Here is a 71,211-nt window from a genome sequence, read left to right as displayed (position 1 = left end):
CCGCACCTGGCACACCGGCCCCGGCCCTGCTGACCCCTGCTGGAAGTGTCTGAGGTCTTAGGCTTTTTATCCTGACCCACCACTGCATGTGCCTGCTCCGGCTTCCGCTTAGTGCGGAAGTCCAACTCCAACTCCATCTCCCTCTCACGCGCCTTCTCTACCATCTCATTCAGGGTTTTGCACCCTGTAAAGCTCACAAACTCCTGGATATCATCCCTCAGCATGGAATGATATCTCATCCTCCGCATGTCCTCATTGGTAGCATACTGTGGGATCAACAATGCTCGCTCCCGAAACTTGGTGGTGATCTCTGCCACAGTCTCGGTGGTCTGCTGGAGCTCCTGGAACTCCCTCACCATCCGTTGCACCTCAATAGCTGGTGCAAACTCCAAGTCAAATCGTCGAACAAACTCGGCCCATGTCATCTCAGCCACACCGGCTGCTCCCACCTGACTAGTCACCTCGCCCCACCAGTCTCGGGCTCTGTCTCTCAGCATACAAGAAGCAAATCCCACCTTTTCCGCGTCCGGGCAAGAACTCGTGCGCTGGGCATTCTCGATCTCCGCCACCCAGCGTCAGCTAACAATGGGGTTCCTGACCCCGAAAAACTCTGGCGCTCCACACGCCTTGAACTCCCTAAACGAGGGAGTTCGGGCCTCGATCTGGCCCGCAGCAATCTCAGCTCTGAATGAGCTGAGCTTCTCCTCCATGATCTTCATCATCCCCTCCTTGACCGTCCCAAAGATCACTGGGGCCGCGTCAAGGATGCCCTTCGTAACCTCGGTTGCAATGATCTCGCACAGCCTCTCATCGATGGGCTCTACACGACTGCCCGATCCGCATCCAGATCGTGATCCCCCTATCCCAAATCGTCTCACCACCATGCTGAACTGAAATTTCATAACCCATAATAATCAGGACATATATACAGGGGATCTTCCCACACCGGTCCTCCTCAGAGCTGTCAAATCCAACATTGGTTCGGGTACAGGTCCTATGCTTTCAGTAGTACGGGCCCAATACTACCTTCCACACCTACCTGTACCTTTCCCCAAGGCTCTACCTGATAACTCCAATTCGTCCCAAAATAAACCATATCCTACAGACTACCGCATATCTCAAATCCTAGGATGTCCTAAGATTTGCTCTACTCACATCAATCAGACCAATCATAACAGGTTTCCTTTATGCATGCAAATTATACACAGAAGAGGATCAAACAGACTTTCGACTAAAAGATTCTACCGTAGGACCACAACCAGAAAAGGAACAAGAAATAAGGCTAAATCAATCATTCTTAGGCTATAAGCTCCTAACCGTATATAATTTAGAAAGCATACACATAGCAAAATCTATACGATTATCCAAGCTCAAATATCAGTATAACATGGCTAACATATTGGGGAAACTACTTACTTGGTTCGGCTGATCACGTGCGTTGCACTCTCATCTTTTCCATTCCTTAAAAGTTTTTAGCTTTCATTTTGAAAATAAATTTACCATTTCCTTAGTTGGAGTCCTGACACACTCGAGAGTGTGCCCGAATCCCTCAAACCAAGGCTCTGATACCAACTTGTAACGACCCAATTTTCAAAGTTTTTTTTTATTTTTAAGTAATCAAAACACATTCCCATAAACCGTGAAATCCAGATACAATTGTTTTCAAAACTCTTATCATTTACAATTTTATTTCAAAACATCAGAAGGTCCCATAAAAGTGTCTGAGAGAGTGCACGTCGCGCCATCACGCCTTGCCCTTGCCCTTGGGCTCAGATGTACCTGAAACAAATCCACAAACTGTAAGCTAATGCTTAGTGAGTCCCCCAGAGCATACCCCACACACAATCCACATAACACATGTCATATTATCTATAAAAGCTATCTCTACCACATAAGCCATGCATACAACATATAAGGATGTCGTGGGATCCCCCCAGGGTCTTATACCATCGTGCCATGGGCTCCGCCATGGTCTTTACCTAGGAATTCCATGGGCTCCCCCACATGGTCTTATATCCAACTGCCACGGGATCCCCCCGGGGTCTTCCATGCAAATCACACATATAATCAACTAGCATATCATATATCACAGAGGTATCTATCATACTACCTAACACATACACAAACATATAAGGTTGATGTGGGCTCCTCCCAGGTTCTTATACCATCATGCCATGGGCTCCCCCACATGGTCTTCACCTAGGAATGTCACGGGCTCCCCCACATGGTCTTGTATCCAACTTCCACAGGCTCCTCTCGGGGTCTTCCATGCAATAACATACATAATCACTAGCATACCACTTAGAATAAAGCTAAATATCATACCACATATCTCTACTACAGCTAGAGTACCACATATCGTAAAATGGGCCGGCCTTGGTGTCGTAGACCCATTGGTATGGTGAGAAGACTCACCTCTCGGATGCTGAACTGACAAGCTAGAATCAGATATGTCCCACGTGCTGCTCCCACTCAGCTGCCTATAATCATTATGTGATTAACTTGTCATAATCCCATAATTGCCCTTAAAGTCAACCCTGGTCAAAGTCAATGTCACCGGTCAAGGTCAACAGTCCATGTTGACCTCAACTCGTCGAGTGCATCCAGCAACTCGTCGAATTTATGAGAAATTCACCCACTCGCCGAGTTACCTGTGTAACTCGCCGAGTCCCTCCGAAAACCCATGATACCGAAAACTCAATGTCAACCAAAAACTCGTGACAACCGAAAACTCATGAACTGAAAACTCATGGGACTGAATCCCTCGGGATACCCAAAAACGTGTAAACCCTACTTGACTCGTCGAGTCAGCTAAGGGACTCAACGAGTTCCTTCAGTCTTCATCAAGTTTAGCCCTTTTCAGTGGGATCTAAGGTCCCAAACTCCAGATCCAAGCTCTCCTAGTGCAGATACCACGTAAAGTTGCAAACTTTACGTGCATGCAAGGTCCTTCAAAGTTATAACTTCAAAACTAGGCTTCTTACAAGGTTTTTGTGCATGGGAAGTGACTAAATTGCATAAAGGAAGCAACTTTATGGCATTTGAGACCTAAAGAGGTCCAGATCTAGAACCCTATCCTTGTGATAAGTCCAGATCTAAGTTTGACTCCATTTTGCACTAAGAATGGCCATTTACTTCCAAGAAAGGATATCTAAGTAACTATAGATCAAGATCAAGACTTTATACCTTAGGATGCTGGCAAAAATGATGTGGATCTGGATCTACTGTTCCTCTCCTATCTCCTTCTTCTTCAAGCTCTAAAGTTCTTCACAATTACCCCAAGGTTGCTCACAGTTGCTCTTTCTTTCACTCAAGAGGGTGCAAGGTCGATCTAGGGTTTTTCTCTGGCTGATAGGGTGCTAAGGGAGGCCACAAGAGGCAGGATATGCTCTTTAAATAAGGTGCAAACCCTAAAAATTAGGGTTTCTCTTTACAGCTCCTAGTCACCGAGTCGGCCTTTCGACTCGTCGAGTAGGTCTCGATCCCGCGTCAACCCATAATGCTCCTACTCGACTAGTTGAACTCCCAACTCTCCGAGTCCATGCACAAAACCTTAAACTTAAATAAATAATTTAAGTAATTCTTGGAACAGGTGTTACAAAATGCAATCAACTAAAGCATTCAAACGGATACAATATTCTTTTTTTGTAAAGTAGTTTGTTTCTCAAAAACATACATGATCGACTGTGCTTGGTTCATCAATTTTTAACATATTTGCACAACAATATTGTATGGATTTTCAACTTTGTGAAGATTTAGTCTTGATTTCCACGCTTTGAATCCAGATTTCACCAAATAATCCAATCCACATTGGTTTGATATATTGGATTTGAATAGATAACATCATAAGCAGCATGTGGCATTTTATTTTATACTATATTCTAACCAATATTATCATCAAACCAAGATAGATTAAATCTTCGAGTTTTACCTCCAAAATCACGTTGTGGAAAATCATGATTTTGAGGTTGACAAGATCCTTTTTGCAAGTATGCTCTTCTAATCTCATCCCTTTGATTCACATGATAATATTCCATACTTGGTCGTTCTATAAGATCAACATGTATTGGATTTAAATCAAATTTCATGTACTTATGTCAAAAATATAAAACTATCAACTTCACATTAAAAAACAAGTCTACTTACAAGATAAACCTCACTACACAGATCCTACACTACACTTTCCCCTCAATATTGTTCTATTCTTATATCCTAACAAAGATCAAGAACACAAAACCCTAACTAAGAGATAAAAAGCAAGAGAGCATCATATAGATAATCTGGAAAGTATATTATGAGGTCAAAATGAAAACCTAACTCTTTCCATCTATATATAGCGTAGATGAATACATTACGCCTCACTATACATATGATTACAATTGTATCATTTAAGAGGGATTAGAGATGTCAAAAAATCTCATGGGACCCCGAACCCGTGGGACCCCAACAGTGGCGGAGCTACATGGGGTATTGGGGGTACTACAACATCTCCAAAAAAAATGTTTTATATATATATAATAAATTATTTGTAAACATGATCTAATTTATTGTACCCCCAACTAAAATGATTGTATCATGTTTTGAATATTGACAGTGTTTTCTCCCCCGTATCAAAAATTTTGGCTCCGCCACTGGACCTGTATGGAGGATATTTGTTTAAAAAACCAGGGACGGGGGCGAGGGCGGGGACAAGGTTAACCCATGTTTTATATTCGGGGGCGGGGGCAGGGTGGGCAGTCCCCTCCCAAACCCCCAATGGGGTCCCCATTAATATTTTATTTATATTAATATATATTAATTATATAAATATAATAAATAATGACAATGATTTTGAGCTTCCAAAATTAAACAAAATACCATGTTTTTAAGTTGTTAGTATAATGTTTGTGAGGTGTTATAATATTTTTGTTTTTAACATGAAAAATTATGGTATATATAACTATTTTTTTACCAAAAAATAGTTTATTTTAATCCAAAAAACAGTTTCTTTATCCCAAAAAAGACAGCCCAAACGGGGGCGGGGGAACGGAGGAATTTCAGGGGTAGGAGCGGGGGATGCAACCCCCGCTCCGTTTGCCCCCGTTGACATCCCTAGTTGGTGGCAGCATGTGTGCAATGTCAAAGTTGGAACAGCCGAAGGTAAGTCAGAGTTTCAATTGGCGTTCCAATAGATTATAAAATACTGGCATCTAATAACGACATAAAAACACAAAAGATGTATAAGAAACATTAAAAATATATTTTTTGTTTACCTAAAAACATTGGTGTCCGAAAAAGTTTAGGATAATCATTTTGTAACACAAAAAAATCAATGTGGTGTCTGTTTGCCATCTCACTCGTTGTACGACGATAATTAAATTTATTCTATATTTTCTTCAAAAGTTAATCTTATATCCCTAAAAATCAACTTAACCGGTGAAACTTATTAAACCCAATCATAAGGATATAAATAGAACAAAAAAAGTTTGTTCCTTACATTAATAATGTTTATTTTTTTTTTTTTTTGAAAGGGACGAATATATAAAAATACAAAACCCCATGACTACTAGCTAGGAGTTGGATCGGGATGAAAAAACAAGGATTAGAGCATTGGATGTGGGCAACAAGATGCAACACCAAATTGTGCCACCTCACATGCGACATAAGCAAATGGTGTTATAACACCAAGTGGGGAAATGGTTTGCTTGTTATAACACCAACTTTTTGAAAATAAATATGTTTTATTTTTGATTTTTTTTTCCTTTCGTTTTTTTTTATCTTTTTTCGTTTTCTTTTCCTTTTTACGTTTTTTTAATCACTAAAATGAATATATTTTTATAAAACATAAAATTTTAAAAACCAAAAAAAAAAGACATAATATTTGAAATCTAAAATTACGATTACAATTAAAAAAACATAATTTTAAACCTAAAATCATAACTAAAATACCATTCAAATTACTCCTAAAACCACACAACAATACTGCTAATTCAACAATACTCCTAAAATACCAATCAAATTACTCTTAAAATCCTAATTAACCCAAATATTTCTTACTAATTTGTTCCTTCATCGTTTGTAGCACCGCTAGATCATCAGACGTCAAACCCTCCTTGCTCGTCCGAAGAATTGACAACTAATGTGTCATTAGTTCCCTCTATTTTTGCTCATGCTTCTCCCGTGCCTGCCTTTCTAGGAACTCCAAATGACGACGTTTCAAGTCATTTTTTTCTTTTATTAATAAAGTGTGCTCATCGATTTTCGCTCTCATTTCCGCCGCGTCTTTTGCTTTCGCTTCAACCTCCTCCGCATGCCTTGCAGCGCGCCTCGATTTGTCGCGTCCGGGCGGTCGTCTTAATGGGGATATCTCCTTGATATCATCCGGGATCTCATCGGTGTCGGCGTTTAGGTCGATGTGAGTCTGTGCGTCCGACACGTCGACCGGGCTCGAATTGCGAGACCTTTTGGATTAAACATCCGACGATGTAGGCGTTTTATTCAACTTTGGATCTGCCCTCAACAACTCCCATGATTTCTCAAACTCGAAAACATGTCCCATTTCGACCCGATATTGTTCTTTTGCAGATTTGAACAAATCGAAGTTGTTGGTTCCGCTTTGCTGTTGCGCCTCAAGCCGATTGTAAATATCGCTGAATTTGCTGCACTGCTTAGTTATTTGACTCCATTTGTTGCTCAACATGCCATTGTTGCGATACAGATTTTTCTTCAAAATAGCGTGAAACTTGTCGCGCACCGCCCCACAATAAGCTCCTTTCTTCATTCCATTTCCGCGGAGTTCGTCTTTTGAAGTAGTACACCAAGCCGCCGTCAAAGCATATTCCTCCTCCGGTGTCCACCATTGTGGAACGTCGTCATTTTCTGTTTCAACCGCTATCGATTTCCTTTTCGTTTTTTCTTTCCCTTTCCCTCTCCTACTACCTCCCGCTTCCACTTCAACCGATGGTTGTGTTGTAGGTGGTGGTTGGTTGGTTGTTTGTTGCATCGAAGCAAAAGTAAGGAAAAAATTTGTTGTAAATTTGGGTTTTGACCAAATAGATTTTGTTGAAGGTAAGGTGACTTGGGAAATTGCAGTGGTGGTGAAGTGGGATTGAAAGCGGCGCCTTGGTATGAGATTTGTGGTGACCATTGAGACAATAAAAGGTTGAAATAATTTTCATAACCCGAAAATCCGAGAGGCGGGGTTGTGTTTGGTTGTGTGTTTGGGTTTGATGGTGGAGGGGGGTGTTTGGGTTTTGCTCCATTTTTTTAAAATTTGAAGAAAGTATGTGTATAAGATAGAGAAAGGTTTAAAAAAATGGGTTAAAATTAGTATTTATATAGATAAAAAACTAAAAGTTTTTTTTTTTTTTTTGTAATTTACGTTTTGACCGTTTGCAACTGTCCAATACACCCCAACATTCAAATTCATCGCGTTTCAATCGATCGTAACGACCACGAGTTCCGCCATAATGAGAAGCAACGAGAAGGGGGGCAGTGTTCCCCCGTTACCACGCCAGTATGGCGTGTCGACGTCACCCGTAAAGAGAAAAATTAGACCCATACCGTCTCGTCTTACAGATACAGATTACCAGATTTTGCAAATCCGACGTGAATGATTAGGCACCCACCCATATACAAAAAGTCAACAATTAGACGTGACCTCCCGTTAATGGTATTGGAATTTATCTATAGTTCCCATTTGATCACATTTGTTTCTGAAATCAATAAATAAATTAAAAAACACTTATTTTTGTTTGGTGGAACTTATTATTATTTGTTAATACTGACAAAACAGCATATGCATCACGAGGCAATTATTTATCTTCATTCACCTTGATTTTGGGGTCCAAAAACAATAAGAAAAGTCTAAAAAAGATTCTCTCACATTCACAATCACATGTGCTTACTAAGATAAGATATAGACCCCCATTCACTTCTGGATCTCAAAAACCCAACACTTTCGTTGAATACAATCAACCGATGAAGACACTCATTGTAGTCTTTCTTCTCCCATGCATTTTGCTTATCCTAGGTTACTATGTGTGTTTTTTTATGTGTTTTTGTAGGTGTATTTGCTCATTTTATCGATCTATCTTTAAAATATCTTTATTTTTAAAAAAAAAAAATTATGCAGTTCGTGCCCAAGTCAATGATGATAGCTTTGACCCATATGCAACGTTATTCAGTCCGTATACTAAACAAGAATGGCGATCTTACCAAGAAAAGAAGATCAATGAGGTAAATTAATCGTTCTAAATAATCTTAGAGGTTGTTACAAAATAGGGAATCAGAATCACACTATGTATTATTTGGATAGATTCTAGGATCGTGTTTTAAAAAACTTTCTGAAATCTGTAATTCATCCCTATTGTATGGGATACACGAATTCAGAAGTGGGATAATCCAATAACAAAATCAATCTAAATTGCAGGCCTAATTCAATTTGTGAAACACATTATACTTTTGCTTGATGTGTTGTTGTGAGAGACAAAGATTGAATGATCTATTTTCGTATGCGTATGTTCCAACCGAATTTTGGAACTTCAGTTAACCTTATATAGATGATAGAAATATCGGTTGACAGTTGGTTTATGGGGATTACATCCATTTTGGCGCCAAAAAGATGGTTGAAATATGGTTATTTAGACATAACCGAATCTGACATCATCATGATGTCCCAACCTATTTTTGGCGGGAATTTGCATGGATGGACTCTTTCCTGATATAGAAATCTGTTTAAGTTTCGGGGCTGCCCCTTGACCCACCGCCAGGGGCTCTGCCCTTTGGACCCCGCAAGGACACTGCCCCCGGACCCTTGTATTCCTGAGTTCACATTTGACATTCCGAGTGTGCACCCCGCACCTCCAATCTCAAATAGCAAACAGAACTCAACAACTTGTCTCAATAGCAATTCTAACTACACTAAAATATATTAATAACACTAAAATCACCAACAATTGTTTATTTGTGTATTGTAGCATCTTACTTTCATTTTCTTTTCGTTTATTTGTGTATTGTATTTTTTTTTTCTTATCAAGATGTTATGCATTGAAAAATCTAGCAAATTATAGCACTATAGTTTTTTTTTTTATTCAGACATTGTACTTTGAAAACTCTACCAAACTATAGCAGTGAAAATTGTTTTGTATTTAAATGATATTGCTATAATTTGACAGAATTTTCATAGCACAATGTTGTAATAGGAAGAAATTAAAGTATGATGTTATAATAAACAAACCAATAGAGTGTATATTAAGGCATTGTACTTTTAATATTTTTCTTATTAGAACATTATACTTTAAAAATTCCAAATTTCACCCATATATTTGAACGACATTCCTATAATTTGGAAGATTTTTCAAAATAACAATGTACATTGCAATTCTTGCTTCTAACCTGTTATAAATCTACGGATTCCTGTTATTAGGGACGAAAAACAGAGTTAACTTTCAAGGTAACTTATGCAAATGGAACAAAAGTCAAAGGGGCAAAACTGTACATAAAGCAACTCACCTCCGATTTCCACTGGGGTTGTGGAATGACTCATAGAATACTCAACAACACTGCTTACAAAAAATGGTTTGCTTCAAGATTCACAGCTGCAGATTTCCATAATGAGCTCAAATGGTATTGGACTGAAGCAACTCAGGGACAAGAAAACTACGCAGATCCAGACGCCATGATGAAATTTGCAGATGAACACGGGATAATCGTGAGAGGGCATACGATCTTATGGGACGATGTGAAATACAACCAAAAATGGGTGAAGAAATTATCACCTGAACAATTGTTAGAAGCAGCAAACAGAAGAGTTGATTCGGTGGTGAATCGATATAAAGGAAGGTTGATTGGTTGGGATGTGATGAACGAGAATCTGCATCATAACTTCTTCGAGAAGAGACTCGGGAAGAACGCGTCGTCGATGTTTTTCAATCGAGTTCATAAAATTGATCCGAATGCGGTTTTGTTCATGAATGAATTTAACACCACTGAACATGTGAACGATGAATACGCTCCTCCTGGGAAATACTTGAGAAGGATGAAGAAGATTCAGTCGTTTCCAGGGAATAGCGAGATCAAAATGGGGATAGGGTTGGAATCGCATTATGGGGCTGAGCCGATTGATTTTCATTTTGTGAGAAGTTCGCTTGACTCGTTGAGTCAAACGGATTTACCGATATGGTTGACTGAATTGGATGTTAAAATGGATCCAAACCTTAAAAATTCGAGTGGATTACAGGTGATTTATCTGGAGGAGATACTTCGGGAGTCGTTTTCACATGAAGCTGTGAAGGCGATGATTATATGGACAGGTGCGTCGATTGATGGATGTGATGTGATGTGTATGGCTGATGAGAATTTGGTGAATACGCCAATTGGGGATTTGATTGATGGGTTAATGGAAGAATGGAGAACTGGGGAGATTGAAGCTATGGCGGATTTTAATGGAAGTTGTCAAGTTTCGGTGTTTAATGGTGGGTATGAAGTAAAGGTGGTGGATCCTGTGAGTAATGCTTCTAGTTGTGTGAGTTTGAAGGTGGATAGCATTCCGGATAAAATGGTTCATGTTCAAATTATGGGCTAATTGAGACTAGATTTAATAATGATATTTAATTTGTTGCTTTGGTTTTCAATTTTGGAGCATTTTTTGTGACAAGAATGTGTCAAAACTTGTATAAGATTATCTTGATTTGAATGAGATGGATGAATTTCACACATTAGGTATTATTTGATAGCATAATTACATTTAACAAAACTCAAATTATATATTTTTACATATTTTATCATTCCCTAGTATTTCTATATGTAATTTCTTATTAAACAACAAGATAAAATTTAGAACTAAAACACATATAATCCTAACAATCAAACAAAAGTAATTTCAAACTTTACCATCTTCATTTTGAAGATCAACAAAAAATAGAGAAAACAAAACAAGATGAAAAAGGCATAAAGCATGATATTCTTAATGGTGATGGAATAATAATACATGACAAAATTTATATACTTATACATGTCTATACTAACCAACAACCGAATTGAACTAACTACAAAACCAACACTTGACACGTGGCAGTTTATGTAGTTAAAGATGAAGATCTTCAATGTCGGTTAATGTAGGAGATTTCTTGTTGGGCAAATTAATGACAAGCTGTCCACATGCACCACTTATATCTTGTCCCATTTGCTTTCTAACAGTAGTTCGTATATTATAACTACTCCTTAAAATTGTTTGAAACTTTGTCACTTTTTCATCTCCACTAGTCCCAAATTTACTAAGTGTCCCAATTGGATTAAAAGGTATCAAATTTATCACCTACAAATTACAAAACAATAAGTTCAAACTTGAAGTTGTCAAAGAGTAATAACATATAGAGTATATTACATTTATGGTCCCTGAATATAGCTGAGTTTTCAATTTTGGTCCTTACTTTTTTTTTTAACCTTTTTGGTCCAAGACTATATTTTTGGGACCAAAATTAGTCATTTTACTCAAAACTGTAAACCCAAAACGTTACAAGAAACCTCAAATAAGGACAGAGATAGCAAGAGAAACTTTTTGAGACCAAAATTACATTTTTGTCCCCTAAGTATATCTGATTTTTGCAATTTTGGTCCCAAAAAGTTGTGTTGCACTTTTCACCCTTATTTGATGTTCTTGTAACATTTTAGTACATTTTTCTAGTAAAATGACTATTTTTGGGCCTTGAGTACATCTGATTTTCACAATTTTGGTTCCGAAAATATAGTTATTTTGCCTGAAACAGGGACCATAATGTTCAGTAAGAACCAAAATTGCAAGAGAAAACGTTTTTGGGACCAAAATTGTAATTTACTCAAAAAACAAATTTGAATCTCACCACTTCAAATGTGTCAAGCAATCTACCAAGCTGGTGGGCATGCTGCTCCTCATCATTCACACCATCCAGCATTATGTATTCAATGAAAATCTTTTGCTGACTATAAAGTATATACCAGAAGGGTATTTTAGTAATTTTACACTATGAGGAAATTAAAAAAAGAAGCAAAAAAAAGAGATACCTTTTCTTTTGATATTCTGCTAGAGAATTCATTAGTTTCTCTAAAGGAAAAGCCCGAGCTGCAGGCATTATCTGACACCTAATATCTTGAACTGGTGCATGAAGAGACACTGCTAGGTTTATATTTTGTAAGTCACCATGAAGCTTGTTTATTGCATGAATTATTCCAACCTACAAGAAATTATGAGAATCATAGATATGAATCAAGAAATGTTCTTAAAAAGATTATATTGAGGATGTAAAATGGAGCAAACAAAACAAACCGTTGAGACAGTAATTTTCTTGGGTGAGAGCTGAAAAGGGAATGCTGTCATTACTCGAATAGCTTCAACCAAAGCATTGTAGTTGTTTAATGGCTCTCCCATTCCCTGAATGGTGATAATATCAGTTGTAGTGACATAAATTTCAAGGAAAACAAGTTTTTTTTGAGGTATTTACTATTTACCATGAAAACAACATTGCGAATGGGTGATAATCGAGAAGCATGTACTAATTGTTCTACAATCTCTCCTGTTGAGAGGTTGCTCTTGAATCCCATACTTCCAGTTGCACAGAATGTGCAGCCCATTTTGCATCCAACCTGTTGAAGAGAATGATTTGTGTTGAAGAATCAAGAAATTAAATTTATTACAGATAAATATACAGCAAAATGTCGCTTGAATCTATCAAATGAAGAACTCAAATCAGGAAAGAATTTCAGTTTGGAAGGAATGGATGGGGTAATGGTTTACCTGTGAGGATATGCATAAGGTAGATCTCGGACCACCGGGACGAGGCTTGCCTCCATATTTCCCTAAACGAGTATCGTATCTCATAATCACAGCTTCTACCGATGCTCCATTCTAGAAAGAACAAAAATGGGAAAGAAAATGGTGTGAAACCAATGAAACGAGATTATTTATCGCATATTTACACGGTTTAAGATGTACAAACGCGGAATGAGGGAACGCACCTGCAACTTAATGAGGAGCTTGGTGGTGACTTGATCAATGGAGTCGAGAACGGAGTCGACGACAGAAGTGCAGGGTTTGAACTTGGAAGAAAGTAACGAGTAAGCTGCGGAAGGCAATGAAGGAATCTCTCGCCATTCACAATTAGGATTCTGTACGACATATCTACAGACGTAATTAATTAACCTAACCAATATATTAACCAAAAAAGATGAACAAAATCCAGATTTCGTAGGGAAGATGAGAATTTACTTCCAAATTGAAGGGATGAACTGAGTATTGATTCCAGCTTGATCGAATTCAGTTCTAATGAAGGCAGCATCGAACACAGATCGAAACGTCATAGCGAACCTCTTTCTGATTAGAATCAATTCAAGTTTGTTTACAATTTAGGGTTCATGACGGACGTATCAGGACCAGGAAAACTGCCCCTTTAACTTTGCTATTAAACACTAAACTTTTATGTTTTCATATAAGACCACCACTCTTTGATTTTATTCCAATTCGACCTCTATAGTTACATCTTGTTGCATTCAGAAAAATGAGAAGGAAAATTTGAGTTTTTATGTTTTGTTAGAAAGAAGATGTAACTATACAAGAAGTTGTAAGTACAATTCGATTTCTTTAACTCTATGTGCCACGTAACATTCTTATGCCAAAATTAAGCTTTGATAATATAATTTATTTTAGAGAAATTAGACACTTTTTGATCAAATATTTCTTATTTAAATGTAAGAAACCCGATATTGTTAAGAGCATGATGTCATGCTCTGTTGAAGTCATTGAAAGCCATAAGTAGCTCAATAACGTGGTAAGGCATAGTTGGAACAAATATTTTAAAAACACTTGACCACTTAGAGCATCTCCAACCCACTTCCATTCTCCATTTTTTCTCTTATTTCTTCCCTCAATCTTATCCAACCGTCCCCATTTATTCCCCCATTTTGGGGGATGTGAATAGTATTACACCAAATATGGTGTTATACTATTCATTTCTCCCAAAATTGTGATGAACTTTGCGTTGTCGGTTTTAGTCCCTCTGTTTATATATTTATACATTTCTAGTTCATTTCTACCTACTAATTATAATTTAAATATAATATTTAATACTTATAATATTTTGTTACATATTAAATTATAGACTAAACTGCACAAATGGTCCCTGTGGTTTGTTCAAAATTGCCACTTTGGTCAAAAAAGTTTAGACTAGCATCACAGGTCCAAAGTTTTCATTTTGTTGCGAGTTCGGTCCAAAGCACTTTAAAAATTCTTCAAATGACGGATTTGCCCCTTTCTATTTGTTTTTTCCTTTTCTTTTTTCCTTTATTATTATTTTATTATTTAATTACAAAGGGTCCCTCTCTCTCTCTCTCTCTCTCTCTCTCTCTCTCTCTCCTTGATCGTGTTCTTCCTCAAAAACATATATAGAATCTGATGAATGATTATTTTGCTCCTAAGAGAGAACATACATACACAATCAAGAACGTATATGTATACACACATTAACACATATAATTGAGAACATACAATCCCTTCCCCTTGTTCTTCCTCCTTGCAACCCAAACCCACCAACAACGATTTCATTACCGTTCTCCTTCTTTTTTCTGAATCCATGGAAGAATAGAGATATGGAAAAAGATGAAGCTAGTGAGGAACAAGGTCTGAGAATACCTGATTGAGGCAAGTACTGTTCATCGTCTTCTACAATAAACCCCCTTGTAGAAACCCTTTGATTTTTCATCCAATTTAGCACTTTGTTGGTTGAATCGACTTGATTCACGTCAGCAATGGGGTACCTCTGTTCGTTGGCGGCTAGTGGGTTTGAGGAATCCACTCTGAAATCTGCAAAGAAACGACAGATCCTTCCGATTGTAAAATCGGTTCTCAATCGAACTACCATTTCCACTTCTCTCCCAGTTCTATCTATAAGAAAATGTAGATAGAATGGTGCACCGATTCAATTTTCTTAATTTCCTAAAATTGAGAGAGAAAGGGGGTAGGGGGAGATTGAGATCAAGATCAAAGTTCTAAGTTCTGGTAAGCTTGATAATCATAATCTTTGCCTGATTGTCTTCACATCAAACTCACTCACACACACATACTTGAGTCGCAGGTTTTGGGTGTACCCTATGAGTTTGAGAAAATTGGTTTTAATTTTTGATGCAGAATCGATTTGTCTTGTGGGTTCAACCCAATGACATGATATTGAAGTGTGTGAGTTAATCTATGTTGTATGAATCGAGTGTTTGACAAACACAATTATTATCTTCTTTCTCATGTGAAGATCGTTCTTGCTGCATTTTCTTATACAAAGTATGGTTGATGCCCACCAAATGTTTGATCTTTTGTCTGAATGATCTTTCCATGCTGCAACTTGTAGTTCTTAGTTATATTCATTAATTTTCAGTAATTTGGCTTCACAAATTTCTGTTTAAGCTATCATTTGGCATTTAAAATTCTTGAAGCAAGTCGTTAAAGTCCCTAAATAAAAAACGGGTGGTGGTGCCGTGAGAATGGATTCTATAGAGAGAGAGAGAGAAGGTGGGACCCTTTGTAATTAAATAATAAAATAATAATAAAGGAAAAAAAAGGAAAAAACAAATAGAAAGGGGCAAATCCGTCATTTGAAGAATTTTTAAAGTGCTTTGGACCGAACTCGCAACAAAATGAAAACTTTGGACCTGTGGTGCTAGTCCAAACTTTTTTGGACCAAAGTGACAATTTTGAGCAAACAACAGGGCCCATTTGTGCAGTTTAGTCTAAATTATATTAATTAATTATAAATATAAACTTTGTTTTTTGTTCGTCAAATTGAAATTTTAAAAAACGATAAAGAAGCACACTTCAGTCTACGAGATGCGTTAGTTGATCATTTGTGGGAAATTTATTCCAACGCATAAATATGTTATCTATGCATGTATAATATTTATTTAAAAGTGTGTATGTGTAATATTTTTATAAATGCATTTATAATATTTATTTATAAGTGTATTATAAATATAATCTTGTTTACTTCATATTAATGTAATGAAAAAAATATAGATTATATATTTGTTAAAACTAAATTAGTAGAGGAGTGTGTTTGACAATCTATGTAAGTTGGAATAATGGAATATACTAGGAACATACTTTTTGGGGTAAAAAATGGGGCAAAAATGGAGTAGAGTTGGAGATGAAACACTATTTATCCCATCTTTTACTCCATATTTGGGGGAAAAATGGAAGTGGGTTGGAGATGGTCTTAGGGACATATGTCGGCAAATCGAAACCTAAGTAAGGAAATAGATAAATTTTGACTTAAAGGTTGAAAGGACCCGGTAAGGCTTCTTACATGTTTTAAACTTTGTTGTAATATGATGAGACTGTATGTTTTAAAATAATCGATATCATTGTTAGAGTAATTTGTTAAAAGTTCAAAAAAAGGGGCAAATGGGTAAAAGTGTCCAAGAGGGTTAATAAACTCTAATGATGTACTTAATATGAACCATTAGAATGGATTGCAATTATGAAAAAATGACCATGGTGATATGGTCATCAAAGAAATTGAAGAGCAATGGGATGAAATCCTAATGATATGGCACACGATATAATTCCGATGACGGAATTCTTTTAAGGAGTAGATAACTGTAACATCCTAAAATTTAAGACTAGGTTCTTAAATTAATTAAGTAATTAAATAAATGATTATTTACATAATTAAACCATTTAAATGATAATCATATCATTAGTCGATATGAAGCTTGGAAAGTTAAAGGTTAAAATGTTAACATTTCAAAGTTAAGGGACCAAAAGTGTCAATTTAATGCATTAAGTTGTTGGGACATCGGCAACCACGGCGTGGTCCTAGGTAACCACGACGTGGTGGTTGGGATTTTCCCACCTGTTGGGACGCATGTGGACCACGACGTGGCCAAGAAAGACCACGTCGTGGCGATCGATTGAAGTCAACATTGACTGTTGACTTTGACCGTTGACCTTGAGGGTTGACTTTGGGCTTGTGGTTTTTGATATCTTAGTAGATAGATTAAGGTCTTGTCTTGTGTGATTATCTAGGTGACATCTAGCATCTGTTGTGGGATTTTAAGAGCATGTTGACTTTTGAGCTGCTTTACGAGGTGAGTTTCCTTCACTATACTCGTGGGTCGAAGACACCAATGTCGGCCCACTAGATTATGTTGGTAGGATAATAATTGTCTTCGTGACAATTTCCTGTATTGCTTGCATGTGTTTGTTGTCTCTTTGACTCTTACTGATATGATTATAAGCTAGCTATAGGGGTGAAATAGACCCGATACCGGTTGAAAGAGACCGAAGGGGTTGAAATACACCTAGTATCGGTTGAAAGAAGCCGATGGGGGTGAAATAGACCCAGTACCAGTTGAAATAGACAGAAGGGGTTGAAATATACCCAATACCAGTTGAAAGAGATGGAAGGGGGTGAAATAGACTCGGTTATGTTTTGACTGTTATGTATGTATGGTATGGGGTATTTTGGGGGAGCTCACTAAGCTTTGTGCTTACAGTTTTCAGTTTATGTTTCAGGTACTTCCAACTCGAAAGGGAAGGGCCCGACTTGATCGCACCGCATCCGCCCATATTTTCAGCATTATGTGATTTTGTGATTTGTACTCTAATATTATTTCACTATGATACACTTTGGTTGTTTTGACATGATTACTGGATGTTTTGAATTGAATTAAAAATGAAATTTTAGTCTGAAAATTTTAGGATGTTACATTTTTTCTATGCGTTCGGACGCCTGACGTCCACATACAAATGTCTGGCGTTTGTATGGGAACCTGCATCCAACACATCAAACGCCAACGCCTGGCGTTCGTATCCTTACGCCCGACGTTTGGGACCAAATTTGCAAACATATAAATGATCAAATGCCAAAGACAAAATACCTGGAAACTGGCGTTAAATTTCTGGATAAAGAATTCCCCACAATATGAAACTTGGTAGCATATAATGTTATGTTCAATTGCATCCCCTTTATTTTGTTTATATATTATGGTTTTTTTTCTTCTTTCTGTTTATATTATGGGTAAGGTTATGTGGTTGTAACTTCATTTGGATGAATCTGGCAGCATGGTGCAGATATGAATGCAGTGGATCTTAGTGGTCAAACAACATTACATTGGAGTGTTGTTACGGGAGCCATTAAGGTTGCAGATCTTTTGCTTGAAGAATGTGCTTGCATTAATGCAACTTATGTATATGGATATCAAGTTGGTATTTGATTTGCACATACTTTTATCTAATTTTACTAAAGAGTCAACAATTGGCATACGAATTCATTTCAGTTTCTGTGACATCCCCAAATTTACAGTCATTTTGAAACTTTTTATTTATGCTTATTTAAATCAGAGTTCGTTTATAAATGCAGAATTAGCCCCATAAAAGTATTTCCGAATAAATGTTTTTCATTGATTATAAAATTCTTGGGATGTCATAACTAATACAAAACATAAGCATAAACGGCCTTACATCAATATTCTAGCAGCCTACGAATTCTTTTAATCTCACGACAGATAATTGTATTATCTATCAATATCTTCGTATCGCTACTTGTGATACAAGAAACTGAGTGGTTTAGGTTGGGAAACCTGGTGAGTACATAGGGTTTTCAACCTACAATATTATAATCTTTAATTATCGTTCAAATAACCCCATTTACCCTACTCCTGTTATTTTCACTCACTAATCCTAATATGATGATCTCGAGGGACCTTTCTTAACAGACCTTTGTCAACAAACATCTATAATTCCTAGGTGATTAGGCACGACAGTATACTAATACTTTGGGTAAACATGACAGTACACTGGTACTTGGGATAGACACATCAGTACAAAAGTACTAGGGATAGGCACATCAATACAAAAGTATTTGAGATAGGCACAACAATACAACTTAGTTAAGATTATTCACCCTAAATAATCTCCTATTTAAAAGCTATTATTATGGCGTATAATAACTTATTTGCCTTGCCCGAGTTTGCAGGTGTTACATTTTCATGGATTCAATTTTGGGCATTGTTAACAAAGATTCCATTCATTATCTATTTTGATTTTATTGTAGACCACTCATGTTGTTACACAATATGGTCAAGTGGTTTATCTGTATCACATTGTCACAAAATGGAAAACAGATCCACATATTCATGATAATGATCCACATATTCATGATAATGAAGGAAGAAGCCCTTTACATTGGTACTTGAATCTATTTATTATTCTATGATCTCCAATTGCCATAGAAATAGCTATAAGGCTAAGGGGAGTGGCCTCGCTAAAACAACTCGTCATCCTCGCTGCAAGCTGATGAACACCACCCCTAGCTCTCGCTAGGGGGATTGTTACGGAAAAGTCATTGTCATTGTAGCGAGGGGACAGAGAGTCCAAAGGCATGTTGTGATTGGTGGAAAACACATTTGGTGGATTGCATTGACTGAATTCAAAGTTTTTTGGAAGACGTCAATTCCAACTACTTTATTTAATATATTTTCCATATATTTGCCAACTACTTTCTCATTTATTTTCAACAACTTAATTTATTTCATATATTTTTATAAAGAGTTCAAGCTTTCTCATTTAACTTTCAACTACTCCCTAATTTATATACATTTTAATTTAAAAAAATATATATATTATTATAAAAATTCCAAATTTTCAATTACAATTTCACTACTATAATTGTGTGTGGTTTAAAAAATAAAATTTGTTTAATATTTGTGCATAAAAATGTTTTTGTATTAAAAATAAAGTAATTTAATTAAACTAAAGAAAAAAATAGAGTGCTAGGAGTGTTACCACTCCCTACCAAATGCTAAAATTAGATGTTAAATGGAGAAAAATGAGGTGGCAATAGCAAAGTGATAAGAGTATTATCACTCCCCTTAGACGACTCGGTGTGGGCAACGCCCCACTCGCGTTTTTGTGACCTGGCGTCGGAAAACGCCGTTATCACGGCCCAAACACCACCTCAGCCTCCCGTTTTTTTGTGTTACGTGGCTTGGCGTTGTGATCATAACGAAGGGCAACAAGAGTTTCTTCTCCACTTCCTTTGTTTTTCTTCTTTAAAATTTGCCTCACAACGACGTTGTGAGTTTGGGACATCATCCCTGAAAAAACGTGGTGGAGGGTCTTTGCCTATGTGGCATTTCAACGACGTTTTTTATGGTTGCCCATACCGGGCAGCCTTAGCCTAAGTATTTAAATGCCAAAATAGGCATTAGAAATATCTATAACTAGGGGTGTACGCGGTGCGGTTTAGAGCCAAAACCGCAAACCGCACCACACATGCGGTTTGAGTTATTTAGAAACCGCACCGCGAACGTTAAAAACCGCATTATGCAGTGCGGTTTGGTGCGGGCGGTTTATGCGGTTTACATGCGGTTTGAGTAATTATTTACTTTAAATTTAATGACAATACTATCATTGTCGTCACTAACGGCTCACTAAGTGGTCATTAAGAAATTTGGTGGTCATAGAATTGTGGTCATTAACTACTTATGAATATACATAAGTTAAGAAAACATAGTGACCATAAAATAATGGTCACTGAATGTTAGTTGAAAATGAATTTGAGACAAAAAAATATGGTCACTCCGTTAAATTTTGCATTAAATTTTGGATTAACTAATATTACATTTCAAAAACTTAAGATAATGTCACTAATTTAGGACCTCTCAAATTATTTTCGAATATATATATATATATATATATATATATATATATATATATATATATATATATATATAGGGAAATGATTAAATGGGAACACCTAAAAGGTTGAGAACGCGAGAACAATTCTAAACCAATCATTATATAAGGGCATAAAAGGAATTTTACAATATAATTAATTATGGATAATTTATGGGTAATTAATGAATTCCTAAAATCATGGGATTTAATATGATTAATAGATTTTTACCTAAATATTAGGAATTTATATAATCTATTTTAATTAACAAAATTAATAAATTGATTTTAAAAAACGTTTTTACCATAACTAATTTTTTTTTTGTTTTAAGTTTATTTTTACCAACCACATCAAAAATATTGACGAATTAATCATTTTATCCGAATATTTGTAATGATATATGAATAAAACATATTTGTAATCATATATGAATCCGATAATAATCTTGAATGAATAGATGAATTAAGTTATATTCATATATGAAGAAAACACAAATGAATGAACATGTCTACTATGGATTGCTTCTGAATAGAAAACATTGCATACACTTATGAATACACATTTAATCAACAATGAATACACTTCAATCAGTAATGAATATACATCTAATCTTATGAAAACATTTGAATACACATTAAGTCATGAATGAAAACATCTAAATAGGAATTGCTTATGTAATCACAAATGAATACAATACATAATATAAATAACTATTCTATATATGTAATCATAAATGAATAACTCAAAACATAAAAGAAATTACAATGTGATAATTACTTATTCGTCTATGAAAATTCGTCTATGAGAATACAAGAATACAAAATTGAAACATCAAGCTCCCGTTTTTTCAAAATTTGTCTGTTGGTGAAATTGGTGCTTTTCTCTTCTGAAGAGCATCCAAAACCTACAACAAATGTTATAATCATTAATGAAATGTTATAATTATTAATGATTGAAACTTAAAGCTTACCACTTGATCTCTTTATCTAAAAAAATAGTTCTAATCATGAACAATTAATATACCAATGCTTTTATCTTTTGTATTTATTTTACTTCAGATTGAACAAAAAACTAAAAAGCATCGAAGGAAATTAAAGATGGTCAAAAGAAAAGAACTTGGTCGAATCTTTTGGGTGTATGTGTGTTTGCTCCTTGTGCAATCTGTAGTACACAAGCCAAAAGGGAGAAGAAAAAGACATGTATTTCCCTTCCTTCTTTCCTGCATTCATGCGTGTGTATACTATGCCAAAACCAAAAATCAAAATTGAAGACAAAAAATACCTTTCTTTATCTGATGATAGCGTGAGTTTTATGAAGGAAATGATTATGGCCGTGATGGGAAGATGAATTCGAGATAGATGATTATATGGACGCCAATTATTGGATCTGTAACAAGAAGGAGGGTTTTTAGAAGGAGGCGCCTCTTTTGCTCAACCATCAACAGCGCCGATCGGCCAATCTGTTGGTCCGAACAGTAGCCATGTCTGCTTCCTCTCTGTTTCGAATCCATTTCATACTCAAACCCTTTTCTGTTTTCACGATAGGAGAGATGAAGAACAGGGGATTGCAAGGGTAGACGGTGGTTGGAAGAGGTTAAAGGAGGGTCCTGGTGAACCAATGGTGGTCTGACGGTCTTGTATGGTGATCGTTTCGGTGTTTGTGTGATTTTATGGTGGTGATTTGGCCGGAACTGATGAAATGAAGATGGTGGTGACGGGACAATGAAGAAGACGGCAAGCAGAGACATAGTGATAGGGTTTCTGATAACCTAGTTTGGCTGATTTCATTTTAATAAGGTTGACTGAGTGTAATTTCCATATAATAATTGCTAATTTTGTGGAAAGAATCAAAAAGAAAATTACCGTCATACCCTTTTCCTATTTTTTGAAATTTAAAAAATATTTAAATTAGTTGGAAATTAAATAAATGTCAAATTAATTTCAGCTTCAGATTTTGAAATTTGAATGGTCCAGATCTGTTCTCGCGTTCTCAACCTTTTTGGTGTTCTCAATTGATCCTACTCCTATATATATATATATATATATATATATATATATATATATATATATATATATATATATATATATATATATATATATATATATATATATATATATATATATCAATGCTGTGCGGTTTAAACCGCAATTTTGTAATCGTAAACCGCAAACCGCACCGCATAATGCGGTTTAACAAAAATACAAACCGCACCGCGAGTGTTTTAAACCGCGTTATGCGGTGCGGTGCGGGCGGTTTATGCGGTTTGTGCGGTTTATTGCACACCCCTACCTATAACTATTTACATGCCAAAAATGCGTGACACTAGATTAGTGGGTTAGGTTTATCGGTCTATATTTCTTTGCTTATAATTATAAATTTTGTAAATAGTTAATATGTATAACATTATTAGTTTATCACTGAAACAATATTTAATTTTATTATCAAAAAAATTTAAAAGGGCTGTAAGTTTTGAATAAACTGTAAACAACTTTCACCCAAGTTCATTCTATAACTTCTTACATTTGTTGTGATATTTACCCAAACAGCCATGTCAACAATAATTCTATACGAAAATTATCCCTCTAACTCCCAAAATGGTTCCTAATTTTATACAAAATCACGGAAATGGTAAATTTACATCGACAAGATTGATGTAACAACCACCAACAGGTCAAACAACTTATCTGTATCACATTGTCACAAAGATGAAAGATGACTAAACTAACCTTGATGCAATTCTTCATTTAGGGAATGTGGTGTTTAAACCAGGAAAAGAACATGATTCATCAGATGTGAAGGATGAAAAATCGAATTTTCATTGACAGACACCTGCCATGTTTTTCAAATGTGATTTGAAAATTTTACTGAAAACTTTGTGCACGCGTTCTATTTAGATTCGTGAAGGGATTATAGTAAGTCAAGGCTGTTGATTGTGATGTTGTAAGCTTGTAAATTGTAATTGCGAGCCGTGATACTTTAGCAAAGACATTTATGCTGGGCTTTTTGATTGGTTTGTTACAAGCTTCAATCTTTTTACTTTCTTTATTGATTTTCCTAAATTTTGATGACATTATGTGGTTTCTCTTTTTCATTTAACAAAGTATCTTCCCTATATTGTTTTTATTGAAAAAATGTAATTTGTTTTAATAATATTTTTTTGGAATCATATTTAATTTATCAAATGGAATAGTAAAGCGTGTAAATGCATTTTTTTTAAGATGACATACCTTAAAAAACAACTAAAAAAAACGTCCTAAGCGCGGGCATATCTCCTAGTTTTTGATTAAAAATGGCCATTTAAAGCCACAACCTTGGTAAAAAATATACAAAAACTTTTTGAAATACTAATGATGCGTTTAGTTGTTGAAAAATGGGCCGTTTTCCGGAAAAAAATTTCAAGAATAATGAGAATTTTGAAAACGCGTTTAGTTCGTCTATTTTTCTAAATTTTTCACGAAAAATGAAAATTTTTCGTTTTCTAAAATTGCAAAGAAGTTGGAAAATTTTGAAAAACCGATAATCATTGTTTTCCACATTTTTCTAATTTCAAAATTTTTCTAAAATATAAACACCCTCTCCCACCCCCATCCACCTCTACCTACCCTCACCTTAACACCCCCAACCACCATACTCCTACTTACCTACACTCACTCCCAAGCCCACCCCCATAAACACACACACACACTCCAACCCCACCCACAAACACACACACACACACACCAACCCCCACAAACACACACACACACCCCCACCCACCACCCCACAAACACACACACCCACCAACCCCCACAAACACACACACACAAACCCACACCCATACCCACCCCCACAAACAAACAAACACACACACACACCCACCCACTCACCCCCCCCCACACACACACACACCCACCCCCACAAACACACACCCACTGATGCGACCTGGCTCCGAACCACCTGCTCTAAGTATATGCTTCTACGCCGGAGACGGATCTGCGAGGTCACAACAGACAAGATCGTTAGAGCCGCCCCAGGGACTGTGCCCCGGGAGCGGACTCCGACGGTCAAGTTAGATCATCTGATAGATCTGAGATGGTTCTCTTTAGCTAGAGAGAACCATCTTGGTGTTGGTGGTGTATGGTGGTTGACGGCGGAGGGTGGCGGCTGAGCCACCCGGCCGGAGTCTAGGGTGGCGGCTGAGCCAAAGGGAAGGATCCCCCTCCATGGAGGAGGTACTGTTCATTATATAGGGGACAATTAGGTCAAGGGGAATTAGGTCAGGCCTTGGGCCAGCCCAATTCAGGCCCAGCTAGCAAGGAGTTGGGCGAGGCCGCCCGGAGGCGCCGGGCGGGGCTGGCGAGCGCGCACCAGGCAAGGCTGGCGGGCGCGCACCAGGAAAGGCTGGTAAGGGAGCGCCAGGCCGGGCCGGCAGGAGAGTCCCCAGCGAGGCTGGCAAGGGAGTCCCCAGCAAGGCTGGCAAGGGAGAGTCAGGCCAGGGGGCGCCAGGCCGGGCCGGCGGGGGGAGTCTCCAACAAGGCTGGCACGGGAGCGCACCAGGCAGGGCTGGCACGCTAGAGTGGTCTAGGTCATGCTAATAAACCATACATCATCAAGTCCCCCCCCCCCCAGTCTGATGTTATTGGTACGCGGCCAATGACATGGGACTGGACTAAGTCATATAAACCAGCAGGAGAGTCCTCAGCGATGCTGGCAAGGGAGTCCCCAGCAAGGCTGGCAAAGGAGCGTCGGGCGAGGCTGGCGTGCCAGAGCTGTCTAGGTCATGCTAATGGACCATACATCATCAAGTCCCCCCAGTCCGGTGTTATTGGTATGCGGCCACTGATATCGGACTGGACTTAGTCAAATAAACTGTGTGTCGTCAAGTCCCCCTAGTCTGATGTAATTGGGTTGCTGCCAATCGGGTCAGACTAGATAAAGCACCAATATAATAAATAATAAAGAGAAATGACCGAACCTCGCCCACGAGAGTCGTGGGGTTGTGCGAAGAGCCAAGCATTACTTATACAACTTGAACTGACTTGATACTCCTTTTTTGATAGGAGTGCGAGCTGATCGACGCGATGCAACGTAACTGTTGATGTGATCATGCGGACCGAGGCTGCTAAAGAGTGTTACGTGGCATTGATGTCGATAAAGTGTCGGGCCGGGGTAACTAAGGAGCATAAGCTCGCCATTCAGTCTCTGAGACTGTTATTCGACACGATTGTTGTGGTAGTCATGCGTATATGGAATGTCACCGATATCCATCTACATTGTCTGCATTAATAACCGTCTTGAAGGTATTTCTTGCTTGGGCTACACGTAGCTGGATTCCCCCCAGTCTGATGTGGGTAGCATATGTAGCCGCATCAGACTATGTCGTCAAACCAATAAACCGTAAGGTTGTCGACCATAATATAAGTGGCAGAGATTCCGAGAGCTCTGCGATTAGGTTGCTACCGAGGGTCACGCAGTGAGACTATTGCCGATAACCAGACAATAGAATTGTTGAGGGTAGGCAGTGAGGCTATTGGTAGGAAATATGCAGCGAGACTGTTACCGAGGGCCAGGTAGTGAAGATGTTGAGGGATACGCGGCGAGGCTAAAGGTAAGGGTTGCGCAGCGAGGCCGTTGCCGAGATCCAGGCAACGAAGGTGCTGAGGGATACGCGACGAGGCTAAGGTAAGGGTTGCGCAGCGAGGCCGTTACCGAGGGCCAGGCAACAGAGATGCTGAGAGGTTGTAGGTTGCGGGGATGCTATCTTGATAACCTTCTTGTTGGAGAATAACCTCGCTATAGGAGGATGTAGTGTGGAAAACGCTTCATCAATCGACAGAGCACAAGAGAACCATGATGATTATGAGAGAGGGAGCACCGAGAGCGCGGTGTTAGGCGTGGAATAGGCTTCTAATGCGCGACTTATGGTGCGCGACGATGCACGACTTATGTTACGCAGCTTAGAAGAATAGCTTGGGCTTAGCAGCCAACGATCATGGAGATGTTACGCGGGTGAGCATCGCACGGAATGGATCGGGCTTGGCTGCCAGCGATCATAAGTACATCACGCGGGAAAGCATAGCGTGGATTCATATAGGCAGGTTGCGAGCCTTTGAGCCTCGTTGGCGGAGCATGCCGCTATAGTGGAGCTGAGTTGAGAAGTCAGGCGACTCAAGGCAAGGGTGTTGAACCTCGCATGCAGAGCGTACCTCTATAATGGAGTCGGGCTGAGAAGCCAGGCGACTCGAGGCGAGGGTACTGAACCTCGTATGCGGAGCGTGCCGCTATAATAGAGTCGGGCTGAGAAGCCAGGCGACTCGAGGCGAGGGTACTGAACCTCGCATGCGGAACGTGTCGCTACGATGGAGTCAGGATGAGAAGCCAGGCGACTTAAGGCAAGGGTACTGGACCTCGCATGCGGAGCTTTCCGCTGTAATGAAGTCAAGATGAGAAGCCAAACGACTCAAGGCGAGGGTGCTGAACCTCGCATGCGGAGCTTGCCGCTACAATGGAGTCGGGCTGAGAAGCCAGACGACTCAAGGCGAGGGTGTTGAACCTCGCATGCGGAGCTTGGCGCCCTAAAATTTATGTGTCTAGCTCGTGTGATAAGTCTGGGTCAAATCGGAATGGTACCTGATGCTTTGCTGCATCGCTAGTCGTACTAATAATTGATGCCTCAGTGTCTTGGCTGTTTACGGAGAGTTATGTGGCGGTGCTACTTAGAGCTTGATAGTGCAGCTTCTGTTAGGAGGTGCGCTACGAAACTGCTGTCAGGAACTAGTCAGCACGGCCGTTGAGGCCCGGTCAGCGGGCTGCTAGCGATAGGTGGGTAACACGACTATTGAGAGTTGGGCAACAAGACTACTGAGAGTTGGACCCCGAGGCTACTCTTTCAATCCGGAATACCAATGTCAGCTCGGGGATGAACCATCATGCATAGTGTCAGTTTTATGTACTTTAACTATGCCCTTTCGGAATAAAGATCACTTCTGCATAGTGTTATGCCACCCCCCCCCCCTTTTTTTTTCTTAGAGGAGGCGAAGAAAGGAAAGATGGATGTATAGCCGCTGAAAGCTGAGATACATAGCTGATGGAAAGAGCTAGGCGACCCAAGTACTAACAAAGACTGGGTAGCTCGGCTGGCGAGAGCTGAGCAGCATGACTGCTGGGAGTCAGACAACGTAACTGTTGATGATTGGGCTGTGCGGCTGCTAAGCTGGGTCGCGTGGCTGCTGAGGGCTGGGTTGCGCGACTGCTGGGAGGCAGACAGCGCGGATGCTTCGAACTGAGCAGCGAGACCAGCGGGGGTCGGTCGACATGAATGGTGAGAATTAAGTAGCGAGACTTCCTGGAGCTGGTCAAGACGACTGCTGATAGCCAGGCAACGCAGTTGCTGAAGGTTATTCCGAAATGCTTCACGAGTAGTAGTAGCGTACTACTCTTCTCCCTCTTTTTTTTTTTCCGAGTGCTCTTGAATGCAACTCGTCTTCTGAAGTCGGGTTTTGTTTAACGAAGTTGCAACATAGGGGCGTTGAACGACTGACTCTTGACTTTGGAGATTAGCCCATATAAATTGCTGAGGTGACCCAATAAAATAACCGAGTTTGTGAGGAACCCAAAATGAAATTGCTTAGCCCACTGGAGGAGTCCAAATATGCCAACAACCCGTTTAGATTATCAGCCCAACTCTTCATTTTTTTTAAAGTTATGCTTGTAGTGCGCGAGTGTTAAACGACTTGCTGGCTAATTTGCAATGGCTATCTTATTGCTTAACTAGCCCAATAAAATGTGATTTGGTAGGAGCCTAAGGGAGAATTATTAGATGAAAGCCCAATAACTTTGTAGGAGCCCATTGAAGAATAGTAGAATAGTTGTTAGCCCAATTCCCTTTTTCTTTTGAATGTGCATGTGAGTGAGGCTGTAAGTTGTATTAGGTTGTAGGGAGGTATACATGTGCGCCGCCCCTTTTTGCTATCAGTTTTTGAGTCCTTCACTTGTTTTAATCGGAGATGACAGAGAAGCATAATCGACTGGAGACTCTGAATCCGATGGTGGCGATTGACGGTACTGAGAGAGACTAGCGCTGGAGCTACTATTGCTGGATGGTCATAAATCGCCAATTGTGCTCCTTATCTGCAGAAATGGATCGAGGTGGCGATCTAGCTGTGACATCCCCTAATTTCTCGGCCAGAAAAGACCGATTTAATTTATGCTTTTTAAATTAAAATCAGAGAAATCTTTTCAAAAGATGTTGCGGAATAGGTCCCCAAAATAAAACATGATAAAAGTTTATCAAAACCCTTCTTTAAGAAGGTATATATTTTCCATATATATATCAAAACCTCGGGATGTCATGTTCCGATACAGATCAAAAGCATAAACAAGACATTATAAGCCTTACTACGGTTATTTACAACTACTGGCCTATAATCAAAAATCTCTCATCGTCCTCCGACTATGCTCGGGGTCCACTACCTATAATCATAAAAAGCTGAGTGGGTCAGACTTGGGAGCCTGGTGAGTATATAGGGTTTTCAACCCACAATAATAATAACATATTAAGTTCACCAATCAACAATAACCCTGATTACCCATTCCCGTTGTCCTCACTTTACGTCCCTAAACACCTAACACAAGGGACTTAACCTAAGGAATATCATCGGGTTGGACACTACTGCTAAGGGGACTCCTCAACCATACATGTCCTAAAGGCAACCATGAGGGGGATTGGAGTACACCAATGAACATTTAGTTCATCAACACCTACAAGTTGCGAACTTGCTAGTGTACCATTGGACTGTCTAGAAAGGTCCGTCATCTATACTCCGCTAGACGACTACAACAACACCAACAACAACACCGACAGCGACACCGACACCGACACCGACACCGACACCGAGGCCTCTCATCATTTTAACACCCACCGACTATTTTGTCTACCCATGTTCTACCCAACATATTTGTAGATAAAATACATATACAGTTTAAAACTTGTATAAAACATCAATTCAACAGTCACCTCAAATAAACAATTAACATATTTACACATAACATGTATTTTAAGGTAAATACTTCATATCTATGTGTAAATTGAAACTAACTACACACTCACATGTTTTGATGAAAATCGGGCAGCAATTCGTTTCCTAAAACGACCGTTTCTAATAAAACCGGGAGTTTTATTGAGAAACCGGGCTCTGCAAAAGCCGGGCTTCGAAACCGAAAAGATAAATTTTCCGGGCTTCACGGGCACTTCGTGGCGTATTCCGGGGCTTATAATCGATACCGGGGCTTCGGGGAATGTTAAGATGAAGAAAATATGAAGAAAGGGGTGAAAAATGGTGAAATCCCAAAAGTACCCGGGAAGGCTTGTAGGACCCTTCTATTTATAGGGGTCCGAAGTCGGTTATGGTGGTGGGGTTCGCAGGCGAGGGTGCGCAGGTGGCTGCACGTGCGAAGGCCTCGTTGTCCTCTCCTGATTGGACCGAGGTCTAGTCCGAAGTAGGGGGGATCCGTGGCATTCTTGCGAGGTTTCGGACACGAGGGAAGAGAGTACGTGTCGCACCGCTATTGGACCACTTCGGATCAGGCCAGGTGCTCGGATGACTCAGCAGTTCGGACATGTGGCTCGCCTGACTCACCAATTTCGGACACGTGGCACTTTCTAAGCGAGGGTGACGTGGCAAATCGTGACTATGCGAATTTTCTCGGTTTTTGTGCAAAAACTTCTAAAATCCATAACTTTCGCATACGAGCTCTGTTTTTGACGTTCTTTATATGCACGCGTAGGTAAAATTACGCTCTACAACTTCCGTTTAGACTTCGTCGGCTAATTTTGAATTTAATTTTTATATTATTATTTTTAACAGACCGGGACAGGAAATCTGTTAAAAATTCATAACTTCTTCATACGACGTCCGTTTTAGTCAGACTTTTTACCGTTGTGCTACTAATGACGAGACCTTCGATTCTCGTTTAGGTTGTGTCGGCTAAAAATCACTCGATCTAAAATTCGAGTTTTTAGCTGTCTACTGCTAAGCTGAAACTTCGAAAAATCATAACTTCCTCATACGAAGTCAGATTTGGGCGTTCTTTTTATACCTACTCTCGGTTTAACGAACACTACAAGTTTCGTTTAGATCACTAAGGCTAAAAAGTAGTTTATCGAAAACTCACTTTTTACGACATTAAGCACCGAGCCGGTTTTGTCGTGAAACTTCGACAGGTCATAACTTCTTCGTTATAACTCGGATTTCGGGATTCTTTATATATCCGTAATCCTTTGTCACGACCACTACAACTTTCTTAATAGATATCGGCTTTATCTAAAATTTAATTTTGACGCTCATTTTTATTCTTAATTAATTAACTCCTAGTAATTAAGCATAAAACACATAAAACACATAGAATTCACATAATTCCTTTTTCATTTCTTCAAAATGAGTTACAAAGGTTAACCTAGACTATCACCTTAATATTAATGCCTAGGCTAGAAACACGAGTGTTACACCAGCCGTCGGCGCTAATCAGTTGAGTCGCTGATTGGAGGTGGTTTGGCTGCAGGCGGCGATGATGGTAGAGCATTTTTAGCGGCTGGCAATCGGAGGCGCTGGATTTGCTGGTTCTTCGTCGGAGTCTATCAACTGTGGCAGGGATCAAAGCCACGGGATCCTCCGACGACGATAGTTCATTGAATCGTTTCTTGAAGGTGGTCGCGACGGGTGATGGTACAACTGTGATGTTGTGGCTTTGGTTGGTGACGACGAGTGATGATCTGGGTGTTATCGTCGGTAGTTAGCGACTTGCGATCGATCGTTCACAGCAGCCGGATTGCACCCGTCGGAGAAAATGGTTGACCTACAACAGGTTAGCTCCAGTTGTTGTTGGCAAAAGGAGGTGTTTCTTCGGAGTTTACTGCGGTGGGTGGCCAACAATTTGGAGGTGCTTCCCAGTGATGATTATAGGAGAAGGTTGTTGTTGCGAGACGATGGTTGTGGTCAGAGCTGTTGGAGATGATAGTGTTCAGCGGAGCTGCTGCCGGCTGGGCGAGAGACGCCGAGGATGGCGATTGTGATCCGCGACTCTGGAGCTTGGAGTTTCCCGTCGGCTGTAGGTGATCCGACGAGGTGGGGCCTGCCGAATTGGACTGGGTGGGTCCACCTGACTTTGTTTTGTAGCTTTTGTCTTTTTTTTTATATTAATGGGTCCCTTTTTGTCTTTTCCCAGCTTTGGAAAGGTATATGCGTACCATGTACTGTACCGTGCACCTTTTTGGTCGGCCAAAAGAGCCATACAGCTGTTGTATTTGATTTTTTCTTTATTGATGTGAAAAGGAGTCACCAACTTTGTATACGTATCTTTTTCCTCTTTTTATTTTTTTGCTGGTTACTTTCTGTTCATCCTTACACCCTTTCTTTTTCTTTTATATTTTGACTAACCACGAAACTGTAAGTTATGGTAACCTTTTTTTTTTCTTTCTTTAGGAAACACTAACTAAAAATGGTAAACTATTGGGTAAAGATAACTTTCATATGTTTTTTTTTCGAACCCCAAAGCATAAACAAGACATATCTGAGAGAGTCTTATAGCTTAAAGTATACACTGAATACTTCCATCTCCCCTCATCTTTTTTTTTGAAGGTTTTATAAAATGTACAAGCTACATAGCTGTATGCACAAACAATTGCTGCAGAGATGGGATTGCATTCAAAAAATCATAGCTAAAAACGAATTTTTGGTAATATATAAACTGAGATAAAACTCTTAAAAACTTCTTTTCTTCCCACTTGCTGAACAAATCTTCAGAATATAAAAAAGAAACAGATCTGAGAAGAGTTTTGTTCTTGGTAAATTATGAACTAAAAGATTTTCTTGCTAATCATGAACTGAAAATAGAATAAAAAACTTATAGAGGCTTATTTTACCCTCATCTTGCTCAAATAAACCATCAAGATAAGCTGGAATAAAGTAAAACTATTAAAAACTTCTGTTCTTCTTCCAAACTTCTACCCAATAAACAACAAATTTTTTTTTCTTTTTCAGACTTGCTGAAAAAACACCAAAACATAAACAAAAACGAATCTGAAAAGGTTTTTTTTCTCATAAACTTTCTATTCTTCTTCAGCTTGCTCAACAAGCTATCAAGATGTGAGCAAGAGCAGATCTGGAAAAAATTTCGTTTCTCTTCTCTGAGCTTCTAAAGAAAGCACCAAAGCAACTTAGATGAAGTTGTACACATAGAATTACAAACTAGTGGTGGTTTCTTGATAAAAACAACTGGAGATAGGGTAAATAACCACAAAAATTTATCTTCTTCTCAGGTTGTTTGATGAAACACCAAAATAAAAACGAAAAATGGGTTAAGAACTCATAAGAGTTTCTTTCTTCATGACTTGCTGAAGAACACATCAAAACATAGACGAAAATGAGATCTGATAAAGTTTTTGTAAGACTTGAGAGTTGATCAGATGAGCTAAAACAAAACATATCTAGACATCTGAGCAAAAACAAGACAGATCTGAAGATCTAATCGAGAAAACTCAAACATATCAAAAGATCTGAGCGAAAAAACAAGCAAATCAAAAGATCTGTGCATAAAACTAAGCATATCAAGAGATCTGAACGATGGTTAGACAGATCTGAAAAGATCTTGTCAAAAACCAAATCGATTTGAACAGATCTTGGCCAAAGCCAAACGGATCTGAACCAAATGGTGTTAGAAATGAACAGATCTAAAGAAAACCTTAGCTGAAATGACAGATCTGAGCAAATCTAGATGAGAACGAGATGGTTTCTGCTTGTTCGAGTCCGGTATGACGCCAAATGATGCGACCTGGCTCCGAACCACCTGCTCTGAGTAGATGCTTCTACGCCGGAGACGGATCTGCGAGGTCACAACAGACAAGATCGTTAGAGCCGCCCCAGGGACTGTTCCCCGGGAGCGGACTCCGACGGTCAAGTTAGATCATCTGATAGATCTGAGATGGTTCTCTTTAGCTAGAGAGAACCATCTTGGTGCTGGTGGTGTATGGTGGTTGACGGGGGAGGGTGGCGACTGAGCCACCCGGCCGGAGTCTAGGGTGGCAGCTGAGCCAAAGGGAAGGATCCCCCTCCATGGAGGAGATATTGTTCATTATATAGGGGACAATTAGGTAAAGGGGAATTAGGTCAGGCCTTGGGCCAGCCCAATTCAGGCCCAGCTAGCAAGGAGCTGGGCGAGGCCGCCCGGAGGCGCAGGGCGGGGCTAGCGAGCGCGCACCAGGCAAGGCTGGCGCGCGCGCACCAGGAAAGGCTGGTAAGGGAGCGCCAGGCCGGGCCGGCAGGAGAGTCCCCAGCGAGGCTGGCAAGGGAGTCCACAGCAAGGCTGGCAAGGGAGAGCCAGGCCAGGGGCGCCAGGCCGGGCCGGCGGGGGAGTCCCTAGCAAGGCTGGCACGGGAGCGCACCAGGCAGGGCTGGCACGCTAGAGTGGTCTAGGTCATGCTAATAGACCATACATCATCACCCACCCTCACTCACGCCCCCACAAACACACATACCCACACACACACCCATAAACACCCACCCACACACACACCCACACACACACCACCAACCCCCACAAACACACACACACACACCCACACCCACCCCCACCCCCACAAACACACACACACACACCTACAAACATACACACACCAACCCCCACAAACTTACACCCACCCCACACTCACACAAACACACACACCCACCCAACACCACTACCACAATCACCGACCTACCATCACCATCACCATCACTACCACCACTACCCCATCACCACCACCACCACCGCCGCCATCACTACCACTGCCATAATTGCCGCCACCACCACCACCGCCTGTCCCCCCGCCGCTGCCCCCACCACCGCCACCGTCCCCACGCCCACTCTACCACCGCTACCGTTTTCTAAAAATGAAAACCGATAGAAAATACACATCTAAACACGTTTTCTAATGTTCTAAAACTGAAAATGAAAAATGAATAAGTTTTAACTAAACGCGTTTTCTAAATTTTCCAATGAAAACCAAAAACGAAAAATGAAAACTGAAAAGGGAAAACGAAAAACAGAAAATGAAAACTGTTTTTCCGTAACTAAACGCAACCTAAGGGTGCGTTTAGTTGCGGAAAAATGGGTCGTTTTCCGAAAAATTTTCCAAGAAAAATGAGAATTTTGAAAATGCGTTTAGTTCGTCAATTTTTCTAAATTTTTCACGGAAAATGAAAATTTTCCGTTTTTTAAAATTACAAAGAAGTTGGAAATTTTTGGAAAACCGATAATCATTGTTTTCCACATTTTTCTAATTCCAAAATTTTTCTAAAATATAAACACCCACTTCCAACCCCTTCCACATCTACCTACCCTCACCTTAACACTTCCAAGCCCACCCCCACAAACACACACACACACACACACCCACACACCCACAAACACATCCACCCACAAACACATCCACCCACACACACACACACACCCCACCCCCACCCCACACATACACACACACACACACACACACCCACAAACACACGCACACACCAACCCCCACAAACACACACACACACCCACCCACACCCCACAAACACACACACACACACCCACCCCCACAAACACACCCACACCCCCACAAACACACATACCCACAAATACACACACACACACACACACCAACCCCCACACACCCACAAACACACACACACCAACCCCCCCCCCCCCTCACACATACACACACCCACCCACACCCCCACAAAACACACACACACACAAACACACACCCGCCCCCACAAACACACATACCCACAAACACACACACACACACACACCAACCCCCACAAGCACACACACACACACCCACCCACAAACTCACACTCACCCACTCACCCACCCAACACCATTACCACAATCATGACCTACCATCACCATCACCATCACCACCACTACCCCATCACCACCACCACCACCGCCGCCATCACCACCACTGCCACAATTGCCGTCGCCACCACCACCGTCTGTCATCACCACCACAGCTGCCACCGCCACCACCGTCGCCATCATCGACACCACCACTGCCCCCCGTCGCTGCCACTGCCACCGTCCCCACGCCCACCCTACCACCACTACCGTTTTCTAAAAATGAAAACCGATAGAAAAATAAACATCTAAACACGTTTTCTAATTTTCTAAAACTGAAAATGAAAAATGAATAAGTTTTAACTAAACGTGTTTTCTAAATTTTTCAATGAAAACCGAAAACCGAAAACGGAAAACGAAAACTGTAAAGGGAAAACGAAAAACAGAAAATGAAAATTATTTTTTCGTAACTAAACGCAACATAAATGTTTTAGAATAAACTATGTAATAAATAAAAATGTAGTGTTACCATATCTCGTTCTATGAAACTTAATTTTGTCATTTTTTTCTTAACTTATTCCAAGCGATTATATCCTTTTTTTTACCATGATTCGTACATTTCTATGCATTTTGTTTTCCTTCACGTCTTTACGTTCGTCTCTACTCTCTATGCCAACAAGAAGCACATCATGTGTTCATAACAAACGACTTTTAAATCCTTTGCAAATAACCCTAATCTGGACTCAAAGATGTCAAGCCGCCGGGAAGAAGATCACACCCACGACCACTTCTTCAAACTCATTCTAATCGGCGACTCCCATGTCGGAAAATCCAACTTACTCTCCAGATTCTGCGACAACAAATTCACCCTCGAATTTAACTCCACCATCGGAGTCGAGTTCGCCACCAAAACCCTCCACATCGACGGAAAGCACATCATGGTTCAAATCTGGGACACTTCAGGCCACAAGAAAGTTCGAGCCATCACCGACGCCTACTACCGTGGTGCAACCGGTGCACTCCTGGTCTACGATGTTACTAAACATATCACATTTGTAAACATACAACGATGGTTAGCAGATTTGAGGAACCATGCAGATCCGAATATGGTTTTGATGTTGATCGGAAATAAATCAGATGTTGTACACTCGGTTACTGTTTTGACGGAGGTCGGAAAGTCATTTGCTGAGAAAGAATCTTTGTATTTTATTGAGACATCTGCTTTGAGAGATACGAATGTGGAGAAAGCGTTTACAGAAGTTGTTGATCGAATGTATCAGACTCAAATTTGTAGGACGAAAGCTATGGAAGTTCAAGAAACAACGGCGCTTTCTAGAAGTAAGAACCATTTTTGTCATAATTACTATTGCAACAATGGTTTGGAGTGTTCGTGAATAGAATGATTTGGGAGAGTTTTGTTCCATTAACGCTATGATCAATTAATTATTGCAGGTGTATCTATATCAAGTGGAAACAACGAACCCGCACACTACAAACTGAAGCTCGAGTCATTCTCTCTTTTGTTTGAAGCTGGAATAGTAAAGTATGAATCCGATGTTTTTGAAGCTAGCGGATACAAATGGTTAGTTTTTCTTTCTCATTAAGGGGTTGTTTCCGTTAGTATATATTATTATGCCTATGAATTATGATTGTATATAAGTCGATGGACAATTTATGATGAAAATAGTCCCTAGACTATATATAAATACCATGATAATTATATAACCAACTTTCGTACATAATGAGATATTCGAGAATCAAAATTTTCAGGAAACTAGAACTATATCCAAAAGGAAACGAGGAAGAATACATAAACGATCACATTTCTCTTTATCTTGTCATATGTGACACACAAAGCCTTGAAAGAGGGTGGGAGGTTTATGTGTACTTCAAAATCTTGATTTACGATCATATACGCCACAACTATCTAACCATTCAAGGTACAACGTTTGTACTTTGAGACCAAATATATAATGGGGTTGTTTTCGGGTTCATGTTGTTGTATATGGTTATATATAGGTGGGGATGGTAAACGTACGAGGTTCCATGAGAAGAAAACGAGATGGGGCTTCCGGAAACTCATGTCACTAGATTCGTTTAAGGAGGCTGAAAACGGTTACCTTTTTGGGGATTCATGTGAGTTTGGAGCCGAGGTTTTTGTTGTCCCAAAATATGCGCAAAAAGATCAATGTTTGTCGATGATCAAGCCCCCAACAACGATGAATACACACATTTGGACAATTGCTAATTTTTCGGCTTTAAAAGATGAAGCGTTGTACTCTGAGGATTTCAAAGTTGGCCAAGTGAAATGGTACGTTCGTTTCTTTTGATAACTCGTTAGTTTTTCAATACAATATAAAGTCCTTAAGGAGAACATGATATTGTAGACTTTTGTTCTGATACCATGTGAGATGTGCATAGTTATTAGTTTTCTCTCCAAATGAGTTTTTAGGAGAGATGACGAGAGGTTGATATGTTATTGTTGATTTGAATATGTGTGAAACAGGAAATTATCTTTGTATCCTAAAGGATCCAAAACAGGAAAAAACACAAATCTTTCAATCTTTCTAAGACCACATGATGTTGGATCTGGTTCTGGATCGGATGAGTGGAGAGTTTATGCAAAATTCAAGATTCGGGTAAAAACCCATGAATTCGGCAGTACCCATGAAAGTAAAGGTATAAGATCATACATAAAATCCTCTCATTTGTAGCTAAAAACTTCATTTTTCGTCACTAAATCTTCTTGATGTTGCTATCTATATGTATGCTTTTCTTGATGGAGTCTATACATTGCAGAAGCTGACCATTGGTTTTGCAAAACATCTGATGGTTGGGGGTTCCCTTGTTTTATGCTGTTAAGCGATCTTCATGACTCCAAAAAGGGCTTCTTGTGGAACGACACTTTGGTTGTTGAAGCACAAATCTTAATTGTGGGCATCCTAAAAAATCTCGTCTAAATTAAGTTGTAAACAATTATCTAACAATTTGAGTTCCAGTCTCGTTTTTCGTTTCTAAGGATGTAATACAGATGGTAAATATTTCATTTGTTGAGTATGTTTTTTATTATTTTCGAACGTATTTATAATTTCATGAATATATGGACATTTATGTGGATTATACTCGTACATTTTTTGTTTGTAATTGTTTTGAATGCCAAAATATAGAGGTTAGCAAAAACAAAATCTCAAACTAAAAAAACTGCAAAAACAATTGAGACCGGAAAAACAAAACTAAACGTAAAACCAAATGTGCAATTTTAATTTTTCAAAAACCATAATTTTCCGATGCGTTGCGGTTTTATACAATCTAAATATATATATATATATATATATATATATATATATATATATATATATATATATATATATATATATATATATATATATATATATATATATATATATATATAGGGGATAGGGAATATACATTACAGCCCCACCTAAGCTTAGGTACTAAACTTCTAAAATATGGCGTTTTAACATGCTAAATATACTCGGTTTGGTTTCACTTGGTAAATATATCATCCTCCATAACATTTCTTTCTTTCATTATCGTTTTACCATCTCAGTTTTCTTTCCTCAATTATCGTTTATTACTTCACCCAAGTGAACATTACTAAACCCTAAACCCTAAATTTAAACCCTAAACCCTAAATTTAAACCCTAAACCCTAAACCCTAAATGTAAACCCTAAACCCTAAATCCAAACCCTAACCCTAAACCCTAAACCTAAACACTAAATCCTAAATCTAAACCCTAAACCTAAACCTAAACCCTAAACCCTAAACCCTAAATCTAAACCCTAAACCCTAAACCCTATTGTTTCGATCTTGAATTTACATCTTGAAGTATTAATCGTGAATCCATTAACCGTAATCTTTATATAGTAAAACAATGTATTTTCAAGAGGTTTAGTACCTAAGCTTAGGTGGGGCTGTAATGTATATTCCCTTTTCCCATATATATATATATATATATATGTATATATATATATATATATATATATATATATATATATATATATATATATATATATATATATATATATATAGGGTCCGGGTCCAATAGGAACCCAAAAATTGGTAGGAACCGCGAAAACTATTCTCCACCAATCATTTCGTCAATGGCACAAACGTCAAACTCATTTATTTGGTTGTGACGCGTTCGCATGCGACGCACGTCCATGAAACGTAATACGACCTCGAGGGAATAATCATGTGCGACGAACGTCCATGGAACGTTATTAAATGAGTTTTTCTTTTCTTTGTTGTTTATTTTGGTCCATGGAACATCATTTAAATGGAACGTCCATGGAACGTATACGAACTCGGGCTAATACCTTGAAAGGATCAATATACTTGGGGCCCAGCTTGCTCCACTTCTTGAATTGGATGACACTTTTCCAAAGTGACACATTCAGGAGTATCATATCTCCAACCTGAAATTCCAAGTCTGGTCGGCGTTTGTCTACGTACTCTTCTACTGGCTTTGAGCTGTCTGAAGTCTGTTGCGAACCTGCTGAATCAATTCCATCGTCTTGAGTACCGCGTGACCCGCTGACCGAACTCTCCCCAACATATTGGGGTCCTATACTTCCTCCCATAGAGCATCTCAAAATGAGGTCGATCAATGTTGGCGTGATAACTGTCGTTATATGAAAATTCCGCCAAAGGAATATACATATCCCAACTACCACCAAAATCCAAAACACATGCCCGCAGCATATCTTCCAAAGTCTGGATAGTCCGCTCACTCTGACCATCAGTCTGCGGGTGGAAGGTCGTGCTGAAATACAAACGGGTACCCAACTCCTCATGGAATCTCTTCCAGAACCTGGAAGTAAACCGAACATCCCTATCAGATACCACATAAACCAACACCCCATGACGTACTACCACCTCCCGAATGTAGATATCGGTTAGCTTTTCCACCGAAATACTCTCCTGAGTCAGAATGAAATGCGCGCTCTTGGTCAACCGATCCACGAGGACCCATATCGAATCCACTCTGCACGTCGTTCTGGGTAACTTTGTGATGAAATTCATCGTAATCTCTTCCCATTTTCAAACGGGAACTCCCAACAGCTCCACTTTCTTTTGAGGTCGTTGACGCTCGGCCTTGACTTTCCAGCAAGTCAAACACCTCTCCACATACCATAATATGATCACTAAAACCAAACAACGTTCATTCCAAAATAAACTTCAATTATAGCTATATAAATAACCTTTCTAATGTATTATGATCGTTGAATGTCGATCACCCGATTGCAACATTTTCTTCTTGTTCTTGAATCTTGATTGAAGCTCTTTTCTTCTTGCTCTTTAGTCTTAATTGTAGAATATCGATTTCAAATATTATAGATTCGATTATATTGGGAGTCGACTGCAATTGGCCATTTGGATTAGGAATTGAACCGGGAAGTTGAAGTGGAACGTCTAACAATCTAAATCCTCGATTTCTTCATGTGAAGATTGATAAATGTATTATAAATTATAAATAATTAATTTATATTTCAAAATTTTAGACGAGACGAGTCATAAACGGATCGGAGCGATAGTGATCCATATCCGACCCTTTTAATAAAATGGTTAACGGGTACGGGTCCTTAATGGGTAAACGGCATAGAATATGATCCAAACTCGTTAATTTTACACGAGTTTGGAGCGGATCAGGGTCAAAACCTGCTTCATTACCGGGTTTAGTAAAAATTCATCCATTGGGTTTAATCAACAAAGACATCATTATAAAGCGAAGTTTAGTAGTAACTAAGGACATCATCATCTTCGACTCCACTAAATCATATTTCCCTTCAAGTAAGTATTCTTTCCTTTTTTATTTATCTATCAAGAAATTAATCTTAAATTGTGCTAACTCGATATAAACAACACATACATTACAACTACTAAAATTTTATGGTATTATAGTTATATTTTGAATTGCTTTTAAAACACCAATTCACATAAATATTAATCTTTGCTGAAAAATCAATGGAATATACCTAGAGATTTTAAAATTTTATTTATATATATCTAAATCATAATCAGTAGCCAAATACATAGAACCCTTGTCATTTTAATGATACCTAAAAATTCACAATACCATCTACCTTTTTTTTCTTCTCTCAAAACCACCATTATCACCCCAAAATAGTCATAGATTTTAGGAGGAAATATTGAAACCAAGTATTTCATTAATTCCAACATAATTCAAGTCTCTATAATTTTGCAACAAATCATGAGAATTTCTCGGAATTCAAATTCAATTCCCATCAAATCCTATCCAATCCACAAACCAAACAACAAAAAGAATATATATTTTATACATGTTCTAAAAAGGTTTTCTAAAGTATTTGTCTTTTTCCATTTTGGTCACGAGAAAAATTGTACTTTATGACCGAAGTTGAATAGTTGGTTCTCCCATTAATTTAAATGGAGCATAGAAGGATCATAGACCTGATGAAGTGAACAACGTTTCTTCAACCAAAACCCCCCAATTTATTTCTCGAAACAATTTCTACTATGGCGCATCGAGAATCGATGATGATTAAACTCCTTCTAGGGTTTATGCTACTGAGCTGCATGCATCATGAATCAGCAATTGGTAGGTTTGTAGTTGAAAAAAACAGCTTAACAGTTACTTCTCCTGAATCCATCAAAGGAAATCACGACAGTGCCATTGGCAACTTCGGAATTCCTCAGTACGGCGGTAGTATGGCCGGAACAGTCGATTACCCGAAAGAAAACAAAAAAGGTTGTCGAAAGTTCGACGAATTCCGGATTTCTTTCAAAGCAAATCCCGGAGCATTGCCTAAATTTGTTCTTCTCGATCGTGGAGGTATGTTTATAATTTAAGTTTGAAGATCTTAGTTTATGATTTGTTTTTGGTGATACGACAAATACGAATTTGGGATTCAGCTAATTTTATAATTAAGTGTCGCAATCTAAATCATTTCATTGTTTATTTGATTGATTTTGTAATCTCCTTCAAATTTTTGTTTGTTATCCAGATTGTTTTTTTGCTTTGAAAGTATGGAACGCCCAAAACGCTGGTGCATCAGCTGTTCTTGTTGCAGACGACATTGACGAACCACTAATCACCATGGATAGACCTGAAGAAGACGGTTCCTCTTCAAAATACATAGAAAACATAACAATCCCATCGGCATTAATCTCCAATAACTTCGGTGAAACCCTGAAAAAAGCAATCAGTAACGGCGACATGGTAAACCTAAATCTTGATTGGAGAGAATCCGTTCCACATCCAGATGATCGAGTCGAATATGAACTATGGACAAACAGCAACGATGAATGTGGAGTTAAATGCGACATGTTAATGGAGTTTGTGAAGAGTTTCAAAGGGGCAGCACAAATTCTTGAGAAGGGTGGATATTCCCTTTTTACCCCTCATTATATCACATGGTATTGTCCTCAAGCGTTTACCATTAGTAAACAGTGTAAATCACAGTGTATAAATCATGGAAGGTATTGCGCACCTGATCCTGAACAGGATTTTAGCACAGGGTATGAAGGAAAAGATGTGGTTATTGAAAATTTGAGACAATTGTGTGTGTTTAAAGTGGCAAATGAGAGTAGAAAAGCGTGGATTTGGTGGGATTATGTTACAGATTTTCAAATAAGGTGTCCCATGAAAGAGAAGAAGTATAATAAGGAGTGTGCTGATGAGGTCATCAAATCCCTAGGTAAAGTATCTTTTCAGGGTTTAGGGTTTAGGGTTTATTCATAGTAATGTGTTTTTTTTTTTTTTTTTGTGAATGTGTAGGACTTGATTTGGGAAAGATTGAGAAGTGTATGGGAGACCCTAATGCGGATTCGGATAATATTCTCCTTAAAGAAGAACAAGATGCTCAAGTATGTTTTTTTTTTTAATATATATTTTTAGACATTAATATAATGTTTTTTTTTTTATCATTGATTGGTTTTGGGAATATAATTAATGGACTACTATGGAAATTGCAGATTGGGAAGGGGTCAAGAGGTGATGTGACGATATTGCCCACACTTGTGGTTAATAATAGACAATACCGAGGTTAGTTTTTACATTTATTGATGGAATGGAATGGAATAGAATGAAGGAATGGAATCAACCATTCCATTCCATTCCTTACATTACTCAATTTTTGTTCACAGGAAAGTTAGAAAAAGGTGCTGTTTTGAAGGCCATTTGCTCTGGTTTTGAAGAAACAACCGAGCCTGCTGTTTGTCTTAGTGATGGTAAAACCCTAAATCTATAATCTTCATTTTTATTTTATTTTATTTTTTAAATATTCAAGAATTCTTTTTTACTAAAAAAAAAATTGGAAGGTGTGGAAACAAACGAGTGCTTGGAGAATAATGGTGGTTGCTGGCATGATAAATCCACCAATGTCACTGCATGCAAGGTACCTTTTTTTTTTATTTTTTTTTATATCTCATAGCTCAAAAATTTATAAAACTCTGCTTATATTTTTTATAATTTTTATAAATTTTATACAGGATACATTTCGTGGGAGAGTTTGTGAGTGTCCTTTGGTTGATGGAGTACAATTCAAAGGAGATGGGTATACCTCATGTGTAGGTATAATACTAATACTTTCATTTTTTTAAAGTCAAGAATATAAAAATTAATTTTCAAGGGTATTTTGGTAATTAAGTATATGTTTTTTTGTAGCAAGTGGGCCAGGGCATTGTAAGATCAATAATGGAGGATGTTGGCACGAAAGCCGAGATGGTGATTCATTCTCAGCTTGTCTGGTTTGTGCTCTCTTTTGATTTAGACTTTTTGGTATGAATATGAATAATGATGGAATGGAATGGAATCATGGATTCTAAAGTAGGGTTTGTAACAGGATAATGAAAACGGGAAATGTGCATGTCCTTTGGGGTTTAAAGGCGATGGTGTGAAAAGTTGTGAAGGTAAATAAATTTTATATTTTTGAAATAATGAAAAGGTGGAAGGGTTTTAGAAGGGTAATTTGGTAAATAAGATGAAATTATTGAACACAGATGTTGATGAATGTAAAGAGAAGAAAGCATGCCAATGTCCAGAATGCAGTTGCAAGAATACATGGGGAAGCTATGAGTGTAGTTGTAGTGGTGATTTTCTTTATTATAAAGACCATGATACCTGCATAAGTATGTTTTTCATTTTTTTTATTTTTATTTCAATATATTTATTATTATTATTATTATAAAATATAAATGATGATTTGTTGCAGGTAAGACAGCTGGCAAAGGTAAATCTTCATGGGCTGCCATGTGGATTATTTTCTTGAGCTTAGCAATGGCTGCAGGTGGAGCATATCTTGTATACAAGTATAGATGGAGGGTAAGTTGGTCTTTTCACCTTTTTCTTTTTCAAAATGGTAAAAAAAAAAAAAAAAGTATATTGGTTTAATCACTAAATGACTAATGATGTCTATCTGGATAAAGTGTTGTGTACATAAAGTTTGTTTCAGTGAGACCAAATGACCATTTTACCCTTACATTAAGTCATTTGTCCATATTAAGTAAAAAAGAAATAAACCCTAAATCGATTAAATGATAAATTATGTTATGTATTGCCCTTTTTCTTGAAATTAAGTTACATTTATATCTCATTTTTTCAGTCATACATGGATTCAGAGATCAGAGCTATCATGGCACAATACATGCCTCTTGACAACCAAAGTGGAGTGGTGAATCATGTGAGCGAGAATCATGCGTGAAAAGACATAATTATCCCTTGAAGAGTTTACACACATCTTTATATAGACTAGAGTGACACATTAAGCAAAGTGCTAGTGTAGAACTTGTAGAAAACTTGCTCTGTGTCCAATTTGAATTAGATTTAGACATTTAGGGCTATTTTCAATGATAAGGATGACAAGGGCATTCATGTCTTTTGCACATATGAGAGAGAAAGAGATCAAATGTGAGCCCTAGCTGCGTGTTCATCGTTTATCAAGAATTGTTAAAATAACATGAGAATTGAGAAGAACAAATTGACAATTTTCATTTATCAAGAAATGCTCAACACTCTGTTTGCAACAAATTAGCAAACATTTTTTCATACAAAAACTATGAGGAACTCAAGAAAAAGCTCATGTCCATAAACATTTAAGACACCATGTTCATGAAAAAAAAAAAACCATGAAGGTTGAACATAGAAGCATATCTTGTTATGGACTCAAAAAATTGAATAAAAAAAGGCAAAATGTAGAATCATGGAATCATGTATTATCTTGGAGAAGGGAGAGTTATATCAAGTCCAATGTCCATACCATTGTACGCAAGAGGAGCATACATCCATAGATCATCAGAGCTCAAAAGCTGCAAACAACATAACATCATTAGCTTCAATCTTCAATCTTCAATCTCAATTCATGATTTGAAACTAATGATTTGAAATTCCTTTTATTCTTGTTGTTTGTGTTTGTTTAATGTCTACTAACCTTGATTTGGAGTTGCAAAAATTTAACATATTGAACAGCTTCCTCAAGCATCGTGCTTATGTCAACCTTCATTACAAAAAAAACGAAATATTAAAACCTTTTTTTTATGAAATTGTAGTAAAAAAATATAACTTAAAAAAAGATAATTTAAAAAACAATTACGTACCTTTGTACCATTAGGAACAAGACTCTGTAATATTCTCAATCTTTCATTGATTCTCTCTCTTCTTTTCTACAAAAGATAAAAAGAAGTTACTTTGTCAGCAAAAAGGTAATTCTTCTGAATGACATAAGAGCCCAAAACACAGTGTCCAGATATCTGTATTGGAACTGAAACTCCTACACTGTAACCAGCATACCTTCGCGTAGACACTTTGGCTATCGGTTGCTGAGCCATTACTTGCTCTTTTCTTGCCACTTGAATTCGCCATTGGAACCCCTTGTGGTCTTGGACTTAAATCTTGCAATCTATTTGAGTCATCATCTGAGTCATTCATGCTTGTAAACTTTGTCTTCTTCCAACCCATTTGAACCTACAAATCATTAAAAAAAACTTCATCAAAACCAATTACATTTTTATATTTAGTAAATTGTAAAAACAAAATTTGATCTATGTCAATGTCAACATACATCATCAAAGCTATAAGAGCGTTTCCTAGAACTTGGTGTCATGTTATCGAACTCAGTTGCTTCCTCTCCTTCCATTTTTGAGAAAAAAGGAATGACGGAAATACCCCTTTTGTTGTTGCCCCCTGAAGAGGAGATTGAGAGGTAGCTTTCCCCACTTGAAGTGGGAAAAAGAAGACTATTGGTGTTTGTATTATCTGAAATGGATATTGAAGCTTCGTAATCATCTTTCATGGTGGATTCATGGTGTGATTGTGACCAAAATGCAGAAGAAGAGGAAGAAGAATCGTCAAAGGTGGAAGTTTTAGGTGATTTAGTTGAAAAGTTACCAAGTAATTGTGCCATGAAATCAGCTTCTTCACTAACATATGTTCCACTAAAGTAGTTCCTTTCTCCTTCCAAAAGAGTAGACACAGATTCCATTTTTGTATAGTTGAAAATAGAAATAGAAATGAAAGAATAAATGTTTGGAGTTATCTGTCATGTCACAAGTGTCAAGAGAAGCTATTTATGGATGGGTTATGTGTCAGTTGATTGGTTTAGTTTGTTTAATCACCATATTATATTCATATTAAAATAGAAGAATTTGATTATGTCATAAACAATCATTAGAATGTTTGTTTAGGTGCTAATACAGCTAACGTGACCTTTCATAGGGTTTGAATCAGATTAATCAACATGCTGACAGGGATACGTGTCAGAAGGGGCATCATTGAGAATTGAGAAGGGGATATTCGTTAATTGTTCATCTAAAAAACTCCATTCTTCATTTCAAGCCACTTATTGTGATCTTGAATGATCAAAATCTTCCTACATTTGGCTAATTTTTAGATTAAAAAAAACCAATCGAACTTCCCATTGCAACTTTTGATTTGATCGATTTTGTTCTTAATTTTCCAAACGATTTATACTATATGATTAAAACGTAGTTACACATATATGTACACGATGTTAATTTTTGTCAATTTTGAAACCGAAAAGAGGTTAACTAACACATTTCAATGATAACAAAACGATCAACTTGGATATTGATGACGAAGGCAAAGAGAGATAGATAGATTGCATTTGTTTATAGATATAACAGAGATTCAATGAGCTGTAGAGATCTCTCAGGTTTTTTGTATAAAAAAAAGGATCTGAAATTGAAGAAACTCGTAATTGTTGGTGACGAAAGAAGAAAAACACACCAGTCACTGAAGAAGGAGGTGCGAAACCGCGTTCCGAGATATTCCCGGCGATGTTGTCGCATGTTGAATAAGGAACATAAATATATTTCTTCTCCTTCTTCTTCTTCTACGTGTTCGTGTAGTGATTTAGGTGAAGTCATGGAGCAAAACCCTGGATAGATCTGGCATTGATAGTGATGGAACTTAATTGTTTAGGAAACATATGCCGGCCATTTGCACGATCTCCGATTTTAAACTAATATTGCGAAGACGAAAGAAGCATAAATTATATACGATAGATTGATGAAGAACTCCATTGAAGGGTTGTGATTGCACGTTTTCGTGGATTTTAGAGGAGAAAGCTTCCATGGGAGTTGTTAGGAACTCTGCCATTCTTTTTCTTTTGAATATTGGGGTGTTCGGGATTACGTATGAATTCAACGCGAATTTTATATAATAACGTATTAATTTAATATTATAATTTGTGAATTTAGTTTTAATATGTGAATTAATAGAGTTATTATATTGGCATTATTCATACTCTCATACTGGCAGTTATTCTTTAATTTATATATTTCAATCATTAAAATCATTTACCTATTGATTAATAATTTTTATTTTAGATATTTTTAATTAATGAACTTCTATTGTTTGTTCTTGATAATCAAAATCAATTATTGGTGTAGAAATATGCCCTGAACCTATGGTGGCCATTTCAGGTTTATTGGTGATTTGTTAATACGATCGATATGTTGTTTGCATATTGTGAGCAAACAAAAATCCATGAAGAATATTTTGGTTTTGGTTTTGTCCAACTATGGATCTGAATTTGAATTTAATTGGATAGGTTGACCTAAAATTTCTCATGATCGATCGATGTTGGCTATTTGAGCTTAATTGAAGCAAGTGAAAGAAACTCGGGTTGAAGCTTGGAAATAAAAGATTTTCTTGATCTTAGTTAGGTTTTTTAATGTTTAGATATTTCTCTAAAATTGACCTAAAGTGTGTGTACAAATCAATTTTATTAAAGGATGTGAAAATAAGCTATTTCTAGACCCAAACATCTGGCTATAAATGTGACTATCTCCTCTTCTTCAAAATATGTATTACTTATTCTCAAGATCATCTTTCATATTTACATCACTGTCATATTATTTTAATCGTTTGTCTTTCAAAGTGGGTTATGCTTATGTTTCATCTTTCACTTTTATTTTATTTTTATTTTTTAATACAAAGAATAAAATAAAAAGAAGAGAAAAGAAAATAAAAATTAAACGGTGAACTAGGCCACCACCACAACCCAACTCACACACATGCTCCCTTGATTTATTTCCCTTTTTTTTATATGTCATATTCTATGTTTTCAATGAATTTGTAATTTGGACATCAAATATTATCTAAATAAAATTAATAAAAAATAATAAATTTTGTAAAAAAATGTCATCTTTAAATAGAGTATAATATCGATATAATTCATATTTCATGTTAATTTTTTATTTATAATAAATAGTTGGTTTCGGTTGGGTTGTTAATGGGAATGAAATTTTTATTGGATTGAGTTGTATAATTGTATAGGTGCAAGAAAGAGAATATTTTTTTAATAGAAAATTTGGATTGGCTTGGGTTGCTAATGGGGATAGTCTAAGGGATTTAAGTATATGTCTTTGGTCTCTTAAAAGACTCATTGGTCCATCTCCACAAATTTAGTGGTTAAATAGAGTTTGTTGTCATAGCTAACATGATGCATACCAAGTAAACAAGGCTCAAACATCATACACTAGGTAACATGTGAACAATCACACATGTGCCACACGAAGGCTTTGCAAGATCCAACATATTGTGAAGGCCTTTTAGAATGGCACACAACTTTTTCTTGTTATGTGGATATCCAAGTCTATTTTTAAGTGTCCGGACCACAACAATCTCTTGATTCATACCCAACTATATCAATGAATGCAACATAAAGCGTCTTAGATAATGTTAAATCATTTTAAAGATGTCTCCGTTTTCAAAATTTATTCAATTCTTTAGAATGTTTACTTTTAAAATGTACAAATAGTTTATAAAGTAACAAGTAACACATATTATATCATATTACAAACACAAAATGAAAATTAAGACATCATAGGGGAATATGTTCAAAATACTATGTATTCATCTCCCTAGCTTGTGAATGAACTCTCTTTACCTTCTTAGTGTGTTCATTGATAACTTATAAGCCATAACAATCAAGCACAAGACTTACTAAACTCTACAAGCGAAGCTACCCAAGAATTCTCCACGGTGGACATGGTACGGGTTCTACAACCCTATGTACGGGCTTACCCCTTCTTCTATAGGCTTGGAAGATCCCTACATATCATACCTCTCTTTCTATAATCATTTCTAAACATTTTTCCTACAAGTCAAATCCGTATAGTCTTGACATAAAAACATACGGGTGTATGGTTGGTCCAGGTACAAACTCTCAAACAAAAGTGTACGGATATGCGACTCAATCCATTATACCCCCTACTGCCCCAATACGTACAAGTAGTACCTCCATCTGGTATGGATGTATACCTACTTGTATGTTCTTGCAACAAATTTGTATGTGCATACAAGGGTTAGATGGTAGACTCAAAAATCCAAGGGTTACATATCGGTTGTATGAGCATGTACACAGATTGTACATACGTTGTACGGCCATACGACCAAAATAATACGATCATATGCCCTTCATCTTCTTGCTTAGATGCACTAGGCTAAAATGTATCAGGAATTTGGGTGACTGTATGAAGGGTCCCGAAGGGTTTGTGAAGGGTTCTTTCATGAAAAACTAGAAGGTATAAGCCCTAAATCCAAATCCAAACCCTAAACCTTTCTAACATGTAAGAACTCATATTTTATGATTCAAATTTCGAAGTCAGTCATTGGTCCAGAATTGGTTGTTTTTGCTTCTACAATAACATAAGCCACTTAATGTGTTCCATTGTTGGAATCAATCCCCACTGTTGAAAGTAAGTCTATCATATGGACCTTTCATGAATGCCCGGTTCAAAGCCACGGATCTCTCATACCTTTCTTGAATCCCCTTTTTGGTGCTCCCACACATAATCCTCATTTCAAGTGTAATGTTGGGTTCACTTTCTCTTGATTGCTCTACACCATTTGTGCATTTAGTCCCTTAGCAGCCAATATTGCTTCTAATAATGCCTCATTATGCAACTGTTAGCTAGTGCTTTTGTTCTAATAGTAGTCGACAACTAAAGGCATTCTTAAATTTTTTTCGAAAGTTACATATCTTTCTAACTTTCTATATTTTTATATATGTTTTATAAGTACAAAATGGAAAAGAAAGCTAAAAACCAGAAAAAGTAGTTGTAAGTTGTAACAATTAAATGGAATAAAAATAAAAGAAAGTGACCCTAACATAATGTGCAACTTTAACAAAACAGTATTATACTTCTAATATATCTGTCCACAAAACAAACAATGTGCAAGTGCAATCAATCCTTTCATTTTTCATAATCATCCAAATTATAATATCATCCATCATGAGATGAAACACAGACAATCAAAACCCTCTAAAATCATCCTCACTGTTCCTCCTCCTGGCCCACCACCTCTTCCCCAAACCCTCGTTGTGCAATTCTGTAATACAGAATTCCCATTGTTGCTAAACACGCCCTGCATCCAAATTATTATATTATAATAATTATAATAAATATAAAAAAAAAATTAAATGAAGAGATCTTATGATTATCTTACATGATTGCTATAACCAGAAGTATTTTTCTTGGATCCATCCTTGAAGGCCTATGGTGGGGCCTATGAGTCTGAGTCGACTCATCTGGATTTCCATCTTTTCTAGGGGGTGCAGTCACTGGTAAAGTTGGCAATGCACTTGACCAAAATGGTATCAATGACCGAAGAAACTTATGCCGAAATGTCCCTACAAATTACAAAATTTTATTTTTTGATATAGTGAAAAAGACTAAAATGCCCTTGGTATTAAAAGATCCAACTTTCTCACCTCTCCTAGTGTACTTCTTCCGATTAGCATCTTCATCATCTGCATAATAAGAAACCTCAGAGTTTTGCCTTTCTACTTGTTGTGCACTCTTTCTTGTTGTAGCACCAGGCTGCATTACAATTGGAATTGGAATTGGATTCTTAAGATGGAAATGGAAAGCTCAAGATAAAGTACTTACAACACCAGAAGTTGGGCTTCTTGAGTGATTTGCTGAATTAGGAACATCTATCTCCACAATGTCTATGCTTGAAGGTTTAGAAGAAGAAGAAGAACCATTCACAGAGGAGGGATCTTTTGTCAAGGGATCTGAGGATATAGCAGGAGTTGGGAATGAAACCGGATTGTTTCCAAACACATTCTTCTCCATTCCAGTCTGCATAACATAACAAGATCAATACTTATGTGAAGAAGCAAATCTTGAAAAAAGAAAAGTTCTTTGAAACTGGATTACCTGGATAATTGCTTCCTTCAACTGTGAATGTAAACGTGACCCTGAATCTTTGATGCTTTTAGGAGGCCATATCTGCAAAGAAAGTGTAATATTTGGTTATTAGTAAAATATAGACAGGTAATAGTAATAGTAATGCATTATATAAGTATACAAGTAGAGCTTACTGAAGTTGAACATTGAGGACAAACATATCCAGCTGGAGCAGTGTGTGGAGGGTAGCTTTTAATATTTGAAACTAAGCAACTAGTGTGTATGATATCTGAGAACAAAGAAAGAAATTACATAAGATGGAGTAGTTTCAACATTTTATGAAACTGAAAAACAAAATGATGGGTTTTTCTTGAGTGCAGAATAGCATACGCAGGCATCCCAGACGTGTTGTTTGGGAACCACCACCTTCTTCAAGAACAGCTTGACAATGGCAACACTTTGTGGGCCAGTCATACTCTCCATCAATTACCCATTCTGAGTATGTTCGAACCTAAGAAATCAACTAAATGGTCTCAAATGATATCTATGAAAAGGTGATCATCTTGATAGATAGAAACAACTGCTATGTAGGAGATATTACAACGTACCACACAAATTTGGTGCTCTGGAAAACAGATGCATTCTCCACAAACTGGAACCTTGTGCACGAAGCAGTACAATTTAGTTGCCTGTGAGCAACAAATCCGGTTTGGTTAGTACTCGAGTTTAACAATAAACATGATAAATTACACTCAGCATACTCCCATCGTCAACTGAGGTCAACTTTCATGGTGAATTGAACAAAGCTACTTGATCGAGTATTTAGATCTAAAAGGATTCGCACTATTCTAGAAAAAATACATCTATGCGAATTGGGATCTAAGATCCCAGATTCGCAGCAATGGCGACACAAATTTGTTAGCTCGATCTGATCTGAGAGCTCTAATCATTAGTGAACATGTTCGACGAATTCAATTGCCCAAATTAAAACCTAGCATTATGTATATAAACCTATAAATTACGTTGAGATAAAAGACGAAGAAACGAGTACATACCTTTCGGCACTTGCAGACCACCATCGCATTAACTATAGGTTGTTTTACAGCTGAAAACCTAAAATTGAAACATCAATTTTAGTATTGAGTATGATTTCGATTTGAATAGACACAAACTTTCTTAATACGGTATGGTTTTCGGGGGAATCTTTTAGGGTTTTAAGTAGATAAAAATTGAAGATCCGTGCAAGAGATCTTTAAACAAGGATGATGAGGAGATCAATTAGAGATGTTGGATAGTATATCTGGTGCTTTGATTTCAATGTTCAAGGATTTGGATTTCTGAGATGATCTTTCATGATCAGAAGTAATTCGGTTCTCAGGCTAGCGTTAATATCAGAGATGGGTTTCGGTTTGCGACACGGAGGAAATAATAGTGTGCGACTTGCGCAACACGCACCTGGATCTTGGAACACTTTTTAGTTGGGTCATTGGCTCGGAATTTTATATTTTTTAAAATAATTATTAATTTTGTATGTTTCTTTTAATTTTTTTATAAATAAAATTATGAATTAAGTCTCTTTGTCTCATTTTAGGCCATGAGGTATGGTTTTTTTTTCACACGGTAGGAATCCTATGTGGATGAGATGTTCACTAGTGAACATCGCCCCCAATAGGTGTAGTGGTGGTGTGGATTGAAGCTAGTCACGGGTTCTCACACCCAATCAAAACCATTTCTCTCTATCTCTCTCTTCTGTTTCTCTCTTTATCTCACTTGTCACTAGTGAACACCAACCCCAAACAATAGTAGATGGGTTGTGATGGTGTATGATGATGATGTGGAATTGCTTTCACGCGTATTGATACTCGATGACCTTATATGATGCTTAAGTCGATAGGGCTTTAGAGAGTAATAAATTATATGGTATTCATGGGAATTATTGTATACCTCGTGTATGGCATGAGGGTAGGTATTTATAAACTACCCTTACGATTAGATTTTCTGATGGTAGTGGGATATAATGGTTTGTCATGGGTTCTTAAATTGTATTTGGGGTTGAGGACATACTAGTTGAGGTTTGGTTTTTGCCTTCTAAAGACATAGTTTGTTGCAGAGAACGACCGGGTCTTATTATCCTCTGAATTTGTATTCGTAGTCCAACCTAGAATGGTGGTATCCCGATTTCCTTCATGCCATAGTGGAGTGAGGGGACGAGTGAAGTATACTATGGGCTTTATTTGATGTGCCTTGGCCGCATTCCATGAGCAGACCCTTATCCCTAATCTAGCATTCGATTCACAGATTCACAATTCAAAGCATAACATAAACATGTATGTGAATTTTGGGAGAGCTTACTTGAGCTCGGTCGATTGCATGCCCACGCCTCTTTTTATTAGAAAACTCTTATGTAAAATGTTTCCTTTTGTGAAAAATTTACCAAATCCTCTATAACGCCCCGTTCCTGGTACACAATTAATTTAATTAAAGCATTTATTTTTGAGCTACTCGACGAGTTGATAACCTAACTCGTCGAGTAGATGTGAGACACGACGCGGGGTTTAAAAGGTCTACTCGGCGAGTCCAAGCATGGACTCGACGAGTAGGTCTGCCAGGAGGAAACCCTATTTTCGGGGTTTTACACCCTATTTAAACTTCTTAAACCCCCTTTGGGCCTCCCTTACCAGCCTCCTTATCCTCCAGAAACCCTAATTCGATTGAGAGTTTATCCCTTGAGTTTTTAAGTGTGTTTTGTGCCATTGAAGATAGTTGCAAGAACTTAGAGCTAACAAGCTTGGAGAAGGAGAACAAGATCCAGGAACACACTCACCTTTGGTAGCTTTCTGAGGTAAAAAGCTCTTAGCTTGATGAACTATAACTTAGATCTCTTTGTATGTGGATTCATGGGTCTTTTAACCCCTTTTGATTAGGAAAGGTTGTTCTCATGGGTTGTTTGCAAAACAAATTCCCTTTTCTGTGATTTTAAGCCTCTAGAGCCATAAAAAGAGTCTTGAACCCGTTTTCATCCAATCCATGACCATGTTCATGAAATTAGATTGCTATAACTTGAGTTTGGGTTCATTTGAGGTGTGCAAAGCCATCAAGTCTCCAACCTTATAGAAATGGACCTTTGAAACAACCTAGATCTGTATTTTGGAGCTGTAAAAGTGTGAAACCAGTTATCTAGGTTAGATCTGCAAGGGACTCGACGAGTTCATACGGGAACTCAGCAAGTCCGATAAAGAAACCCCGATGATGTTCATAAGACTCGACGAGTTGAATTAGAACTCGACGAGTAGGAGGATCTTGCCCCTTTTCTGATTATGCCAGGACTCGGCAAGTCTAAGGACGACTCGACGAGTCAGTTCGACAAATCGCGATGACTAATAGCTTGAGAACTCGACGAGTCATGGGGTGGCTCGGCGAGTCGAGTCGCGATTCCAGGATTCCAAGTTCTAGGACTCGGCGAATCACAAGGCTGACTCGGCGAGTATGGTCAACCTGGAAGGTTGACTTTGTAACATCCGGATTTCCAGGTATTTTATTTTAACCTTTTATTTTGAGTTAAAGAGAGGGACTCGACGAGTTGGCGCCTAGACTCGTCGAGTAGGATCGCGATTCGCTGACTGGATTAATGAATGGACTCGACGAGTCGGCTAGGTGAATCGACGAGTTTGTGCTGGCGGCATAAACCCTAAATCTTGGGGCCTGTGCCCTATTTAAAGGCCTTTATGGCCTTCATTTGCGGCCACTGCACCCCTGAGAAACCCTAGAGAGCAGAGAGAAAGCTTGTAGTGCAAGAGGAGGGCTAATTCATCATTCTTTGGTGTGTTTTAGCAAAGGGAAGGAAGGATTTCGAGCTAGGCTGACTTATGGGACTCAAATCTTCCATCATTTCGTTCAGAGCTGCTGTGGGAGGTAAGTATTCATGTCTATCTTCATTTGAGTAATAGATTTCATGAATCTAGGGTTTCATCTCTTCACTTTGGTAAGAGATCTAGTGTGTGTGATGTCCCCTTGTGACAATATTATCAGATCTGGACCTTGAGAGGTCCAGAGAGTCCCTATTCTTCAGCTTTATGCAATCCTTTATGAGTTTTGGGGCCTAGGTTATTATATTAAGGGTTATTTTGGCATATAGAGATGATAGTGTGATGCATGGGCCTAAAGTTCAAACCTTTACGTGATTTTTGAGTGCTAGAAGGTTAGATCTACTAGTTGGTGAAGCAGATCTGACCTCAGAAGGTCGTTTGAGTGTTGCCATGGAAGGAACTCGCTGAGTCCATAAGGGGACTCGACGAGTCGAGTCGGGTTGACCCGCGATTCATGACCAGTGGTGACTCGTCGAGTGGAAGGTTTGCTCGGCGAGTCGAGTGAGGTTTAGATAGACCCAGAGGACACGCTTGGACTCGACGAGTCACCTATGTGCACTCGACGAGTCTGGTCAAAGTTGACTGTTGACTTTCGTTGACTTTTAGGGTCCGGTCAATGTTTGGACTTTTGAGCCATTGGAGGGCTAAAATGATCTTTTACCCTCCTGAGAGAACTCAGAGAGGGAATAGCCTAGCCTTTGAGAGTCGTATTGATTAGAGTAATTATTTTATGTGATTAGGCGGAGGCTAGATCAGTTTCCGAGTTCGAGATTTACCGAGTTACCCGATGTGAGTCTTCTCACTATACTTTACCTAGAGTGGTAATTAGAGTATGTGACAGAGTATGTTGTATGCTATTATATGATGTGATATCTATGTGATTATGTGCTATGTATGATTCAGAGTTTACAGAGTTAGGACCGGAAGGTCCACAGAGTTAGGGCCAGAGGGTCCACAGAGTTATGGGACTGGAGGGTCCCACTGAGACACTTTGACCAGAGGGTCATACAGAGTTATAGCCTCGAGTGGCTAATATGTGTTGTATGTGGTATTTTGGGGAACTCGCTAAGCATTTATGCTTACAGTGTTATGTGTTATGTGTTATGTGTTTCAGGTACTAGTGACGATCGCGGGAAGGCGCCGGCATGATCCGTACACACAGACCGAGGATTTTATTTGTGATCTTGGGATATGTTTTATTTGATGACAATTGTTGAACATGAGATTTGAGAATGTTTAAATGATAATCATGTTGTTTGAAAAATGAAAAATTGTTTTGAAAATTTACGTCGTTACAGACTTTGACCAAGATGTTGACTTTGACCAGGGGTAAAATGGTCATTTTACCCTAAGAATAGTTATCAGTTTCTGACTAAGGGTCATCATGGAAGTTACAGCCGGAGAGTTACCAGAGCAACAGACAGGGATTCCTCACCCAAATCTTCAGCTGACAGTCATACGAGGTGAGTTTCCCTTCAGTAGGAATGGGTCTAAGGCACCAAGGCCGGCTCGCAGTATGTTATAATTATTAGCTGAGTGTGGGCGGGGCCCGTATCTCTTAGTTAGCTGAGTGTGGGCGGGGGCCGTATCTCCTAGTAGCTTATTCGAATTATGATATATGTCTGAATGATAGATTTAGTTATACTTGTTTTCTGTGTGATACTTGTATGTCTGCATAGTAGTTGAGTGTGGGCGGGGCCCGTATCTCATAGTAGCTGAGTATGGGCGGGGCTCGTATCTCATAGCAGTCGAGTGTGGGCGGGGCCCGTATCTCAAAGTAGCCGAGTGTGGGCGAGGCCCGTATCTCGAAGTAGGTGAGTGTGGGCGGGGCCCGTATCTCAAAGATAGCGGAGTGTGGGCGGGGCCCATATCTCCTAGTTAGCAGAGTGCGGGCGAGACCCGTATCTCCATGTTGAGTGTGGGTGGGGCCCATATCTCCTAGTTGCATGTTATATGTGTTTTGTATGTGGTGGTCTGGGGGAGCTACTAAGCTTCGTGCTTACAGTTTCAGTTTTGGTTTCAGGTACTTCCGGTAGCAAGGGGAAGAGCTCGGGATGATGGCATGGCACACACCACAATATTAGCCTGGGAGTTTACTTTGATGTTTTGTTATGAGATTTTGATTCGTGACAGATACTAAGATGTTTTATAATACATGATTCACGATTTTACTTATGACATCGGATGATTTATGATTTTAATAATGATTTGAAAACGAAATTTTTGGACTGTAATTTTGGGATGTTTCAAGTTGGTATCAGAGCCTTGGTTTGAGGGATTCGGACATACTTTCGGGTGTGTCTGAACTCAAACTAAGGAAATGGTATAAAGATTTTCCCAAAAGAGTTTTGAAAAAGCAAATGAATTTTGAAAAAGAAAAGTTTTGTAAAGAGAAAAGGGTGTGGTGCATGCAATCAACCGAGATCAAGTAAGTACTCCCAAATTACCCATACAAGTTATGTTATGATATGTTTTTCAGCTTTAAGAGAACAACATGTTAGATTAGGACTAATGATCTAGGAATGATGCCTTATGTGCCTGTTATGTGTTTCTGCTTTATTAGAACTACATGCTAGTACAGATTAGTCAGGATGATAGCCTGGGTAGTATATGCTTGATTATGTGTACTTAATGTCCGAATGCCGCTTGCTTTGTGCTTTTAGGAGTTCTAGTTGTCTTTCACTAACTAGTAAACGAATATGTTAAGTTACATATTGCAAGGACTAAATAATTTCAGAAGGTTAGGTCTAACTCTATCTCGCAGCTCTTGTTTGAGTCCAACCGTTGTAGGGTAGGATCTCTCATTCGAAGAATTATCTAGTATAAGTAATATGTAATAGTATTTGTGAGCTAGTTAGGGGAAGAAAGCAGGGACTTCTTATGCAGCTGATGGCGGAGAGTGGGATGGCGATTACCCTAGGGCAAGCCTAGGATGAGAGTAACAGAGAGCAGTAGCAGTAGAAGGGACTTGGTGGAGTCAAGGCAGTTCTTGAGGAAAGTACGGATAGATGTGGAAGGTAGTATGGGCCCGTACTACTGAAAGCAGAGGATCCGTACTCGAATCAGGAAAGGCTGAGATGAATCCAAGGAACTTGTAGTATGTTAGATCCCTCGAGATTTGATGAGTATACTGATGTTTGTTATGGTGTATTTTCAGTATGGTGGTTCTACGGCCTAGGCCGGCAGGCACTTCAGGTGAGGGATCAGGCTCGGGCTCTGGATCCGAGCAGATGGATGAGTAGACGAGGGATTTTCCTTCGTCTGAGGTTACACGTAGCATTCTAGAGCAGACTCTTGTGATTTTTGGATCGGTCAAGGAGGGTATTTTAGAGCTTCTGTATGAGAAGCTATAACACCCGGTTTCAGGTACGTATTTAAATTCAAGCAAAACTTCATATTTTACACTGGGACTCGGCGAGTTGGAGGCCTAACTCGTCGAGTAGATTCGACTCCGGATCGGGGGACTAAGTGACCTACTCGACGAGTCGGGAAACCGACTCGGCGAGTAGGAGTTGTCTGAGTAAAACCCTAAAATTGAGGGTTTGCACCCTATTTAAACACTTTATGAGGCCTCCACCCCAGCCTCCATCACCTCCAAACTCTGTTCACGAAACCCTAATCAATTTTTGAGTGTTCTTGAGCTATTTTGTGCCATTCTTTGTGATTTGAAGTTTGAAGAAGGAAGGAAAGACTTGGAGATTCAAGAGGAAGTCAGTAGATCCAGAGATTTGGTTGCATTTCCAGCTTGTTTGAGGTAAAAAGCTCCTACCTTGACTTCTTACTTGTTAGATCTACTTTAGGGCTTGAATCTTGACATCTTTGGGGCATTTCTAAGCCATTTTCGGGTTTTAGACTGTAATATAGAGTAAGGGCTTCAGATCTTGAACCTTGGAGGGTTCTCATGGCATAAAGGTGCCAACTTTATGGCCATAAGAGCCCCATGCATCTTGTAGACCTTATTTTTGGTTCTTTTGAGCTTAAAAACCCATGCATGGACGTAAAGTTCGTGACTTTACGTATTATATCGGCCCTAGGAGGTCAGATCTACCCTTTGGATGAGATGAGCTCAACAGAAATCGAGTTTATGGACATGGACTTTGGGGGACTCGACGAGTCGTTCATGGGACTCGGCGAGTCGGGTATTGGTTCCCCGACCTTTTCTATTTCAGAGGAATCTAGTTGAGTCTAGAAGGGGACTCAACAAGATGGACGTGATTATGGACCTGAAAATCATGGGACTCGACGAGTGTATGAACAAACTCGGCGAGTCCAAGGCAATCTCCCAACTCATGAAGACGGACTCGACGAGTTGTTCATATAACTCGGCGAGTCATAGACTGAACACAATCATATGATGAAGATGAACTCGACGAGTTCAAGGATGAACACGGCGAGTCGGTTGAAGATGGTCCCGATATTATGGTTGAAGGATAACTTGTCGAGTTCTTGCTAGACTCGACAAGTAGAGTCGGGGGTTGTATCATTTTGAAAGAATAGGGACTCGACGAGTTGGTGGACCAACTCGGCGAGTCAAGTCAACTGGAGGTTGACTTTGACCAAAGTTGACTTTGACTTTGACTTTGACCCAGACTTGATTTGACCCTTGTAAAAGGAGGATTGTGGGTACGAATTAGAAATAAATGAGGGTTGTTGTGTAGGGATTGAGGAATTGAGACGAGAGGATTTCTGTAACATCCCAAAATTCAAGGCCAAAAATTTCATTTTTAAATAAGTTATTACATAGACCATCAGTATAAAAACATTCATAATAATATCTCGTGTCAAGCCAAAGTGTCAGTAATCAAAACATATTATCATAAAACCATATCAGAGTGTGATCCCAAAGATCTCATGTGCGGAAAACATAGTGTGATGCGCTGCGATCGAGCCGACTCCTTTCCTTGAAAACAAAGTACCTGAAACCAAAACTGAAAACCGTAAGCACGAAGCTTAGTGAGTTCCCCAGATACCACATACCATACAACCCAACTGATCCATACATGCCATACGTAACCATGAGCCATACATAACAAACATATCCATAATCAAGTAAAGTGCTATGTGCCAAACATAGTCTTGCTGTATTGCCACGGGCCGCACATGGTCTTTCTTGTCAAGCCTGGGGGCCACTCCCTGGGTCTTACAGACAAGTGCCAAGGGCCACCCCCTGGTCTTCCATGCAATCATCACAAAGACAACTATACATACTACTCTACTAGGCTACTCAGCATACAGTGTGCCAGGAGCCACCTCCTGGTCTTTCATTCATAATAGTATATAGTGTGCCAGGAGCCACCTCCTGGTCTTTCATACATGTTGCCTAGGGCTAACCCCCGGGTCTTCCTACCATACATAATAACATACTGTGTGCCAAGAGCCTCCTCCTGGTCTTTCATGCATAATGCCTAGGGCTAACCCCCGGGTCTTCCTACCATACATAATAACATACTGTGTGCCAGGAGCCTCCTCCTGGTCTTTCATGCATAATGCCTAGGGCTAACCCCCGGGTCTTCCTACCATACATAAACTAAATGGGTCGGCATTGTGGCCGTAGACCCATACAAACAGTGAGGATACTCACCTCGCACTGCTGAACTTTGCTGATAACCCTCTGGCTACTGTCCGACCACTCCCTGAACCGCTGCTCCACTAGCTCCCCGAGCTACTAATATCAATAAAACACTTAGTTCCAAACTGAACTCTAGAAGTCAAACTAAGTCAACTCTGGATAAAGTCAAAGTCCTGGTCAAAGTCAAACTAAGTCAACTTAGTGTTGCAAGTTAGCAATGTTAATTATAGAAAACAAAAGTTTCAATTCGTGAGGCTGCAGGGATTGAAAAAGTTTTTTTGCTATAATTAAGGGAGAGGATATACTTCATTTCAGTTCTAAAGGCTTAGATTGAGACCTTAATCATCTTTAGTCAAGAATATATATATGAATTTCATGTTGGATTGGTTCAACTTAAGGAAATTCTATATATTGTGTTCTCAAAATTCGATTATGATTACGGCATCCCTCTTCATAGTCAAATTTTGAAAACATGGCAAATAAAAATATTGTAGCAAAAGACTGGTCTAGAATCATGTCTTTATGTGAGACATCATGAATCGTGTACCATTTGCTTTGGGTACAGGATCGATTGCATGTGCTATAATATTTTTCATTTCTAAATTTTTCCAAATGCCCAGAGGCATTAAGAAGGGAAAAGGTCTAGAATCGGATATGACTAAAATGATTAAGCAAATGTCGAGGACAATCTGAGGTTTACCAAAGATTGGTTGCTCAGGGACAGTTGGAAGTATAGTGCTAATTTTGGAAGGACCATATTGACATATTCTGAAAAGAGGCATCTCTTATTCAGAAGTGATAGTCAAAATGAGAATAGGGTTTGATACCATATTTGATTCATTTATTCTTGTGTTTCACTTTGCATGTTTTGACTTCTAGAATAACTAAGTCGCTCTTCCTGAATGATGAAGTTATTCAAACCATCCACAGTCGGTCATATGTTGGAAGTAGATATGAATCAAGACTGTCATGGGTTGGTTTGTAGAGGTCCAAGTTGGTGGACAAAGTGGTGCTACAACACTCATGAGTGCTCATAAGTTCTGAGTATTGGATTCAACCCGCGCTCATTTGAATCACTTCATGGATTTTATCACGAGTGATCATGAGACGATAATATCTTATATTCTTCAAACCTAGAGATATGAGTTGTTACTATGAGTTGGTTATACATTGATTGCACGAAAACGCATTTGGTAACTCGATGTTATAAAACGTGCCTTTGTGTATGACTCAACAAGTAGTAGAACAAGCCATATGAGTCGAAGTTTATCCATTCCTTTTACCTTCGGGATAAAAGCGATATCTGTGGGCCCCTCGATGATTTAGCGATGACACATGTGAGTGCTTGGCCAAGCCAGGACTGATTTGATTTGTTCAATCAGTCAGTCATCATAAATCGAAAATCGGGAAACAACAAATGGACAGATAGAATGATTATAATCCATGTCTCAGTCCATATGATATCTAGAATGGAGGAATATATGATCCCTTATCTAATGGATAAGTCATTGACAAGGTCAGAGTTCGACAGCGGCATTAAGAGCTACGATTGCCAGTTAGGTTTTGAAGTCATACTCAATAATAGTTTTAGACTTATCCAAGTGGGAGACTGTTGGATTAATGTCTAAGTCCATAACTATATTTGGTATGTACTTGACCCGACCCGGCATGGTCCATTTGGGTTGCACTTCACCGGCACAATTTATATGGATAGTCTTTTGAGAATAGTATATTTATGATTTATATTAATATATTATAAGTTCTAATATATTAATATGGAATCATATTATTTAATTAGTATTGATCAAGAATTAATTTAGAATTAATTAAGTGATCAAAAAGAACTAATTAGATATGGACTCTTATATATATGGAATGGGCCAAGTTCATTTAGGTTGGGCTAAGCTTTCATGGATGGTCCATGGAGCTTTTAACCCATGGATCCTATGTAAATGAAAGGTCATGGGTATTAGGGTTTACATGGATGTAACCCTAATCCTCCATAATATATAAAGGGGTCCTTGGCTCACAAAATTGGCACAAGTGTGTGAAAATAAGAGTGGGCCGATTTTAGTGTGCATACATATTCTCTCAAGTTCTTCCAAGGTGTTTTGGTGATTTGTGATTCCATTTGAGGCTTCCACACTATTGGGGCTAAGCTCTTAAAGCTTGAAGACATCAAGCTACATCAAAAGGTATGTCATCTAACTAGAACTTTGTAGTATAGGTGCTTCTCAATATGCTAGTTAGGATGAAACCTTGGAATAGTTAATATGTGCGTGTATAATAGAGAAAACATAGATCCAAGGTTTATAGGGTTGCATGTACACCATAGGAGTGTTAGAATGCTCAAAACCCAACAGTGGTATCAGAGCCATGGGTTGTTTTCTGTTATATTGATGCAAATGTTTTATTTTCAAGTTGAAAAAAAAGGAAAAAAAACATGACGTTTGTCAAATTTTAAGATAATTACTTGTTTTGTGAAAAACGAATTATTTGTAAAATTTGAATCATTTGTTATATGAGTTGAATTAGGTCAAATTTAGTAAAAGATAAAATGATATGATTATTTTATTAGTTTTAAAAGTTTGATCTAAATGTTTTAAGGAGTTACATATTTTGTCATAAAATTTTGGAGCTCAAAAGTTTTTTTTAAAGTTGTGATCTTAAGGGTTTTTGAAACTTCCATAAGTTATGGATATGAAAGTTTTTTTTAAAAAAAAAAATTTGATTCAAAGTTTTTATGGAGTTACAAAATTTGGTGTTAATGTTTTAAAGAATTCCATAACTTGTTCTTAAGTTATGGAACATGGAAAGTTTCATCATAAAACACCATTAATTCCATAAGTTATGGAATCCAAAGGTTTTCAAGAATTACAAAACTTGCCTTCAAGTTTTGGAATTTGAGAAAAGTTTTTTATGAAAAAAAGAATTGAATTCTAAAACTCTTGGGTTCATAACTTAAACAATTAATTAAATGGTTTTAATTTTGAGTTTAATAATTGGAATTATGATGTTTTGTTGAATAGTTCAAATTAACTCTTATGGACTTTATTAATAGTTAATTAAAGCGTTTAATTAAAAGAGTATTATTAATCCATAAATATATGGTTTGAGTTTAATTAAATTAAAAGTCTAGTTTAATTAATAGATTAAACCACCAAGTATTTTAAATGTCTAAAATACACCCTTATACTATTATAATGAATGTCACGGCTTACCCGCAGTCTTACGCCACTCTTAGTCTCCAATGACCTACCGTCTTCCGGACCCAACCATAATGTGGCCCACTCACATCCGGGCGGCTGCCCCGACCTGAACTTAACTATCTGAAAAACCCTGCCACTGAATCACACACCTGATACATTCGCACTAGCGAATAGGGACCGACGAATGCTACGGGCCACCCACATAGTCTTACAATACTTCTGCGCTGCCAGCCAACTAAAGCTACGGGCCACCCCGCAGTCTTGCTATCCTCACATACGATTGCTACGGGCCACACCGCAGCCTTACTAAACTAATGCTACGGGCCAAACCGCAGTCTTACTAAACTACTGTTACGGGCCACACTGCAGTCTAACTATCCTCACATACGATTGCTACGGGCCACACCGCAGTCTTACTAAACTAATGCTACGGGCCACACCGCTGTCTAACCACACTCTTCTTACTATCTGACCACTGGTGAATGCTACGGCCATCCGGTAGTCTGACAACACCTTTCCACACCGACTGGCTGCTAGTGGATGCTACGACTAATCCATAGTCGAGCATACAAGCACAATCTAGTACCCCCAAGTGGTACTCATGTCCCAACTGGAACTCCCAACTGATTCCTCTGCAATCTGCTACCAGAAATCTCGAGAATGAGGTCTCACAATTGGCAAGTTTTTCTAAACTTCCAATTCACATTGTCCTCAATTCATACAGCCACCTGGGCCGTCTTCCTTTCTGACAGGAGAACGAAACTTATCCTAGTTTCAAAACCGCTTCTGCTCCCATAACATGATTGTTTCTCCCTCACTTAGCTTCAGCTAAGTCTTTCCTGCCTGCGAAAACCCGAGGATTTCCATTCCTTCCTCCCTTGCACGAAAGGCATGATAACTACCATCGCCTTGATGCCGCTAGCTATCCATCACTAGTCCGCTCCAAATACCGTACGATTACCGAATACTAGATGAACACCTCTTGCATCCCCGATACTGATAATCCCCTGAGCTCCAACTAATGCCCTTAAGGTCCGAATGACTAATGCTCCGAGCAACCCCAGCAGTGATAGACCACTTCCCTTGATGCCTCCAAAAGCTATCCCAAGTACCAAGACTAGAACCACCAAACCCTAATGATGGTGGAGGGATACTCCATGGACTCTGTCCACCAACCTCCACGCAACGCTCCTGAACCGCTTTGGTCATAATCGAGATAATACTGGACACTTCGAACCCGGAGTGAGGGATGACCCTACACTAGCTACTAATAGTTCCTGGTATGCAATTGGCATATGACAATTCTGAAAGTTCAATCCGAATACAAGCAGAGAGACAAATCATACATACTATTACCTGAGTCCGGGGTAAGAACAACCCTAATACACATAGAATCGAAAATAGCCATAGATACGTACCTGCAACACTCCCTGCTGTAATCCAGATCTCCCTCATCTGTCACTGCAAGGCCCTACCCTCTCACCCATCCGTAATCCTCGAAGTTGTCGGGGCAGACACACTCCCTGCTCCTCCCCTCACCGTCGGGCAGTCGGCCTTCTTGTGTCCCACCTGATTGCAGTGAAAACATAATGGGCTTGCCTCCTGTGGGCAGTCCCTGCTGACGTGACCATCACTGCCACACTTGTATCAGCCTGAACCCCTGGAACGACAAACTCCCTCGTGTGGTTTCCCGCACGTGCTGCACTGACTTCGGACCTGCCGACCTACTAATCGCTGATCTGAAGTCTTGGGTCTCTTCCCGGGACCCTCCAAAGTATACGTCTGATCCGACCTCCTCTTCGCAATGTGCTCCAAATCAATATCCCTTTCCCGCGCCCTGGCAATCATAGAGTCCAGGGTCGGGCATGCCGAGAAGCTGACATGCTCCCGAATATCAGCCCTCAACATGTCATGATAGCGGGTCCTCTGCATCTCATCATCCCCTGCATACTGAGGCACCAATAAGGCCCTCTCCCGAAACTTGGCGGTAATCTCCGCCACCGACTCTGTCGTTTGTCTCATGTCTAGGAACTCTCTGGCCAGCTGCTGAAGCTCCACCGCCGGTGCAAACTCCGCCCTAAACCTGGTCACAAAGTCTGACCAGGTCATAGCCTCGATGACCGAGGCTCCCAATGAGTCACCAACCGACTCCCACCAATCTCTAGCTCTGTCTCTCAAACATCCTGCCGCAAAGCGGACCTTCGACCCCTCCGGGCAGAAGCTCGTCAACTGCGCAGACTCAATGTCTGTGATCCATCTCCTGGCAGCAATGGGGTCCTTCACCCCGTAAAAATCCGGCGCACCACTCCCTCTGAAGTCCTTGAAGGACAGTGTGCGCGTACTCGCCTGGCCAGACGCCAAATCACTCCTGAAAGCTCGGAGGCGATCCTCCATCAGCTCGATGATCACCTCCTTGATCGACCCGAAAATGGCCGGGGTCGCCTCAAGGATGCCTCTCGTAATCTCAGACGCGATGAACTCGCGTAATCCATCATCAACTTGCTCGGATCCCGCGCCCGAGCCCGATCCTGGTCCAGATCCTCAGCCTCCTGCTCCATGTCGCGTGGTCACCATACTGGAGATAAACACATAAATGTCCGGATCAAAACATACCTCGAGAGGTCTCACACATTATCCAAGATTCCTGGTTCCATCTCGACCCTCCTTGACTCAAGTACGGATCCTCTGCTTCCAGTAGTACGGGCCCATACTACCTTCCACATCTATCCGTACTTTCCTCAAGGGTTGCTTCAACTTCACCAAGTCCCTTTCACTACTACTAACACTGCTCCCAACACTACTCTCATCCTAGGCTTACCCTAGGGAAATCTCTGACTCCACCCAAACCAGTCCTCAGCTGCTGAAGGCCTCCTTGTAATGCCAATTAGCCACCACCTGAATACCATCACATGTGACGTATTCACCTAATGGCTAACTCCCACCACTCAGAGTCCCACAAAGCACAAAGCAAGCAGCATTCAGACACAGGAAACTACTCAAGCATATCTATCCTCATAACGAGAAACTGTACTAGCATGCGATGTTAAGCTCATATAATCAGGCATAACCTAAACAGGCTATCCTATTATTGTCTACTCAATACTAGCATGCAATCCTCATAAGCTGAAGCACATAAAGCAAGCACATAAGGCATCATTCCTAGATCCTTAGGCCTATTCTAGCATGCTGTTCTACCGAAACTGATAAACATAATATAAACTTGTATGGGTATCTTGGGGTAAACTTACTTGAGCTCGGCTGATTGCACGCATCACACACTTTGTTCTTCTTAAAGTTCTTTTCTCCTTTCAAATTCTTTTCAAACTCATTTTTTTATAAAAATGGTTTTCCTTTTGAAAATTTTCATACCAAGCCCTTAGTTTGAGTTCAGACACACCTAAGAGTATGTCCGAATCCCTCAAACCAAGGCTCTGATACCAACTTGTAACATCCCAAAATTCAAGGCAAAAAATTTCATTTTTAAATAAGTTATTACATAGACCATCAGTATAAAAACATTCATAATAATATCTCGTGTCAAGCCAAAGTGTCAGTAATCAAAACATATTATCATAAAACCATATCAGAGTGTGATCCCAAAGATCTCATGTGCGGAAAACATAGTGTGATGCGCTGCGATCGAGCCGACTCCTTTCCTTGAAAACAAAGTACCTGAAACCAAAACTGAAAACCGTAAGCACGAAGCTTAGTGAGTTCCCCAGATACCACATACCATACAACCCAACTGATCCATACATGCCATACGTAACCATGAGCCATACATAACAAACATATCCATAATCAAGTAAAGTGCTATGTGCCAAACATAGTCTTGCTGTATTGCCACGGGCCGCACATGGTCTTTCTTGTCAAGCCTGGGGGCCACTCCCTGGGTCTTACAGACAAGTGCCAAGGGCCACCCCCTGGTCTTCCATGCAATCATCACAAAGACAACTATACATACTACTCTACTAGGCTACTCAGCATACAGTGTGCCAGGAGCCACCTCCTGGTCTTTCATTCATAATAGTATATAGTGTGCCAGGAGCCACCTCCTGGTCTTTCGTACATGTTGCCTAGGGCTAACCCCCGGGTCTTCCTACCATACATAATAACATACTGTGTGCCAGGAGCCTCCTCCTGGTCTTTCATGCATAATGCCTAGGGCTAACCCCCGGGTCTTCCTACCATACATAATAATATATTGTGTGCCAGGAGCCTCCTCCTGGTCTTTCATGCATAATGCCTAGGGCTAACCCCCGGGTCTTCCTACCATACATAAACTAAATGGGTCGGCATTGTGGCCGTAGACCCATACAAACAGTGAGGAGACTCACCTCGCACTGCTGAACTTTGCTGATAACCCTCTGGCTACTGTCCGACCACTCCCTGAACCGCTGCTCCACTAGCTCCTTGAGCTACTAATATCAATAAAACACTTAGTTCCAAACTGAACTCTAGAAGTCAAACTAAGTCAACTCTGTATAAAGTCAAAGTCCTGGTCAAAGTCAACCTTCCAGTTGACTCGACTCGCCGAGTCAACCCGTAGACTCGCCGAGTCCTTAAACTCAGAAGCTCTTGAAATACGACCCAACTCGCTTAGTCACCCCAGGACTCGTCGAGTTCAACGATCTCTGAGTCCCATCCTGTCCAACTCACTGAGTCACCACTCAACTCACCGATCTGCGTCTTAACTAGAAGAGGTTGGGGGTTCTGCGACCTGACTCGTCGAGTCCAAGAACAGACTCGCCGAGTCCTAGGCAATCTTCAACAGACTCGCCGAGTTGTTCTTCCAACTCGCCGAGCCCATGCACATATTCATACAACTCGTCGAGTACACCCATGTGACTCGCCGAGTTTCTCCAGTTCTCAATCCATACAGTGACTTTTCGAGCCATGCAGGGGCTCCAATCCATAGATCCACTCTTCTACAGTCTATCCCCCATGTAAAGTTGCAAACTTTACGTGCAACCAAGGAGCTAAAGGCCCAAAATACTCAAGGGCTAGGGTTTAAGACAAAGGGGCTTCACCAACAACTTATTGACATGAACTTTATGACCTTCTGGACCATCACAAGTCTAAATCTGAGGTAGCAACCTCAGATATAGGCCTCTAACTCGACATAGATCTCAATCATGCCCAAAATGCCCCAAATCTCAAACATAAGATAGATCTATTTGCAATAAAGCCAAAGCAACAACTTATTACCTCCAATATATGCTCCAACTGAAGTAGATCCCGGATTTACACCACTCCTTTGCAGCAAGACCCTTGATCTTCAAGCCCCTTTCCACCAAAATCACTTATCTAGGCTCTAAATTGCTTCCAAGGGCTCTCACTCACGATTTAGGGTTTCTGGATCTCAAAAGGGGAGTAAAGAGGCTGGGGAAGGGATGTAATGTTCTTTAAAAAGGGCACAACCCCCGGGATTAGGGTTTTTCTCGCCCAGACTAGACTCGCCGAGTCCACTAGCCGACTCGCCGAGTCGGTCACTTACTCTATGCCCCGGATCCCGCTCCGACTCGTCGAGTTCCTCCCTGGACTCGATGAGTTGACTCTTGACTTAGAGCCTTTCCTTTCTTTTCTTGGTCTTTCTGATTCTGGGTGTTACAATTTCTGTACCGAGGATTATGCAGACACTACGCGACATCGAGGTGAGTTACCTTCCAGTAGCGATGGGTTTACGGCCACAATGCCGGACCACCAGTAGGAGTTGTATGTTAGATGATTGTCTTTGTGATATTCATCTAGGTTTGCTACTACCTGATATGTTTATGCGTTGGCATGATATGTTATATGTGATAGTGGTAGTCGGAGGGGAATAGTCCCCAAGTTCGGTTGTTTGGACCAAAAGGTAGGTCGAGCACCCCAGAATTGCCTGACAGTACGTTTATGTTATGATATTATGTGGTAGCAGTAGGAGGTGAAATAGTCCTCGTATGTCGGTCGTAAGGACCGACGGGTAAGTCAAGCACCCCATAACGGCTTGACATGGGTAGGTAAGGCACCCCAGAATTGTCTGACAGTATATGTGTGTTATATTATTACATGGTAGTGGTAGGGGGTGAAATAGTCCCCGGTAGTCGGGTGAAATAGACTGACGGGTAAGTCAAGCACCCCATAATGGCTTGACCTGGGTAAGTCAAGCACCCCAGAATGGCTTGACCTGGGTAAGTCACGCACCCCAGAATTGCCTGACAGTATGTTATTGTATGGTGTGTGGTATGATGGGGGAACTCACTAAGCTTCGTGCTTACAATTTTCAGTTTTGTTTCAGGTACCTCTTCAGCAAAGGGGAAGGAGCCGACACGGTAGCGGCACATCACACGCACATCAGGATTTCGCATTTTGAGATCTATGGGATTGTACGCTGATTTTATTATTATTCGATGAT

General features: G+C 39.2%; 6 protein-coding genes and 1 long non-coding RNA gene across 11 annotated transcripts; 3 read left to right on the top strand and 4 right to left on the bottom strand.

Annotated features, from left to right (window-relative positions):
* The first annotated feature begins 7,857 nt into the window (after window positions 1-7,857).
* On the top strand, window positions 7,858-10,695 carry LOC145124915 (endo-1,4-beta-xylanase 5-like). Its single transcript, XM_079060393.1, has 3 exons — window positions 7,858-8,011; window positions 8,114-8,217; window positions 9,407-10,695. Exons 1-3 carry the CDS (start codon window positions 7,960-7,962, stop codon window positions 10,562-10,564), a joined length of 1,314 nt encoding a protein of 437 aa, XP_078916519.1. The 5' UTR covers window positions 7,858-7,959; the 3' UTR covers window positions 10,565-10,695.
* LOC145124916 (uncharacterized) lies at window positions 9,240-9,619 on the bottom strand. Its single transcript, XR_013715735.1, has 2 exons — window positions 9,493-9,619; window positions 9,240-9,396 (listed from the first exon to the last, which is right to left on the bottom strand). It is a non-coding gene; the product is annotated as an uncharacterized LOC145124916 (long non-coding RNA).
* A 224-nt stretch (window positions 10,696-10,919) lies between the features above and the next one.
* On the bottom strand, window positions 10,920-13,395 carry LOC145123611 (Radical SAM superfamily protein). The gene is made up of 8 exons (XM_079058810.1): window positions 13,223-13,395; window positions 12,973-13,135; window positions 12,752-12,862; window positions 12,466-12,600; window positions 12,284-12,388; window positions 12,022-12,191; window positions 11,841-11,940; window positions 10,920-11,296 (listed from the first exon to the last, which is right to left on the bottom strand). The coding sequence occupies exons 1-8, from the start codon at window positions 13,312-13,314 to the stop codon at window positions 11,066-11,068; spliced, it is 1,107 nt and encodes a 368-aa protein (XP_078914936.1). The 5' UTR covers window positions 13,315-13,395; the 3' UTR covers window positions 10,920-11,065.
* A 22,765-nt stretch (window positions 13,396-36,160) lies between these two features.
* Window positions 36,161-38,613, top strand: LOC145124719 (uncharacterized). Its single transcript, XM_079060167.1, has 6 exons — window positions 36,161-36,851; window positions 36,966-37,095; window positions 37,284-37,453; window positions 37,533-37,824; window positions 38,020-38,192; window positions 38,313-38,613. The coding sequence occupies exons 1-6, from the start codon at window positions 36,263-36,265 to the stop codon at window positions 38,471-38,473; spliced, it is 1,515 nt and encodes a 504-aa protein (XP_078916293.1). The 5' UTR covers window positions 36,161-36,262; the 3' UTR covers window positions 38,474-38,613.
* A 3,298-nt stretch (window positions 38,614-41,911) lies between these two features.
* On the top strand, window positions 41,912-45,401 carry LOC145123377 (vacuolar-sorting receptor 1-like). The gene is made up of 12 exons (XM_079058588.1): window positions 41,912-42,349; window positions 42,522-43,214; window positions 43,295-43,383; window positions 43,492-43,561; window positions 43,663-43,746; window positions 43,837-43,913; window positions 44,008-44,089; window positions 44,183-44,265; window positions 44,361-44,427; window positions 44,518-44,646; window positions 44,730-44,839; window positions 45,120-45,401. The coding sequence occupies exons 1-12, from the start codon at window positions 42,034-42,036 to the stop codon at window positions 45,216-45,218; spliced, it is 1,899 nt and encodes a 632-aa protein (XP_078914714.1). The 5' UTR covers window positions 41,912-42,033; the 3' UTR covers window positions 45,219-45,401.
* Window positions 45,402-45,480: 79 nt separating this feature from the next.
* Window positions 45,481-48,152, bottom strand: LOC145123378 (transcription factor bHLH84-like). Of its 5 annotated transcripts, XM_079058592.1 has the most exons (7): window positions 47,759-48,152; window positions 46,901-46,966; window positions 46,575-46,768; window positions 46,304-46,477; window positions 46,111-46,176; window positions 45,945-46,010; window positions 45,481-45,822 (listed from the first exon to the last, which is right to left on the bottom strand). In XM_079058592.1, exons 2-7 carry the CDS (start codon window positions 46,914-46,916, stop codon window positions 45,730-45,732), a joined length of 609 nt encoding a protein of 202 aa, XP_078914718.1. In that variant the 5' UTR covers window positions 46,917-46,966; window positions 47,759-48,152; the 3' UTR covers window positions 45,481-45,729. The 5 variants fall into 5 exon arrangements, with proteins under 5 accessions (XP_078914718.1, XP_078914717.1, XP_078914716.1 ...); XM_079058591.1 differs by having other exon boundaries at window positions 46,901-48,152; XM_079058590.1 differs by having other exon boundaries at window positions 46,575-46,966.
* Window positions 48,153-51,161: 3,009 nt separating this feature from the next.
* Window positions 51,162-53,629, bottom strand: LOC145126025 (uncharacterized). Its single transcript, XM_079061428.1, has 9 exons — window positions 53,229-53,629; window positions 52,782-52,862; window positions 52,564-52,684; window positions 52,368-52,462; window positions 52,204-52,275; window positions 51,931-52,125; window positions 51,753-51,861; window positions 51,488-51,671; window positions 51,162-51,406 (listed from the first exon to the last, which is right to left on the bottom strand). Exons 1-9 carry the CDS (start codon window positions 53,250-53,252, stop codon window positions 51,316-51,318), a joined length of 972 nt encoding a protein of 323 aa, XP_078917554.1. The 5' UTR covers window positions 53,253-53,629; the 3' UTR covers window positions 51,162-51,315.
* Between the last annotated feature and the right edge of the window lie 17,582 nt (window positions 53,630-71,211).

Source organism: Lactuca virosa, chromosome 7 (assembly GCF_052849685.1).
Source record: "Lactuca virosa cultivar CGN04683 chromosome 7, Lactuca_virosa_CGN04683_v6, whole genome shotgun sequence".
Lineage (NCBI taxonomy): Eukaryota > Viridiplantae > Streptophyta > Magnoliopsida > Asterales > Asteraceae > Lactuca > Lactuca virosa.
Note: the sequence above shows the minus strand (reverse complement) of the source record. Positions and strands in the feature narration are given on the sequence as shown.

Bases quoted from the DNA above. Each gene is read 5' to 3' on its own strand.
- LOC145124915 (XM_079060393.1), top strand. From the start codon at position 7,960: ATGAAGACACTCATTGTAGTCTTTCTTCTCCCATGCATTTTGCTTATC. The intron at 8,012-8,113 runs GTTACTATGTGT...AAAATTATGCAG, and splicing joins ATGCATTTTGCTTATCCTAG to TTCGTGCCCAAGTCAATGAT. The intron at 8,218-9,406 runs GTAAATTAATCG...TCCTGTTATTAG, and splicing joins AAGAAAAGAAGATCAATGAG to GGACGAAAAACAGAGTTAAC.
- LOC145123611 (XM_079058810.1), bottom strand. From the start codon at position 13,314: ATGACGTTTCGATCTGTGTTCGATGCTGCCTTCATTAGAACTGAATTC. The intron at 11,941-12,021 runs GTATCTCTTTTT...TATACTTTATAG, and splicing joins GCAGAATATCAAAAGAAAAG to TCAGCAAAAGATTTTCATTG. The intron at 11,297-11,840 runs GTGAGATTCAAA...TGTAATTTGTAG, and splicing joins TGCTTGACACATTTGAAGTG to GTGATAAATTTGATACCTTT.
- LOC145124719 (XM_079060167.1), top strand. From the start codon at position 36,263: ATGTCAAGCCGCCGGGAAGAAGATCACACCCACGACCACTTCTTCAAA. The intron at 37,096-37,283 runs GTTAGTTTTTCT...CAAAATTTTCAG, and splicing joins GAAGCTAGCGGATACAAATG to GAAACTAGAACTATATCCAA. The intron at 37,454-37,532 runs GTACAACGTTTG...GGTTATATATAG, and splicing joins CAACTATCTAACCATTCAAG to GTGGGGATGGTAAACGTACG.
- LOC145123377 (XM_079058588.1), top strand. From the start codon at position 42,034: ATGGCGCATCGAGAATCGATGATGATTAAACTCCTTCTAGGGTTTATG. The intron at 43,914-44,007 runs GTACCTTTTTTT...AATTTTATACAG, and splicing joins CCAATGTCACTGCATGCAAG to GATACATTTCGTGGGAGAGT. The intron at 44,266-44,360 runs GTTTGTGCTCTC...GGTTTGTAACAG, and splicing joins ATTCATTCTCAGCTTGTCTG to GATAATGAAAACGGGAAATG.
- LOC145123378 (XM_079058589.1), bottom strand. From the start codon at position 46,994: ATGGAATCTGTGTCTACTCTTTTGGAAGGAGAAAGGAACTACTTTAGT. The intron at 46,177-46,303 runs GTATGCTGGTTA...TATCTTTTGTAG, and splicing joins GCCAAAGTGTCTACGCGAAG to AAAAGAAGAGAGAGAATCAA. The intron at 46,011-46,110 runs GTACGTAATTGT...TTTGTAATGAAG, and splicing joins TTGTTCCTAATGGTACAAAG to GTTGACATAAGCACGATGCT.
- LOC145126025 (XM_079061428.1), bottom strand. From the start codon at position 53,252: ATGGTGGTCTGCAAGTGCCGAAAG. The intron at 52,863-53,228 runs GTATGTACTCGT...TGTTGCTCACAG, and splicing joins TGGTCTGCAAGTGCCGAAAG to GCAACTAAATTGTACTGCTT. The intron at 52,126-52,203 runs GTAATCCAGTTT...TATGTTATGCAG, and splicing joins TGAAGGAAGCAATTATCCAG to ACTGGAATGGAGAAGAATGT.